A 72,089-nucleotide genomic window follows, 5' to 3' on the forward strand; every position below is an offset into this window, starting at 1 on the left:
TCTCATCTCATGAAGTTTAGCACTACCTCTTTTAATTCTAACACTACTTCTGTAGGTGTACAATAACCCTTGGTCATGTCATGCCAGGTTACATGCTACACTCTGTATTGTTGCACTTATTGTTTGAGTGTCATTGCAGGGACGTCATTTGGGGGTCGCCAGGGGTCGAGGCTGCAACCCCTGAGGTATCCCTTGTTGCCCCGCGGTCTCCTTTGCTACCCTAAAATAAAAAGAATGTTTAAAACTTTTCCTACAGTGATATCATCAGAGGTCAAGGGTCATGAGATGTCACGTCCCGTACCTCTATCATTTTGGTGGAATGACGTCCCTGTGTCATTACTTCCTTTTCACTACCACATATGCTAATGCCTCCGGCCCTTTCCTTTCCCCGCCATACTTACAACACCATGCTCATTCATTTCTCGTGTCATTATTAGTGTTAAACTGTATACGACACAGCCATTCTTGCAGGCATCTTAGAAAGTCTTCACAAGCTCTAAAAGGTGCAGTACTGCTGTGCGCAACTCTCAGTATTCATTGAGAGAATACACATGATTTCGCGTCAGACGAGCTGCGCACTGGCTACCCATGGAGGAAAGGCTTATTTTTAAAATCACGAATGTAGGTCTTACACAGCGCTAGTTTATTTAACTGATGCTGCTACTAGGGTCAGTTCAGCCCAGTGGCGGCTGGTGACTTTGGAAGTTGGTGGGGCGTACATATCTTGGTGGGAATTTGGGAGTGGGCCGGTGGCTTCTCCCTCTGCAAGGCATTTTGGAAAAAATGGCTTCCAAGATGTGCAATTTACTGTCCAGGCCCACAGAAATATGACATCACAAATCCTGGCCTAATTATGAGTCGGAAAAAGCCTGGAATCCACTGAAATGTCGACAATAGTTTTTTCCAGCTCAAGGACATCTGGACTGGACTAATGTGAAAGCATTAACAAATAATGCATACAAATACATTTTTCTAAAATGAAGCACCTATCGACACCATCAAAGGCAGTTCACAAAAATGGGAACACTGTGCCTCTGCCATACAACGCACATACACAATAGACTTACTTAAAAGTCCACATATCAGAAATACAAGGCAATATCTGTGCCAAGGTGTCTGCAAACACAGGGTATGAAAGCCAAGTGTCCAAACAGCACACCATTGAGTGACATGTATGAGACTGGTGGCATTCTCAGCTATGCACAGACACAGATTCTGCCCTTTGAAGGATCTCTGCCAGCCCAGAAAGGGGTTGAGAGCGAGGAGGCAGCTAGATGACACTATATCCCCCATTCTCTAGCTCTTTCAGAGCCACACATGCTATGGGGAGCAGCATTCATACTCTGATTGCCATATTCCATTTGCCTAACTTTCCTGTAATCCTGCATGTATGCGTCACTGGGACTGCTGGCGCATTGACCCAGCCAATATCTTCTGTGATGCTCAGCCAGGGTCAGGTTGCCTACCTGCACCAGGCTGCTTGCCACCCCACAATATAAAGCAATAGAAATGGAGCTAAGACCTGTTTCATTGTCATCACTGGTTCCCCTATTGGGTGCGCAGGATGGTCATACACAGCCTTGAATTCCCCCTCCCCATGCAAGGAATAAAATCCCAATTTAACAAGTCAATTAGGCACGCTCACCCTGCAAACTCAGTTTTAAAATTCACCACTACAGCTAGCATTCTGTTTCCATACAGCACTTACCAATATATATAAACACATACACACTCGTCGATGCAGTGCCTAACTAGATGAGAAGCTTTTTCGGCATGCAATACGAGAGGCAAGCACTTCTTAAATCCTGAGATACCCCCCAGTGCTCATGCCCATGGACTCCTTGTCACCAGCTGCTGTCCCCATTAACCAAAGAAGCTAATGCCACAGGGCTAAGCTCCCCCGTCTTGTCCCTGAACCCTGGAATGCTTTCTCTAGTGAACTTAGAGCAGAGCCATCCCTCCTCATTTCCCGCAAAACTCTCAACCCTACTTTGGTTACCTACCTCTATCAGTTCCCCCAGCGGTGTCTGCACTCATCCCCCTTTTGCTAAATTAACCACTATGCTGTGTTCTACTTAATATACTCTATCCAGTGTGAGATTAACGTGCAGCTCATTCATAGTAATTACAATATATATCTATTTGTCTTATAACTACAGGCGATGCTTCATCACGCAGCCCCTGGTGTATGCCTTTTTATTGTAATCTGCAAGCCCCTTCCTTGTAATAGCACCACAATGCTTAAAGGCTTCTGTGTGCTCCATGCTACTACGAATCGCTCATTCCTTGCCAGACGACAGTAGACCCCAGAGACGTTTTTATTGGAGGGCACATGGGGTGGCTGCCCAGGGCCCCCCACAATGCTGCCTGGTCTGAAGTAAGATTCCAGTTTACATCAGGCTTAAATAGCACATGCCAGGAAGATTTGATTGCATGCTGCTGAGGCTCCAAACCCATTGCCTGTCGGTTTTGACAAGTACATTCTGCCTTGATCAATTAAAACATGCAATGCCTTTTGTTTTCATTGTGGAATACATAGTTTGGGTAACACGACCTTTGTAGCGTTACTTCCCCTCGGTGCGAATGTTGCTGATCGTGTGCAACAGCATAAGTTGACATCCATATTCATCCACGGTGGTTCAGAAGTTGTCTCAGTGTGTTAAGCACTTATTGCAGAGATATGTGTTCATGTGAAAGATCAGAAGGGCACATCCCAGTAAGACTGGCTGAACCATCTTTAAATCTGAAGTTCACAAACATACCTGCACATTTACATGGGTTTGCAGCACAAGCGGCGCAATTAACAGCACTGTTCCTGCACCAGATAGGGGTTGAAATTAGTTTGCTCAGCTGGGCATTCTTAAAACCTAAGCAATCCCTTAAAGGATGTGCATAGAACATCTGTCCAAGCGGCAAACAAGTATGCAAATTCGAGACTGTGCAGCCAAAGTGTTCATGCTTGTATCCTGGCTATGCCAGCAGACGGCACAGTGATCCTGGTCAGATCATATAGGATCCCTTGCATTACTGTGCTGTCTTCTGTGAGGTTTTACCTACTTGCATACTGGAACTCCCCTTGATAATGGAGAAACTGATGCTAAAATCATTCCCACGTTGTGTAACCCCCTTCTGTAATATTTTGGTTTTAAAATTGTCAGGTTTGGAAATGCGGGTTGCATACTTTTGCAAGTCATTTTATAACATTAGATTGTTTTAGTTCATGTTATGAGCTGGAAGAGAAAGTGCTGAATGCAGGAATTGCAACATTGGCACAAATCCCAGCCTCACCCCTTAAACACTGTGTGATCCTGGGCATCTCATTTAATCTTTTATTGCCTCACATTTCTTAATTGCCAGTCTCTAAACCTTTCAAAATCGTCAGCCCTTCAGGGTGATTTCCTTCTCAGGGTATGTTTTTCATCGAGGCACCACTCATAGTTTCACTGGCTATGGGGTTGTTTCCATTATGATAGTGAGCATTGACATATTGCATACTACAGGCACTTGTCCCCTCAACCTCTAATGGCAACGCAATTCGAAAACCATGTCACACTCCCACTCTCAGTCTGCCTGGATAACGACACCTTCCTGGCAGCTTCTAATCTACCTATTCTGGGCTGCATGTATCTTTTCACATACAGGGTCTCATTACACGGTAGGCGGTAAGGGTTTACCGGTACCAGTATTTTACCGGTACTGGTAAATCCTTACCGCCTTACTACGAGGTCCCTTTGCGGGTTGGGGAATTTAACACCTGCTTTTTGCAGGTGTTAAAAACCAACCCGCAAAGGGACCAGTGGAGCTAATTACGGTACCGCAATTTGCGGTACCGTAATTAGCACCCTCCCCATTCCCATAGAGCCCTATGGGGCAAAAATCGGAATGGGGAAGGGCAATGGTGGAAGGGGGAATTACCGCCCCGCCAACCTTGGAATAGGGTGGTAATTCCCCTTTCCACCAAGGCGGTGCCGGTATTTTACCGGCATGAACCATGGCGCTAATAGCGCCATGGTTCTCCGCCTACCGTGTTATGAGGCCCATAGTCCTACATTAATGCTGCAGGCTGCACACTTTCCCGGATGCTAAAAGGTATCTTGTTTCTATACTGGAAGAGAAGTAACCTTTTCATAAATTGCTAATGTTGGCCTTCAATTGTTACTTGTTTCTCATTCTGAATAGCACAGGAATGGAGAGGGTAGGGGATTTAAAAAGGGCGTAAACATGCTTATCTTGAATGCTGCACAGCAGTATGAGTATGTCTTACAGAGAGTAAGGCCTCTAGGCAATACTGAATATTTCCATACAGATGCCTCTCACAAGACATGAGAGAAGCGCACAGGTTATCAGTAAAATAATGCATTTCTTTCTTGTTAACCTCATTGGCAGCGCGCAAAAGATGTCTTTTCGTCCGCGCTCATTCATCCTTATCGGAATTAATCACTCTTGTTAATCCTCTAGACCCTCCAGGTCACCCCAATAATATACGCCTATTCTTGAAACTCCACAAACGGGGCCTAGCTTTAGTCATCCGGCTCCTAAAAGCTGGAATGTCCGTCCCCCCAGTGCTAAAATGAAAGAATCTTGCAGTGCTTTCCACAACAGGCCGGACACATTAATATGCAATCAAGCCCCTTTCCTACAATTCCTGGGGCTGTTCTGCCGTGAGACACATTCATTCTGCATGTAATGCACTCTATTTTCAAAAATAAATGCAATTTGTAAGACACTTTCACTCAAGCATTCTCCAGATTACTGAAATAACCTCACAATTACAACGGCTGCTAGCGTGTCCACCACGAGTCAAAATGAAAAATGTAATGACCCAGCCAGATCTGAGCCCTGCATTTACCATACAGTGCATTCCTTTCGCTCAGCGCGCTTAACGCATGAGAACAATACTTCTATAAATCATTATATTCAGCTATTTTATTGCGAAAATCTATCGTTCTTGGCACGATTTATCAGTTATCTTGTCTTCTACGAGGACATCACAAATTTAACTCCATAGCTGCTGGTTTGAAACAAAATGTGTTTGCTTAAAGTGTACCAGCTTTTTGCACTTTTCACAGGCTGTTTAACTCTTTTTGGGCTGCAATCACCACGAAATTTGTGTGCTTTACACTATAATATCTGATCACCTATTTTAATGCAATTTTTTGCAATTTCAAAACCTAGGCTTGATGCCAATTTTTAATCTAGCTTAAAATATCATTTTATACTAATTCCAATATTTTTACAGTGCACATGCAGTTATGCCATAAGATAAATCACATAAACAGCTGTAACATACGACAATTAGACACACAACATAACATGACGTGTCAAAATCAGACACGATCTGGTCGGCTTCATGCGAGCCCCTCACGAATATTTTACTCTTGTTATTGATTTTTAAATGCAGTTATTGTTTTTGGTTTGTTCCCAAATCTTGACTGCCATTATTCTTTTTCTCTGTGTCCCTGTCTCTATCGGCTAGGGCAGTTTTCACTCACCTTTTTTGTTCTCCCAAGCCTCGCGATCACTGCCTTCTTCAGGTTTTCATCTGGTCCGCTGCCTGTAGGAATGGAAATAGAGATGTTCATAAACACGGGCTCCTTCAGGTCCCGTCTGCAGTCTCAATTACACTACCATTGTCTACTGGGAGCTTTACAATCTACTCAGCCCGAAATGGTGAAGGACTCGTGATTTTGCCGAAGACCTAGAGTTACTTTGTGTCAACGGCCATTAGGTGTCTTATTTTAATGAATAGTTGATGGTCAACAACCATCCTCTGCTACCAAATGTAAACGAGGACCGAGTGACCTCTGACGGGCCCATAGAATCAGAGCTCGCCCTCGAATACCTTAAGACAAGATAGCTGCACCTTGAGGAGTTTAGGGTGCAGGATTCACATACTCCAACACAATTCAATAAGGACAACTCAAGGGTTTGGCAAAGAGACTGTTAAATTCATAGAGGTTTATTTCATGCCACTGTTACCACAGAGCAGCCTTAGTGCCGTGGTTGAGCTCCCAGCCTAAACTCCCCTCAGCATCACACAGAGCTCATATTTATAGCCAAATGTGAGGGAGCAATCTGCACCCACCGTTCCTGCACAGTCTTAAGCAACTTCATCATTAGCATTAGCTCACTGGGCAATTAATTTTTAATCAAACTAAACCTTCAAAATGAAATACGCTCTAGCATGCATTCCTGACTCTTTTTCGGTGCTCTGCTCAATTATAATTGGTGCAGCTGGATTCTTCAGATAAGGTTCCAGGCAGGGCCTAATTAAGAGTCTAGGTTATGCCCATTCGTCAAGTTTCAACTTTAAAATTACCTCATCCTACATACTCTGCTAATTTTAGCCACATTTTGAGTTACATTCATTTTCATTAAAGGCATTAGGCAGCACTATTATCTGTCCGTATACAGAAAATCTTATTGTCCATTCTGTGCCTTGCCACCTTACTACATCATGATAAGGACATTTTCGACATTATGACCATGATGCTTTTGACTACTTGTATATACTAACATTATGAATACCATTTTCACATAATTACAACACCACATGAGTCCATACAAATTTCTCCGCTTAGGTTTAAGTGGGGGGGTGCCCTCCTCTTCATTCAGCTGTTGATTCAATATATTTTTAATTCGGGTCCTCCAGTACACTAGCTCTGGAGGGAGAGACCCAGGGGACAGAAGGGGGTGTAGCAGCCCCCCGACAACACCATCCAATGACCGAAACACATTGGTAAGGGCCCGATCTATCATACACGCAGGAGCCCCACTAGAGAAGGGAACAGGCTCTCTGGTCTGCCCATCGAGAAGGAGCATTGAGGCACGGGGACAGGGTAAAGGATGGCCTGCCCCCACGCACTCTGAGAAAAGCTCAGCACAAGCAGAGTGTTGTCACCCCCGGGGAGCCTTAAGACCCACACGGATACACCCAGCTAGGAACAGCAACCCAGGGTGGAGAAGAGACTGATTGAGAGGGCCAAACCAGTAAGGTGCCTCAAGGACACAAGTGCGCAGCAGCAGAAGCACCCTCCCCAGCCCCGGACCTTCCAGAGACACGTCCCCACAGCCACAGGGGAACACAGCTCGGACAACAGGCGGGGTGAGGGAGCCAAATAAAACTTACAAAGTCAGAGACAAGAGGGCAGAGCCAAATGCCAACAGCCCTAGCCCCCTGGACTCTAAAGGCACACAGTGGGCTAGTAGGGTCACAGCAGGACCAGGCCTAGGGTGAACAGATAACCAGGTTAACGTTCGGTCAGAAGGGGCTGCAAAGAGGGCGTTCACAAGTGTAGGAGAAGGGACCTGGACAAGGAGAAGGAAACACCCCCAAGGGGGGGGGGGCAAATACAGCCGAAGGACCCGAAGAAGGAGTTATAAGAGAGTTAACCCACGGAAGGGAGGTGGAGACCAAAACACACACCCGAGATAGATACCATAGGCGACACAGCCACAGCCACCTTACACGAGGACAGGGGAGAGAAGAAGGTGGGAAGGCCATCACAACCCCCCAAAGGAGCACCCACCTGGGACACAGGAGGGTAAAGCCCAGCGAAGCGGAACAGAGGAGGGCAGAGGCACACTCGGCACCAAGGAACCCCTATTATGGCATCCAAAACCAAAAACAGACAGAATAAGGGGGGACAGGTACATGGGGTCAACCCTGGCACACTCCCAATGATGTGGCAGCCCAGAGAGGCGAATGAGGAACAGCCAAACACCCAAGAAAGGATGACAGGCCACAGCTCCCTGGACGAGGAGACAGTGTCCACCCCAGTGTCACGCCAGGACCTCCACGGGGAAATGCTCGCACAACAGACCAACTTGGCCAATACTTTTCAGGACCAAATCCAGCTGATAAGATCCAACATCAATCTGGCTATGGCAAAGATGAAGCAGGAAGTGGGGTAGCTAGGAGAGAGAACGGACACTCTAGAAAAGGGCCTACAGGAAGTGGATAGGGAGACGATGGCAAACAGCGAGGCGATTGAAAGGCTAGACAGCGCAACCCGAAACTTAGGACTGAGAATGGAGGACATGGAGAACAGGTCCAGAAGAATCAATATAAGGCTGAAATTACTGCCGGAAATTGTCACGGAAAGAGAGCTAATGGGAACATTGCAGAACATATTTGCACAGCTGCTGGGTGAAACAGCTTCAGACATAATTGAACTAGACAGAGTTCAGACAGTGGGCCACCTCAACAAAGGGGCAAATGCCAGACCACAGGATTTCTAGCTGCCTTCGCAAGGTACGGCCAGAAGGAAGCAGTACGAAGGGTTGCTGGCCAGAGAGAACAAATAGAACACAATGGCCATAGGGTAGAGCTGTATCAGGACTTAGCTAACAGCACCCTGGTGAAGCACCGCCAAATTAACCCCATCCTGACAAGCCTCAGATAATGAGGAATTAGGTACAAGTGTACCTTTCCCTTCGGCCTCCTTTTCGAAGGGGCAGGGGCGCAGAAAAGAATAACCACCCCCCAAGAAGGGGACGACCTCCTGCAACTAGACTTAGAACAGGGAGAACGAGCAGGAGGCCGGAGTGGTCGCCAGAGACGGAGCCCCGCCCGAGACCCAGACCATGAGAATGGACGACAGTCAGAGAGAGCTGGAGGAGGAGACGCACGCTGCGAGGTCCCTGGGGAAAAGGAGGCAGCGTAGAAGCGGACAGAGAAAGGGGCGAGGCAGCCAAAGGAGGGAAACCCTGAAACAGCTGCCAAAATAAAGGGGTGGTGGGTAATAAGGTGAACATGGGGCAAGGGGCAGAGGAGAGCGAACATTATGAAGTTGGCAAGGGCGGTCGAGACCCGGGGAGTTCGAGGTAGATATTCGGGAAGGCATCAGGCCTATGCATTAACATGGGTAAGCCAAAACTGATGCATCTAACCCTAGACAAGGAGGCATGCAACCGATTAAACTGATTAAACCGATTAAAAACGAGACTCCATTTGTATGGGCCGCAGGGGGAATTAGGTATCAAGGAGTACAAATCACCTCACCTCATACTGCACTATGCCTTGGCACCGCATGTTACCCCAACTCCATATAAATCACACAAACCTTCCTACCACCACTCACTTTCATTCCCACGTGCGGTTGATATAATTTCCTCAGCCTCAGCCTAAAGCGCCTGGGCAGACATGGGAGCTGGACCTGTATCCCAACACACTCCAAGCCCTTAAGAGCAGACTAGTGGGATAGCCTCTCCGTTCTATGCTTGGTTGATGGGGCTAAAGATTTGATCAAGCTTGTCACCTGCTGTGTGTTGGTGTCTGCTGGTGGTATGTGAACCCCAAGTTCAAGAAAGGTGCTTACTGCTTAGAACTATTTAATAAATGGAAAGGAAGGAAACGAACCCCAGTAAAATAAACGAACTACATGTGATAGCATGCATGCTTAGTTAAAATAATCATTGTTTACAGCAAAAAAGGCTCCACTGCAGAATTGGATTTTAAGTGATAATGATGTATTGATGATGTATTGTTTATATAATGCTTTTGCCAAAGCGCTTTACATAGAAAATATTTACCTACAATATCACCCAACTGAAGTTGATTCTCCTCGACCTCGGAAGGATGAAAGGCTTTGTTGGTCTTGCCGGGATTTGACCCCTCAAGTCACACATAGATTGATTCAGCATGTTTGAGATGTCTGCTATTCCTATTCCTCCTCCTCTGGAATGTTTGGCAGGCCACACAGTTTTCTAAGTTCACTAAACATTTGCAGTGTTATATGACTGCAACCAGAGCATTATCTCCCCAGTTCATGGTCCCCGCCACTTATGATGAAAAAATGCAGGAAGTATATTGTTTAAACGTGCACTATATGTATTCATTATAACCATCTTCAGGGCTCTGCCTACAATGTCTGTTTGGCCAGCATGGAAAGTGAAAAGGGTCTGTGTGCAGCACCCTCTCAAATGTCTCCCCTGGTTGGCATCTTTGGCTGGGAAAATATTGCCTTTGTTGTGAAGCGCCACATTTCATAAAAGAAAATAGTTTTAAAGGACACCACTAGCACCTAGGTCATGACTCCTGCCCTTTAGTAAGTTAATGCTAGTCATGAAACAACAATTAGCAAATAACCATGTCATTTTTTGAAATGCTTATCTAATGTACACAAACATTTTGAAACAGCCACATGATCATTTGCAAATTGTGGGCACATTACCTTCTGAGGGGCACGAGCGCACAATGAGAGGGGGACTCTCAGGATTCTAACCCAGAGTCGTATGACCAGCCAAGGCCAGCCCAGGTTATTTAAATTACCTGAGAATGCCTCCTGTTTTAAATGTGTTAAACTTCCTTCATAGCTGGAAATGACTCCTTCAGAGCTATTTACCAGCAAAAAAATGTGTTTGTTAAGGCGTCCCAAAAAACCCAGAGGAACTGGAGCCAAGCCAAACCAGATTCAGTGATGGAGTAGACAAAGTGCAAGGCACAATCCATCTTTATTGTTATACAAATAAAGCAGGGACACCATGCAAGCATTACAATCTTGCGACTCTCCGATTGTTGAAACAAAACATTTGTTTAATTACTAGAAAAATGCATCATCCATGATGTCATAGTTACAAAACCTACATGGATCGGGGATTGGTTAGTGTGTTTGTCTACATGTAGATCATGTAGGGGGTTCAACAAGTTATTGGGTTAGCCATATCTGATAGCTCCACCTGGAACCACCCTTATTTTGATAAAGGTAAACCAATATAAACACTGAGAAAAGTAATTGTTTGGCCTACTGTTTGATGGGCTGCATGATATGAGCCAGAGAGAGAGTAAGGGAGAGAGGCCCATGGACTGTCCTTTGTTCAATTAAAGAAGTTACCATCCCTCTTTTTCAGGCCATGAGGCCAGATAATTTCTTTGTACTTGACCTTGTAGGGCAGCTTGTGTCTGTGTGTGTACTTTTAGGGAGTACTACAGGTGTCCTAACCTATGCTGGCTTCTAATAAATAGTCGGTGCTCTCAAATTATAGGTCATGTTATGATTTATTAGGCGGTCATTCTCAACTCCGGGAATTCCTTTCCCCTCAAGCAAGGTGACTCGCACTCAATGCGCTTATACAGATTAAACATTAGTGAGGCCTCCAAGCTATCTCGCACCACCCAGCAAATACCCTCTGTACCACCAATGAGCTAGGAACCAGGCTAGTGTATAGTAAGAATATGTATTTATTTAATGTTTGACAAAGAATAATAAAACAACCAAAACATCAGCCACCAACGCCGTGGCACAACACAATTTCACAATCTCAAATTTCTTGCACCAATTGACATCACATTACATCAGATTTCTTGCAATTTCACCCCTTACCAATATGACTCACACCGTGATTGCTTAGTCTGTTATCAAGTTCTTTTCTGCTAGCAACCCCCACCCCCAGGCATCAATTAGCTATGACGCCTCTGGTTTGAAGGCAAGGTACAGGGAGTGGGAATACTATGGAAAAATCGTTCTGGATTTTTAGTAAAAGGCAGGATTTGGGAAATGGACACAAAGAAAATAAATCTTATTGGGCTTTTTATTTGAGAGGCAAAGTCAGGAAAGGGAAAATCGTTTTGGGCTTTTTGATTGCGTGAAATGCAGGGCTTTGGGATTCTGATTTGGGATGCAAGTAGATAAATGGGAAATTTTGTTTTGCACACTCTACATTCACTTGAATGGCAGGGTTTGGGGTTACTTATTTTGGGGTTATGGACACCCCCTGTCTGTACAGAAGACAGGGGTTTCAGAAAGGTAGAGACGCACAAGTACTTTATTGTCTATACTGGCTCTAACACATGTTTTGAATTCTAACAACACTCATCCTGTGATTTTCTATATGGGAATTAATGGATTTAACTTCAATTCAATGCGCTACGCTAAAGATCTGCACAGCTTCACCCCCTCCCCACAATTTAATGGAAAGGATTAATGCAGGCATTTCCCAAAACAATTCAGGTTAAATGGATAGGATGATTTTCTATAGTGGAATTAATTTGAGTTAGAATTAATTAAATGTGCCAAGGGTATTCCCAGTTCCACCCCCTATCTGCTATTCAAGATGGAGATCAAGGGTGGAAGATTCCCCCACACTTTTGTTGTCATTTGGATTAATGTACTTACATTGGAGGCCTTGCTGATGGGGCATCCAGGGACACAGCAGGGCTCCTCTGAGGACAGCAGAGATCTGGTCAAAGGCTTTGGTCAAGGGTTGTATGCAGCACCCAGACTTCCTTTGGCTCCTCAAATGGCAGGCCCAGCTAGATTTTTGATTTCCCATTCTCTGTCTGCCACACAATGTTTAAAGCCTTGGTAGCTCTCCCTGCTTCTCTGCTAGTTGTTCCTTGCAAATGTCCAGAAGTAGACTACCTCCAGCAATAGAGTGGGTAAGTCAAGGGAAAAATCAAAAGTCCAAAGAAAGTTTCCTAGAGTCAAAAATCAAAGAAAAGTCACTCTCAGATTGAAAACTGATCTCTTATAGGGCTGGTGACACTTCAATATTATCATAATTCTGACGCTGCGGATTGGCAAGCTCTCTCCCTCCCCTCCCCCCACATGCCCACTTCCTGCTGATAGGACAAGTAGTTGGGGGGTTTGGATGATGGAGGCTGAGGGAGGAGAAAGATTCATCACCCCAAAATGACAAGTGGGTTTAACTTTTTCATTGTCCTTAAAAACCTAACGACATGGAGCCACCCCAATTTTTCAGATAACTACAGGCACATATACATATGTGTGTGTGTATAAATATATATATATATATTTGAGTTCTATATTTTATGGCGAGTCGGAAAATACAAATCATATCTAGGCATGCCCTTTCATGGAGGAGCTACCATTTTTATTTATTTACTCCTGAGCTGAAATAGTCAAAACTCTGACCCTTCAAGATTCAAACCTTATTTCTATAACCTATCGCCACACCAACTTTCCATTCCCTCATAATTATGAGAAGGCTGGAATCATAATCGCCTTTATAACTCAACTTGTATATGTGGGAAACCTAAATGTGTCTCCCTAACCAGTCCCAGGGGATCTGTCATCCAGGTGGCCAGGATGCAGCCATCACTATTGGATCAAGTTCCTGGGGGTGGACCAGTGAGGGAGGATCCCCTTGATGAGGGGTCCTCAGGGAGTCGAAGTGGGACACTGATAGATGAGATATGTTATCCCCTCCTTAGAACACCTTTTCCCACTCCTACCACGTAGAATACTCAGAAACTGTACCCCCCTTTTTCCGACCCGAACACTTTCGCACAACACAAAAGACAACGGACTAACACCAGAGCCATTTACCTGACATGTCCCAACACAAGAGTCAGACAACTGATCAGAACCGCACAAACCTGACAGCCCTTTCCCTTCCCCACAGGGATAAAAGGTTGAGCATGAGAGCACACTATGAGCAAGGCAGATCGCACGACGAGACAGCTAACCCACGACTGCAGTTCAAGAGGAGGAGAAAGGTGTCGAGAATCGAAGGAGCGACAAGGAGAGAAGTGACCTTGCCCTTTCGGACCCAGACCCACGAAGCCTGCAGGAAAAGAATCATAAAACCACGAACAATAGCCACTTTGGGTTGCAGCAGGCGTGAACGGTACACAAAGCCCTCCTCTGCTGATAACCAGACCAGGGAGAGAAGCTTGCTACTGTGGTACCATCCTTGACTCCAGAGACAAGAAAAGTCAAGCGATTCATCACTGCCGGTGAGTCGAGGGGAGAACTGATAAGAAACTGAACTGTGTTGAACGAAAGTTACAATTGACAAATTGAAGCAAAAACAAAGAACTATTAACTCCACAGGGGAAAGCCAGCGGCAGAGGGGTCTGGCACCAAGAGGGTGCTCACTCGAGAGATTCTGGTTAATTCCCCTAGAGTTGAAACTACCAATATCAGAAGGCCTTAGGAGAGCGACCAGGAAATGCTCAAAGTGGTCATAATGGGGCCTAGCAAAACCCCTCTGTACAGTCGAAAGTCTTGATCGGCAAGTAAATGGGAAATTCTAGGAACTGTGGGCTTGCAAACGTGAACCCGACAGAGGGATGCCTGCTGAACGGGGGAAGCATAATGGCCCCATGAGCATCGTGTTGACAAGACTGAACACGGCATAGGGATGTCCACAATGGATTGTTTAAAAAGACCTTAAGACTTGTGAAAGCGAAATGTAAAAGCATCTTTGAAAACAGGCCACAGTGAACCCGTCAGAGGGAGGCTGATATTTCAGAATAAACACCATAGTGAACCCGACGGAGGGAGGCAAACAGTTGAAAAGGGTCTGAGCCAGGAAGAGGGGGATCCAGCGGTGCAAAGTCATCACCCAATGACACGTGAATATAATAGATGAAATCACCTTGAAAACAAGCAATAGTGAACCCAATGGAGGGAGGCTGACTTTCGAGAAGGGTCAGAGCCTGAAAGAGGGGGAACAGGGGTACAGAATCATTACCCTAAATATAATCAGAAAATAACTTTTGTTTGTTATTTTGACCCATACAGATCCATGGAATCATGAAACTCAAACCACAGATGATTTTGATATTGCTGGGAACTTTTGTGGATCTGAGCCTCGAAGAGGGGAGATCCAGGGGTGAAAAGGCATCACCTGAAGTGCAATCAGAAAGGAACTTTTTGTTTGTTATTTTTAACGCTTCTCCTCGGAGGCAAGAGACTTTTTGAAGAAAAGAGACTTAACCACAGAGGATCCTGATACCTGTGAACTAAACTGTAGTCTCAGGCTGGGAAAGATCGAGAGTGTGCTGTGCTCAGAACTCTCACCTTGTCCTGTGCTCAAAATGTGGGGAAGGGAGACCCGCGGCTACCACATCCTGACTTATCATTTGTGAACACTTCTTTCTTTCTTGTGAATCCTATCCCGCATTCTTTTTGTGTTTAGTTGTAAGGATTGGCAATAGGTTTTTCTTAGTATAGGCCCTTTTATTTGACAAGATGCCACTAGGACTGCCTTATTATTATTTGATGGTCATAGCTTGCTCCAATCTTAGATTTAGGCATTTTTCTACCCTACCTATACAGTTTAATAGCCACCCTTGAACTGTGATCACTTGTGTCTGTCTTTACTGTTGCCACCTAGAGTTCCTTATATATACATCACCCAGGATTCATATTTACATGTCACTGACAGGCTTTTTATCCCCTTAAATATGAGTCACGGATGAGCTCACTGGGACATACAGTTCGATTTGTATTAAAGAAAAGGTGGCACAAATGTTAATCATATGGCAAGGCATCACATGTGTCCCTCATCTTTACACTAGCCCCATCCTTTTTTAAAGTTTAATTTCTGATTTTGTGACCTGACACGAACATCTGCTTATCAGCAAGTTCTGTTTCATACACAATGTCTGATCATCCATTAGTGGCTCTGAAGCCATTTCTTGTGGTCGAGACAGCCCTGAAAATGTCCTTTCTGTTGGCCACTAACACACAGCTAATGGAGAGACCTGACCTTAAAGGTCATCTCTTCTAGTTGTGCTATCCACAGCTCCCACAATTTTGATCTAATTCTCTGTTATTTATTTGTATTTCTAACAAGGCCTGCCTTTCCTGGGCATCCCAGCCCACAGGTCTTGAGTTCAAATTTGTGAAGGCCCAGAACTTTCAGTTGAGTAGGGAAAACACCAGCTGCATCCATACTTCAGAAAATACAGCTATAAATTGACAATATGTGCTTATATGTAACATTTAGCATTATATCTGGGCATGTTATTTATAATACAATCTTTCTTTGCATACGGTTTGGACAAATATAAGTTAACTTTGGAAATTAGTCACACATAGACTACAGTTAAATAGAATATTCTTGTTCACTTTTCCAACAAGTAAGCCTTTCGATTTAAATGTCAGTTTATTTGTGAAAAGTATCTCCAAAATATGTCACTTGGCTTCAGTTTTTAAATGTAAGGCACAATTCCTCCTTTCTATTTTTGCAAGGCACAGCATTTCAGTGTATTTCTTCCCATGTGTACTGCTGCAGTTTTGAATCTGCCAAAGGGTGCCTTTTCACAGTTTACAAAAAAAGTCAGCATCTGCAGCACCCCATGTCTTTTCCCATTCCTTGGACATTGTTAGCAATATTACCATTCTGAGCCACACTGTCCTTCAGCTGAGTGCCTTTCCATTTTGATAAAGTTGAGTGAGGCCCATTCTCCCTCATTCACTAGCACTCTTGTTGGAAATCACTGTTTTGTACTGACTTATATATTTCAATAAAGCCAGATTCACTCTCACAATAGTGGCCTAGCATGGCCTCTCCATCTCCGTCACTCTGGAGCTGTATTTTCACCCCAAAGTCACGTGCTAGAAGACTGTGTATGAAATGGAATTACCTTCTATTTATTGAGATTTTAGCTTGTGTGTGTATTGTTTTCTGTTTCCACCAGGGACACCCTTGAGTTATTCTTCAAGGACTCTTTCGCTTGCTGTTTAACTGCACCCGGCTAACAAAGACTGGTTGTATTCTTATAAAACTTGAATTAATCTGGGAGTATCCTGCTTGCATCTTGGGAACTGCTATCTCATGCCTTTGTTCCGCCATTCTCATCCTCCTTATTTTACTTTAACCATGCACTAATTGTCAGCTACTATCTGAGCTCTGTACAGACATGTATTTCTGTGGCTTTAGCATTTTGAGTAGTCTCAAAATCTTGAGTCCTTTGCTTATCTAAACGTATGCTGCAGCTTCCATTTGTAAGAAGATTGCTGCTCAATTGCTCTCTGGTTTCAGTGTTAGCGAGCTATATTCGCTTGTCGTTCATGTTGCATACAACTTATTCATTGGTTACGCTAGCGTTCTTCATGTCTTTAGGATGCTATGTTAATATTCTGCATGTATAAATATTACCTAGTGTACGTGGTCTTCGTGTGAAGGGCACGTTTGCTTCAGCTCTAATACATGCACTTGTTACTGTTGCAACATTAGCTTTACTGCTTTCGCCATCTTCAGTTTAGCTTGTCTATATGTCTTGTTGTACCTGCCTGGGATAAGGGCCCTATAGTTGTCTAGGTATGTAATGTTTCTCACCTGTGTGGTATTGGGTCAGGAGCGGGGCAGAAGCTATGGATGATGTATTCATCTACCTCCCAACATATTTCCGCTTCTGCTAGTGCTATGCATTGCTTCTTTGTGTCCCCTAATCCCTAAAAATCAGCAAATATCAACCTGCTACAAGACATGTAAATACCTCCACGTACATGGGCGACTACAGAGACAGCCTGGTCTTCTGTTCTATGCCTATGTTGCATTTTCTCATATAAGTCTCTCTCGCTTGCTTTCTCTTTACAGACCATCGAAAACACCTTGCACAAACACATACCAGTCCAGTTTAATAATACAAACTGCTGTAAAATACACCATCACACTTACACAGGTAAAATAATTTACCATCATAAGTACCTAAATCCAAATGCTTTTTACATGTTCGTGTGGGTTTGGACAGTAAATTGCACATTTTGGAAACCATTTTTCAAATTTTCTGCGGGGGTGGAAATGCCCCTGGTCCCTCCTTGATGTGGGCCGGGCTTGCTCGCTATGTTCGCTCGCTTACAAATTCACCCTGCTAAATATACGCCCCATCACCTGTCAGTCACCAGCCACCACTACGCATGGGCACTATCGGGTAGCGGCCTCACCTCCCTGGCCACATGGGAAGGGGCACCTCTAGGGGAGAAGTGACAACATCCAAGGATTTGTCACACACCACATTGCATCTTTCAAACACTGTGCTCCTTGGGTTGGGCCTGCTTTGCATTTTGAATCTTGCTAGTATGTTCCACCACATTGTATATTTCTCCCACTGTGCCCCCTCGGTTGGGTCTGATTTGCATTTTGGATCTTGCTGGTATTGTTTTCCACCATATTGCATTTTCTTCCACAGCGCCACATGATGTGAGTTTGGTTGCATTTTGATTCTTGCTAAGGTTGAGTTCCAGGGAATTACATTTTCTTTCCACAGTGCCTCCTCGGTTGGGTTTGCCTGCATTACTAAATATCTATAGGGTTGTGTTCTGCTATGTTGCATTTTCTTCCCACAGTGCTCCCTGGGTTGGATTCCCATTTTTCAATCTCACAAGTCTGGCCAATACCTGTAGTTTGCCACACTTGTATTCTGCCTGAGTAAGGCTACTATAAAACTGGTACCTTTTGGACTCCAACACACAGAACCTCCCATTACTATTTCTGGAAACCTTCAACCCCTGCCTATTATAAAACTGGAGTTCCCAAGCACCGTGAAGTCCAGAGACTAAGATACAACACCACAAGGAGGCTTTCGCCACTGTGAACCCAATACCACTACCAACCCCAACAAGCTGGGATCCAAAAGCACCACGATACCCTGAGACTGAAATGCAACCACCACAGAGAGGCCCTCACCACTGTGAAGCTGATACAGAACCCCATAAAGGAAAGGCCAAACCATCAGGATGCTAAAGCTACTCTAATCGCTCACCAATACAAGAGACCATCACTAAGTGAACTCACAACCAGGAACCATAACACAGTTAGAACTTACCACTCAGAAATGTAGCACTGGCAAATAATCCAACCAGGGAATAGTTCCACCCAGGAACAGCCTTACTCCTGAGATAACTCTGCCCAGAAACATCTAAGGACAAAGGATGGCTCAGAGCCTTGAACAGCTTGCACACTTGGGATAGCTCATGGCCCTGGGATAGCTCACCCCATGGGATGGCTCACACACCCTGCAATCGATCCTGCAATAGTCCCCACCCCTGGGATAGCCCCCCCCTGGGATAGACCCCACCTCAGGGATAGAACCCATCTCCTACGATAGCCCCAACTCCTGGGATAGCCCCTGATCCCTGGGATTGGCTCTGACTCTGGGGTTGTTTGCCCCTGGATAGCCCCCACCTGTATAGCCCCCACCCATGTGATAGAACCAACTCTTGGAAGAGACCCCTAACCACACAATCCCCTGCACCAGGAAAGATAAAAGCACAAGGAATAACCATAACAAAATAAACCAATTGGAACAATCTCAAAGCATCACACCTGGGAGCCAACCTGTACCAAGAGATAACACACCTACCCGCTCACTGCAAATGAGCCCCTTTGCCAGAACAAGACCAAAATCACTCCACTTATCACACTACCTGTCAACTTACCACCCACTTGGACAACCAACCAACCCCAAGAACCGAAAGCACATAAGGAGGATAACCGGAAACCCAACTGACAGACGGGAAACTCGCAGAAACAAAATCGAAAGAAATGACCGAAACACACCATTCTTAACAAAAAATGTGCATGACACAATGTATCATCATTGTGAGCAGACAGACAACTCTGAAGAAAACATCAATCGAAGACTCAATCTTGCTAAAGTACTCAATAAAGAAACAGAAATAGCAGAACTGAATATACAAGTTGATAGAAAAAAGTTTATAGAAAAATTAATCAGTATCGAGCAACCTCCCAACTCCACAGCCAAAGACCGAACAAACCGCAGAAAACAAAAAGATACACTGCAAACTAATTAACACCCAATCAGTGTCCAAACACAAAACACAAAACAGAAATATCAAAACTGCTAAGCAATGCTGGGGCAGATATGCTATTCCTCAAGTAATTCTAGCTAACTCAAAACTCCAAAGTAACAGCACACAACTCCCTACCCAACAACTTTAAACTTAAACAAACCAACCCAGAAGGAAAAAGCCAAGGAGGTTTCACTGTGGCACACCATACATAACAACAGCACCACGATTAAACATCCAAACTGTAAATCACTCCTCCTGCACTTAGCCTTAGATCACCAGACCAATCTATCATTCCTGCTTATCTGTAGGCCACCGACATACAACCCTACACTCAAGGACACATTTATGGATGCCATTACCAATATCCCTGTTAAACATGGTTACCTGATTATACTGGGAGACTTCAATATCTGGTTCGAAGAAGAAAACATTGACTCACCCAAAAATCTTATCAAATCAACTAGCAACAATGCATCTACAACAACTGGTGAAAGGAGCGACATATGCATCAGGCCACACCCTAGATGCGATCCTCTGCAACAAAAACCTGCTCACAACTGCACCAGCAATACAAATCCTCTGGAGCAACCACCTCATTATAGCCTTTGTGATGCAACCACCAACACAGATACTTGCTAACCTCCCAGAAAATCCTCCAATTCTGAAAAGAAACTGGAAATCTATTAACAGTGTGGACCTTAACGCAAGACTGAAAGCCACAAAACCGCCAATCACTATTGTAGACTCAACCTGTACAGAAGAAAGAACGGACACAATCCAAAAATGGATCACAAAAACATTGGATGACATTGCACCAGAAAAACCATTCACCCCCTCTCTAAAGAAAATGATGGCAAGATGGACCACACCCCACCTCAGAGCACTAAAAAAAAACTAACAGGTAACTGGAACAAGAATGGAGGAAAAACTATGACCAACTAAACAGTATTACTATTGATATGCGACCAGGGGTGTTCCTAGGAGGGGCTAAGGGGGCTATAGCCCCTGATCTTTTGGTTGTAGCCCCAGATAGAATCTCAGGATCTACAGCCAAAAGACTAGCTAGCCCCCAGTCCCAACAGTTCTGGCATCAGTGTAGCCCTGGGTCTTTTCCAAACCTAGCAACTCCCCTGTATGCGACGATCTAAAAACCAATGCAGACTCTGCCAAATCAACACTAATACTACTTCGACTATCAGCAGCCTTCCACAAAACACTCATCAAAATACTCAAAGGTATTGAACTCAGCAACACAGCACTCCACTGATTAAAATCCTTCATGACAGAAAGAACAGAAACAACTTGGATAACACCATTCAAGTCAGCACCTCGTAACACAACATGTGGAGCCCCACAAGGCTCATCACTCTCACCACTGCTTTTCAACATCTCCATGACCCCCCTGATTAACCTCATCAGATAACACAGCCTGACCTTCTGCATCTATACAGATGACATTCAGATCATCTAGAAAATCAATGGCACCGAAGAACAAAACCCAACCCTTATCAACTGCCTTACACTCAACATGGACAAAATAGAAATCATGATCGCGACTAACGACCCACCGAACTATCATCACATTCCGTGGCCTGCCGAACTGGAAACCCACCAGACCAATCCAAAGTGGTAAAAATTCTCTGAATGGACAACAAAGTAACATGAACAACAGAAGATAACATAAAATTCAGGAAACTGTTAAAAACATGGGTCTTTAACTCACCAAGCTAAAGAGCAAGCATGAGCAAAGGAAAAACTGGAACTTCTGGCCCCTGCAACATCTATAGCTGCCATGCATTAGTAGGTTAGCAAGCAGCCAGGTGGTGCTAATCGAGAACAGGAAACATTGTAGTGATTTTGCAACAGGTATCACCTTGCAGGGTAAACTGCCCTTTTAAGAAAACAACAGTTTGTTGAACTAGTGTATTTGCCTTCTGTAGATATTCATTTTGTTTTGCAGACCAGAATGAAGCACTACAATATCTACTGACTGGCACAGGAGAAAAAGAAGGTAAGACTGCAGGTTTAGTTCGATCATGAATGGACAAGAATGGTTTCCAGGAGATTTGAAAATGTGTTAGGACTGTTGAAGGCAATAGAAAGAATAACAAATGTTCAGCAATATTTGCATGTGCTAGAGGTTGTTTTTAATAAGAAAGAAAAATGCTATTAGATCACTCACCGCACTGTGACTCTGTATACTCCCTATCATGTGATATGCTCTGTCGCCAGGGAAGTCAGAGAAAGACCTTTCCTTGTCACCACTGTGAGTGTAATACTGTACTTTGTTCTTTTGACAGGGAAGTTTGTTTGTTGTTGTAGATGCTACCGAAGAAAGGATCAAGTAGTGGTGAATGCTGGACCCTCCACAACCTGGGAAACATTGTCTGAAGGAAGTCGGGCTTCTAACTGGCCCTGGGCATTACCTGGCCCAGTAGTGCCCCCCGCACGCCTTGCTTGGGTTATATTGCTTAATTAAAGGCCTCTCTGCAATGGCCCACTTCCCATGAAATCTTGGTTGCTTCTGTAACAGGGTGAGGATTGTGGGAGTAGATTGTTTTAAATAAATAACTATTTCAATAAAAGACGATGGATTGGATTTTTTCTTGGAGGTGCACTTTTTATCATGAACCAAAATGGTATTGCCCCCTGCCCCATGATGCCATATTGCTCATTTCCACTACATTTTCTTTCTAACAGACTTTTGATTTAGGTTTCCCCTACCCTGTCTTGGCTTTACCATTGCTTGTCCAAATCATAAACTATGGACACAAACTGTGGGCTTTTAGACATGCATATTAAGGATCAGACCAATGGTCACTGAATGGACGCGATAATGTTGCGAAGTTCAGAGGCACTTGCTTTGCGGACTTAGCCATTATGAACTGGTATGAACTTTAAGGCTGCTTATAAGAGAACAGAAGTCATCATGGGGGTGGATGTCTAAAGCGTCTTGGTCAGAATTGGCTGATCAGAAAGCGTCATAACCCATCAGTATGGAAATGGAAATAAAGGAAGAACTATTCAAGATGAATGAATCTATTGTTTTCGCAGGAGACAGGAAAAAATAACCCAAAATGAATGCACAAGCTTAGTTTTACATACAATTCGTTGTTCATATCAAAATAATTCACAAACTTGCAGATATATGATTTATATCATCACTGTCAAACCCAGGTATATGATTGGTGGGTTCTAATCAATAGGTTCGTAAATTTGGGACCATCATGTGAAGTGCACCCTCCCATTCCAGACGTGATCAAAGTAACTTTGCGAGACCAACTCTGCTTTGCTTGGACAATAGGTTTCCTCATTAACCCAGATTCCATGGCGGAAACAAGCTGCACCCCTGACCGTGTACTAAATTTCTTGGCATACCCCTTCTCCTTCTGTCCCAAATTACAAAAAGTTCCAGACACGGCTCCACCCTTATCTTCTCCCAAACTCAGGTCCCCAAGGATGACATGACCAGGCACTGCATTCAAGTCTGAATTTTTAGGATTTGTTTGCTTAAATTGTGTGTCTAGTTGTAATTCATATGGGGTTTTCGACCCGGGGTGAGGGCAGTAGTGTTCTAAATCTTCACCTGGCTCATTGGCATCACAGAGCCTCATGCCTTATTCTCATGAATATTAAAGGGCAAATCCCTTCCTGCTCTTCCACCAACCTACATTCCATTCCCACCAAGTTCAGGCCCCGCAGCTGGATACAATTAGTGCTTATCTGTGCACCGTGGGTGCCTCTGACATTGGCTTCTCTCCTCAGTAACCTGGTTTTTGGAGCTGAACTACCAAAGCCACAGCTCCACACCAAGCCCTCTGTTCTCTTCTGTTCATTGTGTGCTAGTCCTTAACATCAAAATGGCATGACTTCTGCCATGTTAACACACTGAACTCACTTCCACCACACTGCCTTGCTGTCTCCATATTCTGCGCTTTTCGAACCTTCCCGCACATCACGCTACCCTATGTTACAATAGTTACATCAACCAAACCACAGGGCCTATAACACTGCCATATCGCTGATCTCTGAAACAACATTTATACATTTGTTGATCTTTCTGTTTGTTTGTTTATTTATTTGTAAGGTGCTCCTCACCCGAAGGTATCTAGGCGCAACAAGATAATGCAGTTTTTTATGTACAGTACAAGATAATTATAGGTAACATTACTATTTACAGTACATGACAGGTTGCAGGTAAAGTGTTGTAATGTGTTACCACATGCAACGTATAATACCTAACTAAGACAATGCATGCGCTGTATATGGAGCAAACATCACTCTGCTCCTCCAATGTTGCATTCTGATAGGTTTTTCTTAACCTGAACCTTTTTGACTGGCTGGGCCACTGTACATTCCAATATTCCCATCTTTAGTTAATACTCTAAGTTAATCTTTAGTTAAGACCCCGCCTCCCTCTGGCATATTCTTCTGGGGTGTAAGTCATAAAACAGCACCTTCCATCTCCTGCTAAATCGACCCAACACTCAATATAATTCTCTGATTGTGGTGTGGTCATTGTCCCCAGAGGTTCGAAAGGCTGCTCTATTTACACAATTTTTGGCCTGACAACCCCAACCCACCTATCAGGCTGGATGTATATGTATTTTTTGAGAGGAGGAGATTTAACCATCCTTTAAATTATCATCATGGTGCTCTTTGGCAAAGTCTTCGTGCAGCACCTCAGAATCATCCGACAGGAGCACAAAATCGCACAAAAAATGCTACGATGGACACCAGCATTTTTGCAGCTATTTCTAACCACGATGGGGCCCATGAAAACATGACATTAAACCAGTCACATGCATTCACTTCAGCCTCTTTCTCCATGCCAATCCTCAAATTGTGAAGGGCCCCTATTACATGGGATAACAATCCATTGTCAGTATCATTTGGGGGGTTGTATGTGCAGCAAGACAGTCCAATTTTCTTACAAATGCCCCCTTCCATGTCTCCGAGAATGTCCACAACATATTGGTTCTGGGGGGGTCATAAGCCTAATGGCTGTCAAATCACTCTTTATTGAGTTAAGGCCCTGCTCTGTCTGGTTCGCCATATGAAGCATCTCCCATTTAGTTATCTGCATACCTATCAACAATGCCTGACGTATCGACAGGGTTTTTCGTTATGTTGTCCACCCGACTCGAACCCTGAGAGTCTTCAAGTTCCCCTTCCTCCTCACCTGTTGATGAGAAGTCCAACTTCTTTCCGCGGGATCGACGAGTAAAAGTCCTCCTCTTCTTGTGTAGATAGGGTCGGCCTCGGGAGGAAGCCACCGCGACCCTTTGGGAACGAATCAGCGGTGACTCCCCCCCGCGACAGACAAACAAGGCAAGGGGAAAAGCCTTACGGCACAAAAACCCCTTCGGAGTGTAGATATCCGATGCAGCGGAACGAGAGGATAATCCAAGACCAGCTGGATATGGGATACCGGCAAATCCGGCAGGTAAGGGCTCCGCCAGGAGAGTTGAGAGGACGGAACTGAATGGAATCAAAGGGGGGGGAAGCCAGAGAGAGGAGATCTCAATTGAGGCAAGGCAGGAGAAGCGAAGGGAGGCGAGCAATCCAAGCCCCCGAGTGAAATAACGGGGCGCAGGCAAGAGAAGGAAAAGAAGACAACTGAATGAGAGAGGTAAGCAGGGGAAAATAGGACAGGAGCAGAACACCGCCAAGCGAGAGAACTGAGGAGCGCTAGCAACGAAGAGGAATCAGAAGTTGCAACGCGCTGAGCCGCCGAGCGTAAACAGGGAAATACACTCGGCGGCGGCCATGATGGAAAGGACTAGACTGCTAACAGCGCTTGGGAGCACAACGTGGCGGCACAGTCGGACGGCCGCCATGTTTCCACCTCTTCCATAAATGCCAGGAACCTGCGGTTGTGACAGTATTCCACCCTCGAAGTCGGGTTCCCCCCGGCTTGCTGGGATGTAATCTGTGAAACTGACGTAGCAAACGGGAAGCATGCACATGGGTCCGAGGTTCCCAGGTATCCTCAGATGAAGGATAGCCTTTCCAATGAATAAGATATTCAAGGCGACCTCTGTGGTAACGAGAATCCCGGATGTGGGAGACCTCGTATTCCTCAGAGGTGGGAGCAGGCAAAGTGTGGAGTTTGGGGGTATTCTGTCTTTCTGTTCCCTGATACGAAGGGACATAATTGAGAGGTATGAAAGGTCGGATGAATGTGACTAAGATTCTTAGGCAGTCTGAGGCGATAAGCTACTGGATTGATCCTGGATAGGACTTCGAAGGGACCAATGAATCGGGGGGATAGCTTAGAAGGATGTACCCAGCGGGGCAAAAACTTGGTGGATAGCATGACCTTGGAACCTCTGTTCCAATCTGGTACAGGTCTCCGGTGTTTATCAGCTTGTAGTTTGTTACGGGTGTTGGCCTTTAGAAGACTTTGGTTGGCGGTGTTATGGGCTTCCTTAATTTAGACAGAGCGGTTTCTAAGGATGGGAGTCTCAGTCCAGAAGGTGGGTACTATAGATTTAGGATGGTACCCATATATACAAAAGAAAGGGCTGATCCCAAGTGCGCTGTGTACAGAATTGTTATATGCGAACTCAGCTGTTGGTAAGAGGGAAACCCAGTTATCCTGTTGTTGGTTAATGAAACACCTCAAATACTGCTCGAGGGTCCCGTTTAGCCTTTCTGTCTGCCCGTTAGTCTGTGGGTGGAACCCAGAAGACAGAGCCCTTTCGATACCCAGCAGTTTGCACAAGGCAGTCCAGAATTTTGAGGTGTATTGGCTCCCACGGTCAGACACGATCTTTTTGGGGAGACCATGCAACCTGAAGATATCTTTCATGAAGACTTACGCCATAAGGGAGGCCGAAGGTATCCTGGGTAAGGGGGAAAAATGAGCCAACTTCGAGTCCACAGTTACCATGATACAGGTACAGCCTTGGGAAACCGGTAGATCTACGATGAAATCTGTAGAAATGTGCTTCCAGGGGCCTGAGGGAATCCAGTCTTGTTGAAGCAGGCCAAGAGGACTTCGAGTGGAATGTTAATTTTGCATACAGGTCAGACAGGTCTGGATGTATGCCTGAGTATCGGCTCGCATACCGGGCCAGTAAAAGGATCTCTGCAGTAATTCTAAAGTACCTCGTAAGCCTCTATGCCCAGCCACCTTCGAGTCGTGACACCACTGAAGAGCTTGTATTCTGAGGTCCTGTGAAGGAAGGATGAGCCTCCCTCGAGTGAAGTACAGACCGTCCCTCCGATCCACCGGAGTCCTCCCCACTTACAAGAGCGTTTCTTCTGGGGAAAGAGATCCTTCCCTAACTTCTTCCAAGAAAGACGATACAGCGGAAATGATCTTGATATGAGGAAACATGAGCTCTTTCTCGTATCCCGGAGAGGTCTCATCTCTGCGAGATAAGGCGTCAGCAACCTGGTTTTGGGTACCAGGTATGTATGTGATGAGAAAATGAAACTGTGCAAAGAAATGCGCCCATCGGGCTTGTCTGGTGTTATAACACTCTTGTTGACGTAGGATCTGTAGGTTCTTGTGATCAGTACGTAACAGGAACGGGTGTAAGCTTCCTTGGAGAAGATGCCTCCATTCTAGACAATTGTGTATGAACAAGCATGCCACTAAATACAGCTACCCGCCTACACACATGCTAGGTGTGACTAGTTGCACCAAGTGTTAACAAATCGTGTTGGTTTATAAATCCAAACAGGAAAGAGAGATAGAGATAAACATATTTTAATCAATACATGAGAAAACTCGACATGTTAAGAAAACAACAATGCATTTCGTTTACACAAAACATAAAAACATGGTTTGAAAAACAGCGTGTATCCTAACCAGAAAGACAAGAACTGCAAACATCATTTTTAAACAGTGTTGTGAGGTTAGTACAAATGTGGTATTGACAATTCGCATATCCTCAATGGTTGTTATTATTATTTGTCCTTGACTCTGTCGACACAGAGAAATGTGTTTCTGGGTTCCAGCGGATGTTGTTGGAAAGAAAAACTCTCTAGCTGACGTTAGATTGCTATGAGACGTGTGCTGGACCCATCTTCAGGACAATACTTTGTAGGGCCACTGGATAAATCTCAGTGGTAATGCTGAAAACTGATTTTTTAATCATAGGACTATCACAAAAACAATCGTATAGTCCAAGAAGAATTAAAAAATTCAATAGCCCAAGTTGCTCACTTAGGGTTTGTGTATTTTTTCGCACAGAATGCGATAATTAAAATACAAATAAATGTTGTTTAAACAAACAGCTAAAATTCATTTTTCCTTTTCAGCGTTCTCACTGTGAGTTCCCACAGTTACCACTATCGAATTCGGTCTACATGGTCACCAAATCCGATGCCACACACAGCTATAAAGCAATTACAAGGTTAGTGCTAACAGTTGCACGTGTACACCCATAGAGATTTTCAATTAGTTTTTAAGGTACCACTAACACGTTTCTCTGTGTTTTTGGTTTTTAGCATTACCACTGAGATTTATAAAGTGGCCCTACAAAGTATTGTCCTGAAGACGGGTCCAGCACACGTCTCATAGCAATCTAACGTCAGCTAGAGAGTTTTTCTTTCCAACAACATCCGCTGGAACCCAGAAACACATTTCTCTGTGTCGACAGAGTCAAGGACAAATAATAATAACAACCATTGAGGATATGCGAATTGTCAATACCACACTTGTACTAACCTCACAACACTGTTTAAAAATGATGTTTGCAGTTGTTGTCTTTCTGGTTAGGATACACGCTGTTTTTCAAACCATGTTTTTTTGTTTTGTGTAAACGAAATGCATTGTTGTTTTTTTAACATGTCGAGTTTTCTCATGTACTGATTAAAATATGTTTATCTCTATCTCTCTTTCCTGTTTGGATTTATAAACCAACACGATTTGTTAACACTTGGTGCAAGTAGTCACACCTAGCATGTGTGTAGGCGGGTAGCTGTATTTAGTGGCACGCTTGTTCATACACGTTTGCATTTTGTCCTCAGCCACGCAGCCCCCTAAAAAAGAGGACTTTTCTAGCTCGAAACGCTTGATTTACTCCATTCTATACAAGCCAGTTTCATAGCTAAGAGCTCCTTTTCTATGACGGAGTAGTTCAGCTGACTAGGGTTCAGAGTCTTGGAGAAATAGGCGATGGGATGTTCTTGGCCCTGATTTGATTGTAGGAGAACGGCGCCGACCGCACCCGCGGAGGCGTCGGTCTCAAGAATAAAGGGTAGCAGTTGGTTCGGCTGTCTCAGAATAGGGGCAGAACAGAACCTTCTTTTCAGGCAGATGAAACTCTCCTCGGCTTCCCTGGACCAGCGAAAAGGCATGGAGGCTTTCTTTAGTAAGGAGGTGATAGGCAGAGTGAGTCTGGAAAATTCGGGAATAAACTTCCGGTAAAAGTTGGCCAGTCCCAAAAATCCTTGAATCTCCTTGACCGACGAAGGGGAGGGCCAGCCTAGAATAGCTTCGACCTTCTTGGGATCCATGGTGATCCCCTCGCTGGACAAAATAAACCCCAGATAGGAGACGGAGGATTTGGCGAAAGCACACTTTTCCGGCTTGACCAATAAATGGTGTCGCTGCAGCCTGTGTAATACTTCCTTCACATGACGAGTATGCTCTTCGGGCTGACGGGAGTAAACCAGAATATCGTCCAAGGAGAAAACGGTGTTTTGGCCCAAGAGATCAGAAAATATACGGTCCATAAACCTTTGAAAGATTGAGGGAGCATTGACCAGTCCGAACGGCATAACCTGATATTCGAACAGCCCATAGGGAGTGCGGAAAGCCGGCTTCCATTCGTCACCGGTCCTGATGCGGAGCAAATGGTAATCACTACGTAGGTCGAGTTTGGAAAAAACTACTGAGCCTTGGATGGTCTCCTGGATCTCCGAGATGATGGGCATAGGGTACCGGTCCTTGATGGTAAGTTGGTTAAGGCCTCGGTAATCGATACAAGGTCTTAGGTCCTTGGAGTCCCTCTTGGGAATGAAGAATAGAGATGCTCCTGCTGGTGATCTGGAAGGTCGGATAAGTCTGTTGGCTAAGTTGTCATCTAAGTAGCGTCTAAGGACTTCCTTTTCCGACAAGGAAAGGGGATACATCCTACAAAACGGAACCAGAGCCTGAGGGACTAAGTCTATCCTACAGTCCTCAGGTTGATGAGGAGGAAGTTCCATGGGTTGTTGCTCTTGGAACACTGTGGCATACTCCTGAAGACAGCTTGGGATACAATGGATCGTGCTCCTCTCAGGGGCACACCCCGTCTTGACGCTTTCGAACAAGGGTCCTGGAAGACACTTCTCCTGGCAGTAAGCAGAATGAAACCTTAGAAGATTTGCCGACCAATCTATGGTAGGGTTGTGTCGTCGGAGCCAACCAATCCCCAAAATGACTGGGAAATGAGCAGCACGAATGATATCAAAGCTCAGTACTTCAGTATGTTGTTGAATGGATACCTGTACCTCCTCTGTGGTGTGGGTAATGAGGCCGGAGCACAGAGGGGTACCATCTACTCCCTCTACCTTCTGGTCTTCCTTCTTGGCTATCCTGCGAAGGCCTACCTTGTCGGCCCATAGGGTGTCCAGGAAGTTCCCGGCTGCTCCACAATCCAGCAGGGCCAGGGTCTCCATTTCCTTTCCTCTGAACATGAGACGTTGGTCTTCCGAGGGTTGGGCAGAAGTAACTGAAAGAGTGATGTAGGAACTGGGAAAAGCCCCTCGGTAGTCCGTCCTGCCAACTACCGAGGGCGTTCGTTTCCCGGACGTCTGGGGGGTACATCTGGGCAGTCTCTCAAGAGGTGTGTGGAGGAGCCACAGTATAGACAAAGGCTGCCCTCCCTTCTCCTCTTCTTCTCTTCCGCTGTCAAGGGCGCTCTGGTTGCTCATATTTGCATAGATTCTTCCCGGGTGGATGGACGAGCGGCAGGTGAGGAGGTCGATGGGTGAGTCTTGGGGTAAGAGCTGGAGTTACGGGTCTTTCTCTTTTCATTCCTCCGTTCAGTCAACCGAAAATCTATCCGTACAACAGCCTTTATGAGATCTGAGAAAGAATCGGGGCGAGGGATCCTAGCGAGCTCGTCCTTTAGCTCTTCGCGCAAACCCCTCCTGAAGATGGTGTATTGAGCCTCTTCTTGCCAGCCAGCTTCTGCAGCCAGTCTTTTGAAGGATGATATGTAAGTGAGTAGGTCAGAACCACCCTGACGAACATCCAACAGGTCTTCACTAGCCAGGTGAGCGCTTTCAGTGCGAAGAAATGTCTGCTTGAGAAGATCCTTGAATGCTACAAAGTTCTGTAACACTGGGTCGGACTGGGACACCAATGGGGTAGCCCACGCTAAGGCATTACCAGTCAGGTGTGTGATCATAAACCCCACTTTAGCATGATCGGAGGAAAAGGTGTTCTGTCTGAAAGCGAAATGGATATTACAAGCTTCCAAGAATTCTTTGACTTTTTTCTCTGATCCGTCGAATTTGCCTGAAACCAGAGGCAAAGGAGGTAAATCTGTGACTTGCTGTTCTCTGGTGGTAACTCTCTGTTGGAGAGCGGTATTTGCAGTCTTAAGGGCTTGAACTTCCAGGTTTAAGTTTTGTACCGCCGCAACCAATTCTTGAAGTTGCTGGGGAGTTGCCATGTCAGTATTTTGGCGTTGCAAGCTATCAACAATGCCTGACGTATCGACAGGGTTTTCCGTTATGTTGTCCACCCCACTCGAACCCTGAGAGCCTTCAAGTTCCCCTTCCCCCTCACCTGTTGATGATGAGACGTCCAACTTCTTTCCGCGGGATCGACGAGTAAAAGTCCTCCTCTTCTTATGTAGATAGGGTCGGCCTCGGGAGGAAGCCACTGCGACCCTTTGGGAGCGAATCAGCGGTGACTCCCCCCGCGACAGACAAGCGAGGCAAGGGGAAAAGCCTTACGGCACAAAAACCCCTTCGGAGTGTAGATATCCGATGCAGCGGAACGAGAGGATAATCCAAGACCAGCTGGATATGGGATACTGGCAAATCCTCAGGTAAGGGCTCCGCCAGGAGAGTTGAGAGGACGGAACTGAATGGAATCAAAGGGGGGGGGGCCAGAGAGAGGAGATCTCCATTGAGGCAAGGCAGGAGAAGCGAAGGGAGGCGAGCAATCCAAGCCCCCGAGTGAAATAACGGGGCGCAGGCAAGAGAAGAAAAAGAAGACAACTGAATGAGAGAGGTAAGCAGGGGAAAATAGGACAGGAGCGGAACACCGCCAAGCAAGAGAACTGAGGAGCGCTAACAACGAAGAGGAATCAGAAGTTGCAACGCGCCAAGCCGCCAAGCGTAAACAGGGAAATACACTCGGCGGCGGCCATGATGGAAAGGACTAGACCGCTAACAGCGCTTGGGAGCACAACGTGGCGGCACAGTCGGACGGCCGCCATGTTTCCACCTCTCCCATAAACTCCAGGAACCTGCGGTTGTGACAATACCTGGCACCAGAAGTGAGGCAAAAAAGGTTTCTGTCTTGGTAAGCAACCAGTATTAGTCTGGAATGGGCTTTAGTTTCTCAGAGGAGTCTTTGGGTAGGTAGTTAGATCAGCGACGTCTTAGAGAGCTGCAAACTTGCCTAATCGTTGGAGGCTTAGATGTTCCTGGGGCTGGCAAATGTATAAGTGATAGGTGAGAATCAGGAACTACTAAAACCATGGAGTGTTCGTGGTTAGTCAGTGAGAATACACACCTCCATGATGGTGGGCGGTTTAAACATGCATATTGTCCACACACCCAGTACAAATCCATTAACACTGCTGTGCCCTCAATTAGATCAGGGATAAATAAGGTCTTATTGCAATAGATGTTCATTTCTATGGGTACAGTGTCATTTCCTCAAAAGCAAAATGAGTACTCTTCTGGCCTTTGTACTTTGGCTTGTGTCTCACTTAACTCAATCCATGTTAATTTTCGGCATGTAGTAAACCCATATTTTGCCACAATTCTGATTCACTTGTGGCACCACTTCTTCAGGAATACCCCATAAGCCCCTCAGTAGGCCACTCACTGCACAGCTCACTACTCCTGCCACCCATCTATTGTTAGAAAACAATGCTACTTCAATCTTCATAAATGGCCGTGCCTTGCACTGAGCCTGTTCTTTCTTCTTGGCACATTTTTCATCATCCCTGTTCATAATTACTGCTTGGACAGTGTGTCATTGGAAAAGACGCCATACACTGCATTGTGCTAAATGAAGCAGGTACTGGGCTATAAGAGGCAGGGTTTTCTGGGGTATAAACAACTTGGGTGTGCCTGTCGCATGAGGTATCAAAGAGCATATATAGCAGCTCTCATTTGACCTCTCCCTCCCCACATCGCTCATGTGATTATACCACATGTTGTCTGCTTCGGGGTGGCGCACATTGTCAATGGTGTCAAATATAACACCCTTATACTGATTGTGCTCTGTCTCCTCCTCAGTTTCCCTTATGATTTGTTGTAATCCCCAAATAACAACATATACAACATAACATATATATTACATCTGCAGAGGGAGAGAAAAAGTGGACATCCATGCAAGCAACCGCAAATCCTTCATCAATGAAAGGGTATCAAAATAAGCTATATTATTAAAAAAGGGACCGTGATAGTTTATGCACTTTTATCTCCATACGCAACTGCTTCAAAAAGGGAACGTGGCTGACCATAAACCTTAATGGGTCAATAGAAAATGTAGAGCACATTACAACTTATAGTGAGTCAATGCTTGGATCTGCTCAAACTTTCATGGGACAATCAGGAGTGCAATGCACTAAGCAGCTTAATCTGGGTCAACTCTTAGGTTAGTTTCATGAGAAGGTGGAGTATTGTTGGGTACCTTTTGAACATTGGATAGGTGAACCCAATACTGCAACTCCTTCATTTTAACAGCAAAGGGTGTTGCAAACAACACAGTGTATCAGCCCTGGAGCCTTTGCTGGTTCCAGCGATGGACAAAAGTCCTAATATATATCTTTTCTCCAGGAAATAATTGTATCGGTTGCAAGTTCTGTTCAACAGTCGCTGATGTTACTGTGGCATCTTCCCTTCTAGGAGAAATCTGTCGAGAGAGCACTTTAATGCATTTGGTTAATTCACACAAGTACCCATGAAACTCCTTCCCCAAAACTCCTGCTTTCCTGTGAGCATCTGATGGTGTGTGTAGGATTAAGAGGTGTATGCATCCTTCTCCCCGTGGCTACTTCTTGGAAGGACAAGTGGAGGTCTTTGGTGGGCTGCGTTCTCAGGCTAAACAGAGCCAGAAGGAGACATTGCACCCAGTTCCTCCTTAACATTATACACATTTCAGGCAATTTGCTTTTTAAAAGTCTGTTAATCTTTCCTATGAATCCGTTGGCTTGAGGGTGATATATGGAACACAACTTATGCCGAATTCCTAATAGAGATGCTATCTCCTTAAATAAATCATTAAAAAGTGAGTTCCATTATCAGATATTCTCAGATATTAGCACCTCACACACACCCCAATGAGGAAATACCTCACATACTAGAAATTTGGCTGCAGATTTTGCATCTGGGTGTTCACCGTGGCCAGCCTCAACCCAATGGGAGAACTGATACACTACTACAATAAGGTAATGGTAGTGACTACACCTGTTAGACATATACACATAGTCAATGTCAAGCTCCTGAAATGGCTGAGTGGGACGGGGCAATGAGTGTCTGGTCAGTGTTGGAAAGGTGACACGTTGTGCAATTTGTCACAAATGTATTGAGGAATACTTGCAAACTGGGGACAAACCAGTCCTCCGATACATCTACAGCGATGTGCTGTTTTGAAACATGTGCCAGATAGTGCAACTGCTTAAAAGCAACTGTTAGCAACTCCTTTGGCATTATCACCTTACTTGTAATATTTTATCTCCAAATCAGGTCCATTGGGGACTGCGAGCAGCCCCTCTTCACCCACAGATCCTTTTCTTCTTGGGGTGCATGTCCCTGCAACTAAATTATTTGTACAATCTGTACTGCAGTGTATGGAATCATTAACTGTAACAGCTGATTTACCACCTCAGGGTACGCAGTGACATCTGGGTCCTTGAGATGCACTGCTTCTTTGGCAGCCTAGTCTGCTGCATCATTTCTGAGTGAAATAGGGTCTGTATTTTGAGTGTGTGCAGAGAATGTAACCACTGCTACTAGAGAGGGGTGTGACAATGCATAAATCAATCTTTCTAATAAGGCTGCATGCTTTACAGGCGTGCCATCGGACCTGCAAAACCCTTTACTTTTCCATCGTGACAACCCTGAATGTACATCGGTGGTGACATACTCTGAATTGGCATACATTGTCATCAAGCACCCTTTGGCTCCCTCTAGTGCTTCAATTAAGGCCATGAGCTCCACTGCTTAAGTAAAGTAATGTGTTGGTAATCTTTTCTGAACCACAACCTTGTATTCCCCGTCTACGAGGTGCACCACTGCTGTGCCTGAATGCCTTTGGCCAGTCTCCTGATCCATCGTCAATGAACCTTCAAAGAAAAAAACCTCCCTTCCTCCAGTGTGTCTCCCCGTGCCCATACCAAATATTCTTCGGGACCTTCATAAGTGACACAATCATGCGCTTCCTCTCCTTCCTCAACAGATATAGTAATAAATGTGGCAGGGTTTACTGTGCAACATATTACAATGTGAATGGATGGGCTGGACAAAATTACTTCATATGCCAAGGCCCTTTGTGTAAAAACTGTAGATTTTGACCATTCCAGTATTGCGAACACTGCGTATAATGTAACTGAACACCCCATACTGATGGTCAAACTTTTCTCAATAGCAAAGGCCGCAGCAGCCAAAGCCTGTTCACAGGGAAATTGGCCCTGCATTACTGAATCAAAAATACCACCGTAATATGGTAAGGGCTTGTGTACCAGGGATGTTTGCTGCACCAATATGACAGTCATTACTTGTCCATTAGAATGTGAAAATATATAAAGGTATTTTGTGTAATCCGGGGTTGCTAGTACTGGAGCATTACTTATAGCATTTTTCAATTCTGAAAAACATGTCACCATTTTGCCTGTCCGTGTCAGTGACCCCTTCCCCTTCTGTGCTTCATTAAGTCCCTGCAGGAGAGGTTTTGTGTAACTAGAATAGTCACAAACCCAAGCTCTACAGTAGTTACGCAAACCCAGGAATTGTTGCATCTCTTTGACTGTAGTAGGTTGTGGTTTATGCTGCACTGCAGCAGCTCTTTCTGCAGTTACTCTTGTCCTTCCTGATGATATTATCTTCCCCAAGTATACAACCTCTTTCTGTAAATATTGACTTTTTCTCCTTGTCTACTTTATATCCTTTGTCAGCAAGCAATGTCAAAAGTGTAATCGAATCTGCTCTGCACTTCTATTCTGTGGTATTACATACTAGAAGATCATCTATATACTGAATGATTGTGCTTGGTACATGCATATTACCGAAATCCATGAGCAATACTCTTTTAGAAATACTCGGGGACTCACAGTACCCATGTGGCAGTCTGGTGTGTTGAAATCTCTGCCTGGTGTAGGTAAACGTGGTAAATTGAGAGCCAGGGTGTAATGGGATAGAAAAGAACTAACTTTTCAAATTGATGAGAGTAAAATGTGTGGCCTCCTTTGATATGTTACAAAGAATTGTGGTGGGATTTGGCACAGGTGGGAACTCTGCTTCCACTATGCTATTCAATGGGCGTGAATCTTGTATGAACCTCCGACTTTACACCTTTGATTTTTTGACAGGGTATATCACTGTATTACACAGTGACTCTGAGGGCACTATAATGCTGTGCTGCCATAGCCCGAAAACTGTCTCATGTATCACTTCATCTGCTTCTCTCGACAATAGGTACTGTCGCACACTAGATAACACTGCTCACTGCTTAAATTGAAACATGCAGCTCATATGCTCTTCAAGAGCCCTATGTCATGATGGTTGCCTGTCCATAATGTGCTTGGGACCTGTAGCAGTTCATCTTGAAAATGTGCACACATGCTTTTAGGAATAAGTACGGGACATGGGACATGTCTATGCTGAATCATTATTTGACAGGGAACGCACACCTCCAGATTATTTCACCGTCATTGTCAGCATCTTCAAACAACTGTCCGAAACCCCACTTAATGGTTGAGGAGGGTCAATACACAAGAATGTTCACCACTCACCTCCCTCTTCATCAGTTCTAATGAGTACTATTTTGTAATCTGCAGTTAACACCCCTTCTAAATTTTATGTAACAATTGTACCTGGCACATGGTCTTGGGGCGCTGCTGGTCTAAACAAAAATTTGGAAGGCACTCACCATGACTTATTTTAAACGTCTAGCACCCAACACAACAATACTGTTACTCCATACATAAACAAATCTGTGTGCACAGTCACTCCCCTATTAGCGCCATCACTGAACAATGCTCTTGTTATCACCAAAACCCTAGCATAACACATTCCTGGAGTGGGACACACTACCCCTCCTTCTGAAAATGAAGTGTTCATGTTCAGTTTAATTAACGAACCCCTTCCCAACAAGTTTACTTGTGCTACCTTTGTAAACAATGGTGGTGCTAATATCTACCATGATGTGTACGTTTTCTGTGAATGGAACCAAATTAATTGCCCCAGAGAATCCCTCAGTGTCCATTACTTTACCTGAAAAGGGGAAACACCCTTCTGTTATGCGCAATTTTGTTTCACCACTGTCAAGCATAAAAACAAACCACACCTACCAGGGGGTTCGTCTTCCGGGTCGGCAGTGACTGACAGGACTGGTCATGTCAGGATTCCCTCTGATCTGTCCTAATCGGGATATGTGTTCGCCCTGGGAATAGAAAGGGGTTACCACCCAACAAACTTGCCTCTGTATAGGATCTCACTGTGCCGTGCCGCAAAGTGTTTTTGTCCCACACTTGTGAGGCTGGCTGTTGTGATTTCTGCTGTGCATACACTGGGGTATTATTGGGTACTGAAGGTTGCATCTGCTTATGTATGGGTGCTTGAGTTTGATACTGGGGCTGTTGTACCTGTTGGGACACCTGCACAGGCATCACACTATATGGAGTGCTTGGGGGCTTCTTCTCATACTGCTGCTATGTGACTGGGGCTGCTGGTCCACTAAGATATACTCTTGGATTATAAGTAAAAGCTTGCCTGCTCCTACATTCCCTGCAAAATGACCCTCTTTCCCCCATGACCAGCCTGGTCCTGGCCCACCAAATCTCAGCCCCATTGCACCAAATCCTCCTCCTCTACCTCTGTGGCCTCCTTGAAACACTCTTGTACCCTGCGGATAACCTCCTGGATAACCTCCCTGATTACCGCCCTGGCACCCTCCCTGACACCCGTGGTTGTCTGGATATCCTTGGTACTCCCCCTTCAGTCCATTACAGCACCATTCTGGCTTCTGCAAGAGCCGTCCGTTGTTCCACCTGCTGCACGGGTACCCCCATAATCACTGCACCTTATATACTCAATTTCACCAATATCTTTTGCACCAACTTCGCCTCTGCCTTCTGTGAATTAACCACTACTTCCTTTTCCTTCTACTGCTGCCTTGTGAAATGATTCACTATAATCGCCCAAATCTCTGCCCATCCCTTGGCCTCGATCCCTATTACCTTATCTTAATCCTTCTGCACTTCTTTTGGGAGTGCCTTCTTTACCCTATGATAAATATTGCTCCAAAGCTCAATAATGCCTTTTCAATTCGTCAGCTTCTTCCCCTTATATGTTGCTGCCAAATACATATGACTCAAAGTGTCTCTATTATTTGTTCCTTCTTCGGGTCAGGGCTTATATATTGTCCCTCTTGTATCAACAAACCACTCATTGTGATGCTTAATTATTTTCTCCCGTTACAGCAAGGTGCTGAACACATATGTTTGAGTGGTGTCAGGGAACTCGTGTGTAACCAAATCTTACCTCATAATGCTATCTCACTTTCTAAACATGGATCCAGCGGTTCCAATCTTCCTCACCCTCCCACTATTGTCCACCATTCCCATTACCACTACCTCTCCTTGTCGCCCCACACACCACAAACTAAATACCCAACACAACTATCCACAAAATTCTACATCCATTACTTCACACTACAACAATTCAATAACACGAAGCTCATCTTGTTTCAAGACGTTCCCTCTTTTACAGTGGAAAAACCGCAAATTAACAATAGTATGCATAACAATGAGTACAGAATAATCTCACCAACCTCATTGGCTACCACCTATAGAACATGCTAATCCCCCTGTAGTCTCTCGACAGATTAGCCACATCTATGCTACCCCCATTCCCCTAGACACGTGGTCCCCCACATCATCACTGTTGAACCCAGGTTTTGATTGGTGGGTTCTTATCAATAGGTTTGTAAATTTAGGACCATCACGTGATGTGCACCCTCCCATTCCAGACACGATCAATGTAACGTGGCGAGACCAACTCTGCTTGAGTAGACAATAGGCTTCCTCATGAACCCAGTCACCATTGTGCACACAAGCTGCACTCCCTACCATGTGCTACATTTCTTGGCATCACTTCCACTCCTTCTGTCCTGAATCGCAAGATGTTCCACAGGCAGCTCCCCTTATCTTCTCCCAACCCCAAGTGCCCAGGGATGACGTGACCATGGCACCTCTCTCGAGTCCGAATTTCGAGGATTTTTTTGCTTAAGGTGTGTGTCTAGATGTACTTCATATGGAGTGTATGGCCCGGGGTGTGGACAGTAGTGTTCTAAATCTTCGCCTGGCTCATTGACAGGACAGTGCCTCGTGCCCTATTCTTATGAATTTGTCTTTCAAATGGCGCATCCCTTCCTGCTCTTTTACCAACTAACATTCCATTCCACCAACGTTCATGCCCCGCAGCTGGATACAATTAGTGCGTGTCTGTGCACTGTGGGGGCATCTTTCCTCGGCTTCTCTCCTAGGGAACGCAGCTCCACATCAAGGCATGTGTTCTCTTCTGTTTATCGTGCGCTAGGCCTTAACATCAAAATGGCATCACTTCTGCCAAGTTAACACACACACCTCGCTTCTACCACACTGCCTTGCTGACTCCATCTTCTGCTCTTTTCGGTCCTTCCCCCACATCACGCTACCCCACATTACAACAACAGTTAGAACAACTAAAACACTGATCCTATAATACTCTTCAACCACGAAATGCATACATTTGTTTCTCTTTCTGCATTGCTACATTTGAGTATCTAGTATGTATCAGCCCTAACTAAGAAAATGTATGGTGTCTATGGAGCATACTTCACACTGCTGCTCCAATGTTTCATTCTAATATGATTTCCTTAACCTGAACCTTTTTTCCTGGCTGGGACACTGTACGTGCATCCCAACACCCAATAGTATCAAACATGTGTTGGCTTGTTCTTTGAATAATGTTGATATTATTAGGATGCACACTGGTGCACTAATTTAAATTTATTATACAAAATTCAATACAAACCACTGTAACATATCAATTAAACTAAAATAATTTAATTCACACAGTGGTATCAAGGGGCTCTATAATCCATTCCTCTATTATTCATTGTATCTATGTCTTAAGCCATGGCTTTTACCAGTGTCTGTATTTTTCAGGTGTGATACATTACAAACTAACTAACCGCAAATATAACACTTATTCTAACAACAGCAGTGGCACTGGGATTCAGGATACATCAGAAATTAAGCAGACTATCAATTTAATTTCACTGAGAATTGTGCCCAACTGATTTAAGGGTTTAAAGGCCACTGCACCCCATCCACGACAACTGTCACATATGGATCATTTATATCAAGTGCAATACTTTAATTGAGTTTCTTCACAAATCATTGCACATGGAAGCCCAATGTGAAATATTACCTGTATACTGCATTGATGCTTTTTAGAATATGTTTTTGTAAATGGAAACTGGTGTTCTTTAAGGAATGCTGTACACAGACAATACTGCTGACCCCCCCCCCGATCCACTAAAGCATTAACATAAATTGACCCCTTAGGTTCATGTTACCTATTGTATGTCACCTATGTTCTTATATATATTTCTGCTGGTTTTGTCCCTGGTATATGTCCTATTTTTTTCACCCTCATAAACTGGCTCATCACTTGGTCTTGTCTTTGTGCTATTGCACAGGGACCCTTCATGGGAACACTTCTGGCATCTATTAATGTGTTAATTTTAGTAATTTCTGATCGAAATTCACATCCCTGTCCTTCAAATGCATACAAATAAAACATTATAAAGATGTTCCCCGTGCAAGTAAATGGAAGATCTGTAAAAAAGCAATTGAGGGGCAAATGAGATTCTCTTTTTGCTTTACTTTCAGTGGAAGTGAAACGTACACCCATCAGTTCCTTCCCTACGTTTGAAGACCTCTCTTATTTCTGAGCAGTCTGTTCCTTCTTTGGAGCAGTTTTGCATAGAATGGGCCTCATTACGAGGCTGGCGGCCGCGGAATGAACGGTGCCAGTAAGGTACCGACATAGTTCATTCGGCCGCCACATTACGAGTTTGCTCAGGGGTGGCAGTATGCTCGTCTGGCCAGACCAGATGTGCATACCACCACCTGTGAGCAGGCCAGGATGCTACCAACGGACCCATAAGTAACAGGTCTGTTGTTAGCATCTTCCCCATTCCCATTGAGCCCTATGGGGGCTCGAATGGGAATGGGGATGTACCGGGTCTGAGTGCAGAGAAAAGGGAATTACCAGGCCCGCAAAAGTCGGAATGGCCCGGTAATTCCCTTTTTTCGGGACCCGGACACGAGTTTGGAGGCAGCCATGCGCTAAGAACGGCATGCTTACCTCCAAACTCGTAATGAGGCCCAATGACTCTCTCCCACACAAAGAAACAGAGATACTCTCATAGTCTTAGTACTCTTTCTTTAACTTTGAAGGGGCCAAGCACCCCACATTTGTAGAGGTTCAGAGTTGGAAGCAGAAGTTGTTTTGGAATTAACCTTGAACTTTAACCTTGAAGTTTCAAAACCACTCTAGTCGCTGTCACTCATTCTTCCTTTGCTCTGATCACTGTTCTGTTGAATTAACTCTGTATATCATTCCAAGGCAGTGGGGGATGGGATGACATGGGAAAGAGTATAGTTAAATTCCACTTATAAACTTCTTCTTTACATCGAGAACCTGACCATCTTGTAGTTGATTGTGCTAGAGTTCTTACCCACACTACCGCCATCTGAAATTAATTAATTTCAGGGACAATTTGTGTGCTTTCTTTCCTTAATGCCAATACATCCCGTTTGCAATTCTTGGAGAACCTTTAATTACCCAGCCATTGTATGATCCATTTTGCCAGTCAGGGGTGCAGAGCGGTCTTTGCAAACTGAATACATATATTCATGGGGCACTGATACATAGGGCCTCATTACGGGATACTGGCAAACGGTAATACCGCTACTGGCACTTGTCTGCCGGTAATACTGGCAGATTACATGTGCCTGTATTCACAGTAAGTCTCCATTTCCATGGAATCCCAGGGATTTTGATACAATTACTGGCAACGGTATTACCGTGCAAGTAATAAAGGCATTTTATTGCCAGTAGGGGTCATATTTACCTCCATCACCCCTACCGGCAAAGTTGTACTTGGCCACTCTGGTTAAAGTGCCAGTAAATGTTATTACTGGCACTTTTAGCATGTACTGGCTACATTTTAATGAGGGCCATAAACTGTTATAGTCTCCAGCCCAATGAATTGGTGAAGGCGCACCCAGGTCATGACGAGAAGAAGGCCTTGTCATTCCTGTACTCTCTCACATACATAAGGGAAAGTCAGTATCTCAATGCATCTCTAGTGACCTGAGCTAGGAGTTTGGACTGGTACTAAGTCACCCACCTTTTCTGCTGCTGTCCTGGATTGAGCATGTGGCCTATTGGGATACTGAAGACCACATCCAACAAGGAAGGTGCTGGACCTGCAATTCAATAGGAGATATTTCTTCACTAAATAGGATTCATCAGGAAGTATATTGTTTGCTTACTTTGAAAAAATCAGGAACCTCGATCAAGGAGCATGACAGCTCTGTCTCCCAAATAAACAGAGTTAGGAAGGCCAGGGGTGGAGAGTTCATGGAATGCAAGGAGTCGTAGCACACACCAGCAAATCCAGGATACAGTGAACCTCAGACGCACTCGAACTGAGAACCATCCGCAACGCAGCAGAGTGAAGGGAAAATGTGAGGTGGGATTGTCATGAGTTCATAACCAAAAAATAAACCCAAAAAATTGGGTATTATTCCAAGTGCAACAGCCAATTAATTAGAATAAGTGAAAGACAGTGAGTATGATGAGGGGCCACAAAGGAAACCAAAGCCCTTTCAAAAGCAGAGAAGGATTGATAAAACCAAAATTCCTTGTTTTAATAACAATACTAAGGACACATATACACTGTCTCTAGAGTGCCTCTTAGTAATGATATTTATACTGCTGCAACTTGTATGACCTTGCCTTTTTGCTGCATATTTATCATGTGTACCACCGGTTGCCAAAAATCGAATTCAAATGCCCATAGCGTGTGCATCTTGCTATTTCCCATGCTTCTTACCATTGGTTGCAAAAAGCAGGCGTTAAATTCCCCAACCCGCAAAGGGACCTCGTAGTAAGGCGGTAAGGTTTTACCGGTACCGGTAAAATACCGGTAAACCCTTACCGCCTACCTTGTAATGAGGCCCACAGTCAAGAAGGAATTTATGGCCGGGATCTTATCTCCACTCTGTGCCCCTTCTCCATATTTCTTTATAGGATTTTGGTATTTTTTGTGCCCACGCAGTTACTGTGACTTTGTGGGTGCACACAATACCAAGCACAGCAGGGGTTGCAGTGGTGTCCCCTGCTTTCCTTGTGCGCAGTAATGGGAGTCGGGGGTGTCCCTTGCTTACCATTGCGGTAAGCAGATGACAAGAAAGTAAAAAAAGAATTAAAAAGAAAAAAAGCACCCTGCGCCATCAGCTGTGATCCACATAAGTGGGGGAAACCGACACTGCAAGCATAGCGGGGAGTCAGCGGCACACACAAAAGTGTGCCGCCGTAAAGGTAAGTGGGGTGGGGGGGGGTCGGACAAGGAAATGCGGGCCAGGGACGTGGATAAAGTGATCTATTTGATCGCTGCGCCGCACCGTAATTGGCATCAAAATTTTCATCGGCGCAGTACGGGTGGCGCAGTGATCACATATATTCCTGAAAAAGTACACTGGCTTGTTCTCTGGGTCAGGGGATATGCGATTTCACTCCAATAATGTAATTGGGAAGCCATGGAATGGCTCATTATGTCACCAGCAGTGGCCCTTTGGATTAGTGAAATGAAGCCACTAGCAGAAACCACTGCTTTACCAGCTTTTCTGCTATTGGCCAAGGCAGGTCCACAGTCCAAACAGTGCAATGCACACCGACCTTCTTCGTGTTTTCTCTCCCTGGCTACAAAGTTAAAAAGCTCCCTCTTTTTCACTAGAAAATGATTACATTACAAATAATCATCATTCGGTTGCCTGTTAAGATTACAAAGCCCGGCCAAGATGTCCACTTACAAAAGAACACAAACGAATGAGTTTATTTTATAAACATCCATCACAGATGAGTTTCTGACAGCTTTTAACTTCTAACAGTTTTCTGGACTCTCCCCTGGGATGCTTTTGAACTAAGGCTATTTATCTCGGGTAACAGTTCTATTGTATACATAGTGCTTCCGGTGTTCACTGGTCAGATGGCTTTTCTCACAATGTCCGACTGCTGTAGATTTTTTAAAGCCTTATTCCTTGTGGACTTTTTTTTTTTGACTGAAGATGAATTGTAATTAGAACTGGCACGCAGTTTAAGGGGCATTTTCAACAAAGAAAAAAAAGCCGATTAACACATGAAGATTCAGAGAGGGACTCCACAATGAAAGCTCTGTGCTCCCAGCCTTGCTCTGATATTTCAGATCTCTGGGCGCCATTTGCATTTCCCCCCTGATGATAAATGGCTGCTTTGTGGCACAGGCACTGTCTTGCCACAGCTATGACTCGCTCGACCTGCTCGCTCAGCTGCATGCAATCTTTGTGTTCCTCTGCTCCTCTACTGATTACTGGGAGGGGAACAATAACTAACCCCAATTTTCCAGGGGTTAGCATGGCCGGATTATTGACTGACATCAGATGGTTCCCATTGTATTGTTTAATAAATGATGTCAGCTGCCCAAAATACCCCCACGGTCATCACATTCCACTGTGGTGACTGTTGTCATCAGTGACCAGCTTTCAAGCGAATGCACACTTGGCAATAACGGGACATTGTTAAGAAACAGGACAACTTTCGCCTCTGTAATTATTTTGTTAAAATACTGTAGGTCATTGGGAAATAAATGTTGCTGTCATTCAGTGGCAATTCAGTTGTTGGTATGACGTACTTTAAATTGGTAACTTAGCTACCAGTGGCAACAAGAACACAGACATTTTGAAGCTCACTCCAGATTGAGGCGCAAAAGGCATTCTCACTATAGCCCTCCTCATTTCCTCAGAAGCATAGGAGGCCGGGGATGAGACAAGGTGCTCATATTGTAATCAAACGATTCCATGAAGAGCATTTTACCTGTTTGGTGCTCATCCTGATTAGACCAGAGAATGTGTCCGAAAGACCACCACAGGACCTGCCTCCATGCTCATGGTCCCTCTGCCAAATTTCCATGATGCTCTGGCTTTGAAATCGGGGCAGACTCTTGGTTCCGATGCTTGCTATCGCTCCTACGGATAATATGTATAGATCTCAACAGTGGATGCATGCATGCATGGCAGAGATCAGTAATGTTGGCTGCCATGAAAATGCATGGCTCCTCCAATTACTATTGACTCTGAGTCGGGGCAAAGCTGCTAGCCCGGTCCATACTGATCAACAGGGTGTTGCTTGGTCTGGATAAGATTCAGGGCTATGCTAATGTCCGGCCTGTTGGGATCCGGACCAGCTAGCCATTTGGTTGTAGCCCCTGAGCGTCTATCCAGGAATGCAACCAAAAGACCCGGGCATATAGCCCCCTCAGGCTCTCCCGCCCTCCTAGCAACGCCTCTATGGATCAAACCTATACATTGGATCAGACTTCTGGGCACTGTGAATTGATTTTTGATTTGCCGTGTGGAGCGACCACCTCACAGTTAAACTCTGAATTGCAGTTTGTTTGCATTGTGCCCGCTGCATGTGGCAAATCTTTTCACAATGGGTGGAAGAGGGAAATCCTGGAGGAACACTTTTTAATGCAGGTTTACTCATGTCCAGCTTAATATGTTGATTGAAAGAAAAAGCTTGCATGTCGTCCAAATGTCCCACTGTCTGTGGGGAGAGCCACCTTAAAACACATTGGGGGTCTTTACACGTTCCCCGGTACAGAAAAATGCTGGTAATTCCAGCACCAGCATTTCTTCCAGACTGGGGAAACACAAGTTTGCCGGTGGGGGCAGTGATTTACTGGCAGGCCTGACTTGCCAGTAAATCGTGCCCCTACCGGCAAATAAATGCTGGGATCACCGGCACAGGTACTACCGGTAACGGTGATTGCGCCAATCTCCATGGAATGGGAACTTACCGCCTTTTCCGCCACTTGTAATATCCTGGTAATGGCAGACTATCAGGTGGTGGAAACGGTGGGGGCAGTTTGCCGGTATGACACTGGAATTACCGTAACAAACTCGTAATGAGCCCCATTATCTCCCAAATTAGAAAAACATGATTTTTTCAACTCAGCACGTTCTGATACCTAGAGCTTAGCAGTTGGAGTGAATAAAGCTTAGACGCCATGCCATTGAGTGAATGGGCATTCTATTGTGACCTGGGATGAATCCCGGAGGATAACCTTCTGGGAGTTTCCCCGCCAGTGAGACAAAAACATCCCCTGAAAATGCAGTATTTTTCTAGCAACGCTTCTAGCACCTCATAAATCCCTAGAATTCATTAGTAAAGAAGTTACCCACGGATCCCCACTGAATTGGTGGAACGTGTTGTAAATACTTCTATTAAGTATTATTCAGAGGAGTTTAAATACAAATAACACTCTTCCTTGTTTTAGATGTGGTACTTGTTATCTATGGAGAATGTGAACGATTTTTATGAAATCGGAATTGGTTAAACATCTGGTACTTCCTCACCTATAGATATGTGTACAAAGGGTTTGAATCCTCTTTGTCGATAGACTTCTTTTTCTTATTGTCCTTCAAGAAGTTCTCTTTGAGGATAACATCCTTGTTTTAGTTCATAGAACTTGTATGTAGTATTGGCGGTTTCAGCCTAGTCCTACATCGATGGACTGTACTTGAGATCAACATTTGTACATATCTCTGTTTTATAAGCTGACCTAGGCATCTCACCAACACATCTCAGCACTATTTGGGCTCTAATGTGTCTCAAATAGATGCCGGACACCGTTTTCTGAGATGGTGTTCATCATTTCGCCAGTAGATGGCCCCACGTCTTTCATGAGGGTTTGAAGTACCTGCATCTGCATGCCATAACTCCCAAAGATGCAGTGTGTTGAGAAGGAGAGTGTGACGTAGATGCCTTTTCAAGCACATAGGTGTTCAGCCAGCCATGGTTCCCTGTAAGATCGATGAGGCATGGTTGAGCACCTGCCTAGTATACCCCGAATAGAATGGGAACCAGAGCTTGCTAAAGGCTTTTACGTCTTTCATTGATGCCATGACTCAGTTTCATTCATTTGTATAGTGAAGCGGTGGGGGGGGAACGCAGCTTGCATTTCCGCCTCTTCTCTTCCTCTCCACCATACATGGATTTTCATGCCGGCCCAAATGGTAATCCCTATAGGGTCCGCTAGCTTTATACACCTGCTTAAAGCAGGTGTCACCATAGGGATCCATTGTATGCAGTCCCTGCTATGTGCGCATGGCAGGGAGCGTGTACAATTGAAATGAAAGCCTACCTGACATGCAAGCATGTTGTCGAGGGTTTTGTTTCAGTTGTGAGCACCACTTGCCATGTGATCATGGCAAGCAGTGCTCACAATTAAAAGTAACCACTTTGCACTGCTGGGTACAAATGTGAAGGGCAAAATGTGGAGTACACACTTGTACGCCACATTTTGCCATTTACATGTCATGTGCACCCCGCAGTGCAAATTATACAAATTCGATGACAGGGACGTGGCTATACCTGAGTGCAAACATACCGGATCCCCACCGTCAAATTACGCTCAGGAGAAACATGAGCTCCCCTGCCTGTGATATATTTGCAATATGAATCACTGAGGAACAGTTCAAGCTTGAAGAGACCACATCCATGAAGTGTACCACGGCATTCCTTGACTTGTGGAATGCATCCCAGTAATCTCGAAGGGTGCTGCCAGTGATCTTGGCACTGTTGGCACTGTTGCTGTCTGCACACCTTTACCAATCACCTCAGTACCCACAATCCTCTTTTTGACATTCTGCCCACCGGACTAGCCTGTTGCCCCAGTTATGTCACCCCTAATGACAAGCCTAAAGGCACTTTTCCCATTAACAGCTTCCCTACTGGCAGCTTTCACCTAACCACCAGAGGTATGCACTAGACATTGGCACCCCAAACATCACCATCGCTCCTTGAAACACCTTTACATGATTGCTCCCCATAGTAGCATGCACCTCTTGCCCTTTACCCATAATTCCAGTGAAGAAGAGGGCATTTGGCAGTTCCTGCTAGACCTTGGAAGCCATCGGACTGGAGGATGAGCAGGTGATCATTAACAAATGCAAATATTCCCAGGATGAGATGGTCCGCATACTGTTCAAACACCTGATCACTTTTGAACAGCTGGGCTCAGGTCTTTTCAGATTTCCATGTCCATTTGCTCAGCTTAACTCTTAAGCCTCTGGGCTGGTCGAGGGGTGGTATTTACTAAAAGAGTGGAAGAGGTAGGAGTTGTGCTGTATTTTTGTGTCAATTTATTTTTCACTGTTAGTTTTAGTTACTTTGTGTCTTTCCGCCAAGTGTGCATGCGGTGATGTTAGCATGTTGCTATTTTGGTGATGGTTTTTATTTTATTTTAATTTAACACACTTCTGTTAGGGAGCATGTTGCTTGATTTTTTGTGTTGGGTATGGAGCAACCACCCAGTTTTGTCATTTTTTACATTGGGCGGGTGAAGGGTGTCCTGCCCACAGTGCACACTCAGTTAATGACCCCGATAAATAAAAAAATTTGTTGCCGAGATCCACAATTCTTGACTGGTACCCTGTGCCAATTTAAAGGCCCCATAATAATCTGTGGCTTGCATTCTGTAACCATTAATTGCTAGTTTTGTACTATCCCAGTATCATCATTGGTCAAATGTGGATTTTTACATTTTTATATCTGTTCTATGGGATCTGTGAAACCTTCTTTCCCTGATGAAAATGTTGAAATGTATGTGTAAACGTTGAAACCGGTCGGTGTATATAGAAGTAGCCGGAAGACAAGGACAGCATCTTGATTTATTGTGTCTCCAATTGGCTACATCTCTGTTCAAATTGGATTAAATATTATGTGAACTTGCACTTTATTTGTGTCTATTTGTGTTGGGCTAACTGGTTTAGCTTCTATTGTATATGTTGTGGATGTAATATGTAGGTAATTTTATTCAGTTAGATATGTGATTCGTTTTTCAAGTGTCTTTATGTGTGTTTGATCATTATTGTATGTACTGATGCTGCAATGCTGATGGTTATGAATTGACCAAATTACATTTTGTATTGATTTGCAATTGTTTCATTTGATGTGTTGATTTATTGTTCTAGATTTGCATTTTCAGATTTGTATATTTTGTTTCCTCCAATCTAGAAGACAGGGAATCCTGCTTTTCTGTTTGCCCCTTTTGAACCACATCAACAATGGCATAAGAAGGAGAGCTTTGATGGGACATACAGCAAGACAACCCTGTTTACTAATTCGAGGTTGAAACTGTTGTCCTTTGTGCTCCTAGGTCTACACACCCAACACATTAAGGAAACGATTATCAAACTCTTGGGGATACTTTGACACCATGCTTGGATCATTTTCCATGCCCACTTGCCTGCTTCCCCTTTGCCCCATTTTTCCAAGCAAATGTTTCTTGCATCTCCCTTGGGACAACACACAACTACTCTCCCTAACACATCACACATCCCACCCACGATTGGACAGCCCCTGTTGGTGACTGCAGACTCATTTCTTCATGTGTTAATGTCTTCATATGTTTATTTATGCATTCCTGTTGAACCAATATCTGAAAATAAAGAAGACAAAAAGAAACTGTTCATTTCCTTTCATTGTACTCAATCTGGGTGAGGAATAGAAAATGATCACATCAATTGACATTAGGAAACTTTACTTAATATCTCGGGGAAAGTGCATTTCTACTGTATGCGGGCATGAACCTACTGAAGGAAGGCGGGGAAGGAAGTTTGTTTGAACTTCCATCTTCCCTCCCCAATGAATATAGTGGGTAGGACAGTTGGGGTTACATGTGATTCTGACACATTACATTACAGAGAATGCTTTAATAACTAAACTTTTATTATAGAAAATATCGATTTATTTATTTATTTTATTTGTATGGAGCCCCTAACCCCCCCATTTCCCTATATGTTTAAACCCACCCAACCCCACTCCCCACCAGTTTTAACTCCTTACCCCAACCCCACATACATTTTAAACAAAAACCCGATATTGTTTGCTTATTATTGTTTCTTTATTAAAGGTATTCTCTGTGTTTTATTCGTTATAAACACTGCATACCGACAGTTGGTTGTTGTAGTAAAAAGATTTGGTTAACATTTGCAGACACTTAGGGCATCGCCTGTCTGATTATGTGTGGCAATGGAAAATGAAAAAGCGTCACGTACATTGACATTACTGAATATAAAACTGTTCCATGCTACTGTATGCTGGCATACACATACAGAGAGAAGGTGGGTGAAACTGCGATTCAGACTCCCGATTCAATAACCTGAGTAGGGGTGAAGGAAGCTGTAGTGAGAAAACTTTGGCGAACTGTGGCAGAGAATTAAGGGCATTGCATTTCTGAATGTGTGTTGCTCGGGAGAAGATGGGAAAAAAGGAAAAAAGTTCCCATCAAGTGACATGGGCAAGCATTGTACTTATGCAATATGCAACGAAGACAGAAGATTAAAAGCGAGAACGTCTGCATTATTGTTATGTATAGGACAACTGTTATATCTACTCTAATAAAATGCAACTAAAAGAATCTTACTCTATATAGGTTTGCCGGATAGGTTTGGGCATGATGCCAGTATTTAAAAAAAAAAAGTGTGTTCTAACGAATTTCTATTGGTGAACATCCATGACCTAGATGACACAGTGTAACAATCAAGATCAGTCTTGCCTTGCACGCCAGGTCAAAAGAAATCACCCATTAAAACGGTGTCCACGCTTTTGCAAAAGGGAAAATGCCATAGAGCACCCAACTTCAAGTACCATGTGCTTTGCAGGATACCCAAGCTTAACCTCACTGATGATGCCCAATGAGGCAGAAACATGTCTGGGGTTGCATTTGGACTCTTGCATAAAGGACGTGACCAAGCAGCTCAGGCTGGACTGCCCCTTATGTGGCGGGACCAAGGCAGATACGCATATGCTCTTTCTCCTTTCTGGAATGGCTTGGCATGTTGGGAAATGATGGTCTGGAAGGGTACAGAGAGTGATGTGAGAGGTTAAGATTAATTCTGAACCTTCCAGCCATCAACTCTGTTGTTTTTCTTCGTAGGAGGTTAACACGTGAGGCAATACTGGGTCCGCATCCCAAGTCTGAATTACCAAACAGTTGCATGTGAGTAGGAATAACACTCTGAGACCACACACAGACTGACACCTCACACACAATGCCTGGCAGGAGGCTGGTGGAGAGAGTTATGAACACACTAGACCAGAAGGATTGTATTTTCTGAAGAATAAGGGTAATTTCGAACAGAAATAACGTATACATTGTGCAATAACAAGGAGCAAAGCCGGTCCTAAGAGAAGGTGCCTTTAGAAAAAAAAACATAGTTTGCTTAAATGGGGAGGACCAGTGGTTAAATCCATATACCAAGGACAGGAGCAGTATGACAACACAAACATGTTCAGGCATTTAGGTTGATATTTACAAAGTCACAGGGCCTCATTACGACTTTGGCCGTAGCCATGCCACTATTGGCGGCATGGCTGCCGCCGAAAATTGGGTCCGGGTTCCCAGAATGGGGAATTACCAGGCCATTCCGAGTTCGGAGGGCCCAGTAATTCCTCCCTCCAGGAACCCGGGCCCAGACCTTCCCCATTCCCATCTGAGCCCTCATAGGGCTCAATGGGAATGGGAGAGGGTGCAAACATTGGGCTGATTACGAGCGGCCCGTTGTTTGCTCCCTCTTCCCCTCGCGGGAACCAGGTGTGACCAGGTGTTACTTACCGGGTCCCGCGAGGGGAGCTTGTAAGGAGGCAGAACGGGTTTAACGGGTCCGCCTCCTTTAGCGGAGCCCGTTAACCTGTTCCGCCTCAGTCGTAATGAGGCCCACAGTCTACATAGTAGTCCTGATGGCCAAACACAAGCAAGGCAGGTTGGGCAGTCAGTTTGGAAAGGATTGTGGATGGGTAAATGGTGGTTCTGTGATTTGTCAGGCCCTGGTCTTCAATTCAATTAATGCTCAGTATTTTGTTTGTCACAAAATGACATCTAACAATATAATAAAAGGCCAAATGTATGTTTGTCCCTGTATGTGTGTCCGATGCAGTAGCTTCACCTGTTGTCACCGCTTGAGGGAGCTGTTGGATTAGGATGTATAGTGGTCCTACTGTGTAATTGAAAACCTGCACCTTTGCCCCTGTACACAAGCCTGTACACTAGTTCGTTAAGAAGGAGCTGAGAGCCTGGGCACTTGGTTTCAAGGATTCACTACCTCCAATTACACATTATTAATCATGGGGAGGCAGAACTCTTTGGCTATCATGCCAAGAGGCTAATTGCTGCCCCAATCATATGTTGCCTTAAACCTCATGTTGTGTATGTTTTTGTAATCCTGTTATTTTCAATGGGTAAACAAAATTAACAAAACACACAAAAACAAAGGTTAATTTAAAAACATATTGGCAGTCTAGAGTTTCAAACCCAGCTTCCACAGCTGTTCTCTTTTTCAAAGGTGAGCTTCCAAACCACTTCACAACCAACAATGTAACTTGAAAGGCCATAGAAGTATATATGGCCTTCAACACAGCTGAGCACATCCGCATACATCACTATGCGTTCGACTAGGTCAAAAGCTTGTTCTTTGGTAGTGCAGTTTATTTCTCACACCGCCGTGTGGAGATAGTGGACTGGTGACAGTAGTTTCTCTTTTGGCCTGTCAGCAATTGAAAAAGGAAATGAATCAATCATAGGTCACTCCCTTTCTCAAGGCAATGGATCTATCACTTGTATGATATTTTTAAATATTGTTAACAAATACTATAGTGCACGTTGGTGGACTTAACTAAATGCAAAGGTCTCATGATCCACCTTTTCAGGGATTCACAAAAAGGTCTGGGAGCCCCTGTACCAAGCAAGAACACGGCCAACTCACCTGTTTGATGGGATTCTCGGGGGGTGGAGGGGTCTACAACCATGTTTTAGCACACTGTACCTTTCACAGAGGAGTAATAACCATTTTCATATCTGTCTGCTCACACCTACTTAGGCAGTCCTGCCCCAACATGCTAGGCAATTCTCCTCTGAACAAGAGTACCTGTAGCAACCTGTGAGGTTGACATCATGGAAGTCGACAGAGAAAACAGATTCAAAGTTGAACAAGGCTTTATTAAAGTAAAAATCAGGATGGATAGAAGCCTAACTTGTCCAATACTATGGAGGAATTTCCCTACCTAAAGAAACTAAGGAAAGGCTATGTCAGTGTGGCGAATCAACCTCCGGGACACCAGTGGTCCAGGGATGAATAACGGTTTCTAAGCCATCAATCAACCCCACACCTCTAGTACACCAGAAGGGATCCAAACAGATTGGAATACAACTGAATTGTAAGACCTCCTTGTCCAATTTTGTTAACGTGAGTGGAACTGCAGGCTTATCTCCGCAAGGTCATGGATCGTTGGTAGTAGCAACACAGCGAAAATACAATTCGTACCCCATGATAAAGGGAACTTTCCAGTCAAGGTTGTATACAAATATCTACTTTATTATTACTACAACAGTTCATTCTAGCACACTACAAAATACAACCCACCGTGTAAAGGAACACAGAGGACAGGCAGTTCCACAAAGGAAAGGGAAGCACTCTGGATACTGTCAGGTGGGTGGTTGGTAAAGTAATCAGTCTTACTTTTAAAGGTTATTTGGTTTTAGCACTAAGGGGGCAAAGGGTTGTAACTGTCTCTAAGTGCCTTCGGAGAAAGACCAGGTGAACAGAACCACAATGTACCTGGTTCTGAAAAAGTTGGTGCTCAATAGTGTCAAGGTGGTTCCAGGGTGCTTTGCAGCCTTTGAGACAGAGTTAGTGGCGGCGCAGTGGCTCAGGGCCAATAATCATTATCTCTGTGCTGGTTGGCGGATCTAGAATGCTGGTCGAGGCGTCTTGGATGGCTCTGGTGACTGCGGCGTGACAACAGTCAGCGGTGCAGCCGGATGCGGTTCGAGGACTCGACTGTCTCTATTAAAATTTAATTAAAGACTGGATGATGGATGATGCTTGTGTGGCACTCCTCCTAGCTTCTTCGCAGGGCTCGTGTCCTTTCAAGGCGGAGGGCCCAATGCTCAGGAGGGTGATTGCAGGCAACAGCCTTGTTTTTGTTTCGAAACTCTCCCCGGCACTTCCCACCTAGGAAGTTTGCTGGCAGAATCTAGCAGGGCACGCTGTGTGCTGGCTGGGTACCGGTTCAGAAGCTGCTGGATGGTATCTCCCTCTGTTCCTTGGGAGATATTTAGGGGAGGGATCTTGCTTCCCTCTTGGAACTCCTGGCCTTCCTTCACTGGCAGAAGATGTAAGGTAGAATGTACCTTCAGACTGGGTCCAAATGAGTCCTTCTTCTTACTCCTTTCAAAGTCATCAGTTGATCTGCTAAGTGAGGGGTTCAGCCCTCTTTTAAAGCCAAATGGGCCCAGTGATTGGTGTAGGCTAAGCCCAACTTAATGAACCAATCCTGGGTCCCCACCAACAATCTTCTGTTATGCATGAGGCCAGCACCAAAGTGCTCTGCAACAGGAAATGTGAAGGGGTGACAACATATACCTAAGTCCCACCCATCTCCTTGTCTGTTGTTGATCAAAGTGTCTCTCTGGTTAACTGAGCCCTCTCTGAATCTTGATTAAATCATAGGGTTCCCTTGAAGTTTGTGCCAGGAGCCGACTTCCTGTCTCCCCCAAACCACATACTTCTCCCCTATGAAAGGGGTCAGCTCTGCATGGGTTTGCGTATGGTAAATAGTGGACCCAGACATGCATTTCACTGCCTATCATACAGAGGGGTGGGAACTAGCTTCAGCTTGACACATTGCATACCAAAGGGGTGTTAGCTCTGCCTTTCCTGTTTTCTATTCTGGCAATCAAGCCCCTTCAGGCTTGCTTCAATCATCCCTCAGTTTTGCACTGCCACCAGCCTGAGGACAAAGGAAAGTAGGTCCATGGGACCTTTGATATTTAAATTAGGCTGCCCATGCTGGAGGAAGGTGTGTCTTCCCCCTCCTTGAAATGCTTTGATGTACCCAGGCTGTCGAATTCCACTTGAATATGACAGGGGAAGATGGCGCCTGTAGACTGTCTTTTCCCGGAGTACATGTGACTATGCGTTTTGTGCGGGAAGCAGATGGACTGTGTGTACACATATTGATCAATCAGGACTTCAAGCACTCTGAAATGAATGTTAACACAATGTTTATTTCAAGTCCAGAATTGTGCATTTCCAAGTGGCTTAGGATGCCATATGTGAAGGGCTGAATTGTGCCCAATTGTAAACAAGTTTTTTAAATAACGTTCTTTCTAGTCTTTGACTCTTCTCTTGAATTCCTCTTCCTCTGGACAATTCTGGTCTTCTCTTTGGGGGCAAGTATTTTCCACACAGCCTTATCTGCTATTGATTTCAATAGTGCGGCAGAGGGCTGGAAATATACTATTAAGGAAGGTCAGAAAGGCAGATTTATCATAAGGAATGGGCACAAAGATGCTAGGGCAGTTCCTACTTTCTGTCCTACTTTTAATAATGAATGTTCAGCAATATGATTAATACATTCACTCTTTCATATCAACATTATTACTTAGTATTCTGAAAAGAATCCACTTCATTCTTACTTTTGATTTTGGCCAGGACCTTATTCTGAGGTCACCTCAACTATGGCTTCAGATAGTTCTTCAGCCTCACTAATAGATGATCATTGATGACAGTGCTTCAGCTGGTTAATATGTACCCAGCAATCTTCTGCCAGAGCCCATTTCAGCATACACATCTTATAGACTACTGGAGATATGTTGCCTATAATTTCAAATGATCCTCTCCAAGAAGGAAAACTATCCTGTCCTTAATTTGGTCCTCTGTAAAGTACAAATGAGGACTTTAACCCATAAGTGAAATTCCCTTTTTGCAGTTCTGATGTCCAAGTAATGCTTCATACGCATTGCAGACTTTTCACACTTTTGTTGTGCCTATGTAAAAGCATGGTGCATATGCTTTTGAAGCTTTTCAACTTATTGATGAATAGTAGATGCATTAATCAAGGTCTGTTCCTGTAATCATTATGAGAGGTATTGGGCCACATCATCTTGTTACTGGCCATGAGCTCAACTCAGGGATATCAAGGTGACAAAGAAGGCGTAGATCTAAGAGTTATCAGAACTAGAGGCATTCAAAAGTCCAGGCAGAATCCAGAGTCTGCCATAAGCTTCTTCATAACTCTCACAATTCTTTTATTGTATGTTTGCTCTCCTCTATGAGATGAAGGCTAGTAGACAATTTCAGATTTACATTTCATGCCTAAGAGTACCCACATGTTTGTCATCCCCTTGCTGGTTCAATGGCTACCCCAGCTTGGCTCAAAGACCAAAATCATGTGATTGATCATCAATTAGCAGCAATATGTGCCTAAACATTTGGGTTCGGGAGACATTCAATCTACTTTATGATATGATATGCCATTTATAACGCGCCTATACACAAGTGTTTCTAGGTGCACCAGACAAGTGAGGGAAGGCAGAGGGAGGACAAGACAAGTAATCCTACTAGGCCTTCTGTCATTCAGATCATACATGTGCGAATGCAAAGTGCAAGGGGAAGGGAGAGAGGGGAAGGTCCAGGGAGAGGGAAGTGGAATTAGGGCTACATTTCTCTGAGTAAATGAAGATAGGGCAGCACAGCTCTGGGTAAGTGCAAAGAGGAAGGGGACTGTAGGGTTACAGTTACAGCCCCTAAGTGCACGGTATGCCCGGAGGTAGTGCAGGGGAGACTGATCATGGAGGAGCCTGGTACAGAGTGAGCCACTGAGGGAAGCGCATCCAAACTCTGAGGTAAGGTATCATTATACATTTCCAATCTTGGCATTACTATTAGATAATAGGACCAATAGTGAGGAGGGGCCCTTGGCTCCGTGAGTCTACTGCAACTGGTCTGAACATTGTGAGAGATATGGGGTAAGTGCTACGAGGGAAGTAGGTGCACATGTCCTTGTCTCTGTATTGCTACACCACTAAGGATTTTATCTGCAAGGGTGTTTTATGTTTTCAGTTAAGGGCTGCGTAGAATGGCTAGCGGAGCACAGGAGAGGGGAACAGTTGATGTTGTAACTAATTGGTGCCCTGTTTGCTTCACGATCTCTTAAGTACTACTCCGTCGACACCCTTCATATATACTTCCACCAGGATTTTACTCATCGGCTCGGTTCCAGACAGCATGGTGAAGACACAATGTTCTAACGAAAGTCTTTTATTGGTTTGGGTGCTGTGCTGCTCCTGTGGAGCCACGGCATCCTGACCACGTAAGAGTACCATTTTGGTTGTTCCTTCCTCTAGCTTGACCTGTCCCCTCTATGAGATGAAAACCACAAGCATCAGCTTGCTCAGCCTCTTCCTCGTCCTCCTCCCCCTGCATTGGCTACCACTCCTCTGCCACCAGCCCTTCTTCCCCCTGCCACAAATCCATACACTCACCATTCTGCTCCAGCCCTGCATCCAACCCAAGTTCAGCTCCTAGTGCCCCACCTCCTGCCCCTCATCTACCTCTTCATGTTGCCCCCTCCAACTGCACCTCCATCTCCTTCTCGTGTTCCATGCCCCGGCCTTCCATTTCCTCCTTTTCTGCACCTGCATCAGCCTCATTGTCTTGCTGCACCTCACCCTCAACCTCCTGCAGCAACATCTCCTAAAATGCTAAAATCTCCACCTCCTCTCACACCAAAGCTACAATCTCTTTTATGAGAATACAGAGGGCTTCATCACGAGTTGGGTGGTAGCCCTTAAATACAGTGGTAACTCTGTACCACTGCATTTACCGCTCCACCCAATCTTGAGTCCGTCGTGTTTACCCCAAACTCAGAGCTGGGGGGGAAATATGCCAGGAAAATGCCCATTTTTGGTGCAATTACCACCAGTGGTATTACTGCATGGTAATATGCGCTGAAAACTCCCCATTGGGTCCAATGGACCCATCACTTGACAGACCTCCCCAAAGACTGTATGTTACTGTTTTGTGCCTCCACCCTTTTCACCCCCTCTTCTCACTGTTCCTGTCCATCATTTGGCAACTTTCTGCCTTTATCATCCTTTAAAGCTTCCACATATATGTCTGTGGAGGAGATGTTACGATCATTCTCAGTAGCATCCAAAAACAACATCTACGCCGACAATTACCACCTCCTCCTCAACTGAGGATGCTGCGCTCATGAAGAGAATTCTTTGTTCCTTTTCTTTCTTCGTGGTAAGAGTTGTGGGGTGCACCAAGATAGAGATCTGTATGAGGGCTTTAACAAAGGATTTATCAATGGCTTTCTATGAATTTTACATATTTTTTTGGTGGAAGCCGGACGGTGTAAAAAACCTAAAAGTGGTTACCATAAAAGGTTTACACAAGGGCTTCCGGCAAAGGGTTTCCTTTTTTCGGTGGCCTGGTGAAGGTTAAAGGAAATAGATTTCTTTTTTTAAAGCACAAGGGGCGTCACAAGCAGTTTTCACAACCTTTTTCGCTCAAAGGGTTTGACAAAGGATTTCTTTTTTTTCTTTTTGGCATGTAGGACATATCAGGAGAAGGTTTTCACAAAGCAAACAATCACAAAGGGATTTTACAAAGGGTATTAAACATGCAGGGTCAAACATTAAGGAACTAACTAAAACAAAATGGCACATGAAGGGAATTAAATGTGCAAAAAGATTTTAAAAATGCACTGCTCTGAGGGGCAACAGCACAATCCCTCCTCCTGCTAGTGTGGATCAGCTTGGTCCCTTGAGCTAGTACCCAGACACCACCCGCAGAAACCCATTTAGTGTGCTGGGCCTATCATATGGATACTGAACTTTAGCCAATATTTGAGGACTCATGCTAGCTTGCTACACCTCACTGAGAAATTTGGCAGCTCTTATCAGCCGGCCAATGTTGGACCCACCCATCAAACTCATGCAGGGGTTTGAACTTGATTTTCGGTTGCTTCTGAATACCACTAGATCTCGCGACTCTGCAAAATCCTGCATACAATATTTGGTTTCACTCGTATGTTCTCTCAGGCAGAAAAACATTGTCCACTGTAACAGAAAAACGTTTAGCATGGTGTGGGAGAGGTCAGCGGGACCTTTCAGGACTGGAGAAAGCACCCACTTGGAGATGTAACCGCTTTTGGTAGCATCTGGGCGATTTCCCAGATTGCGGCCAGCCTCCACCGACCTCTAGAACACTCAACTCTGAAGCAACTCCTTAATGGGAGCCTTGCTCTATCAGCAGGCATGCAACAGCCATTGGGCTAATGGGGCGCCAGGCCCCATATCGATATTCTGAGCCTTTGCTGACTGGTCTGTGGTCGTCTACTGAATCGTCTTGATCAGGACAAGACACAGATAGATGTGCTGTTGCCAAGGGCTTGGCAATTACTTCTGTAACACATTTCAATATCAGCAGCAGCACATTTTTTATGCATGTAGTTTTAGGAAATTGAATCTGTGTTTGGGATGTTTCCAACTCAAAGACCCCACATAGCTTCAATAATCTCCTGAATCTGTGGCTGCGTCGCAGATAATCACAGGACGTCGCAGGGACTTTATTTGTCAACAAAGGACACAAACTTTAGGAGTGAAACCATATCATAAATGAATGATAAATAGAAGTCAGGTGCTAATTTAGTATACAGAATGTCAGCACTTGTATGGAAGGAGAGTGCTTGGGAGTGTGAGAGGAGGCAGGAGACTACTCATCTTCACAGCAGTCCTCAAGTGCATGGCTTTAGACATGAAGTGGAGAGTTCTGGCAGCTTTTGTAAAGAAGTTAGAAACCCTTACAACATACTGGATCAAGATTTTCCAAAGAAGGCTAGTAAGACATAGAAAAAGCTCCTTTTTAAAACTGAGTTTATATACAAAGGGTATCCTCGTTTAATATGCACATAAATGTGGGTTTGCATTCTGGGACTTTTAGTCTTCCATTCAGGAAGTCCAGTTACAATGATACCGTTTATCTAAACACATTTGCATAAGGCTTTACATATTGACAGGTTGCTTTAAGTAATTTATGTACTTTGCAAGTTTACTCAAAAAGATCATATTAGTGTAGTTCTGGAAAGCCAAAACAAATATTTGTACTAACTTGAGCTCAGACTGCATGTGGCCAAGTGCCTAAATTACAGAGTGGGTTAAATCCCTGGCTTTTCTGCTTGACCAAGGTGTGCGGGTGATCCTGGGCAAATAAATTAATCTCACTGTGCCTTAACTGCAAAAACGGTACACCGTAGAAGTGATTCACATTAGTCACAGAATACCCTTATATTTGGGGAAAATGTGATAATTATATGGACACAATGGTGTGCCCTCATGCTCTGTTGCCAATAGCTTCTGAGGGCATCAGCTGCAATTGCATTATTGTACTACTGACCTTCCCTAAATCCCACAGTACTTGGCTTGAGAGGGAAGTATGTATTCTCACAAGCCCATCAGTGCACCAGGGATTCCAGAGAAACAGACCCATTATTAGTGTCTTCACATGTGGCTGCACACTAGCAGAGTTGCTTGGGCCCAGCCAGAGCTCTGCCTCGCGGGAGAAGGTGTGACGGTCTTTGCAGTGACCTGCTATGCTATATTACTGAGTCTTGTACAGCACAGCTTCTGCCATTTTCATGGTTTCTTGGTGCTTGTGAATCTTCATGAGGAAGTGTAGGAGACTCACAAAGAGGGATCAGGGCAAGGATGCTTTGTTTCAGTGTTGTGTGCATCTCTGAAAAGATAGGAGTTCTCTGGGTGTCTGCATTTTAGATATTTTGAAAGTTGTCAGTAGCAATGGTTATTGTGCGATCCAGATTAATGATGTGAATTGCGTGGGTGTCTTTTGTGCCTGCCAGAGTGGTGACTAAGGAGAGGGTGGGGAGTTGTTTTAGTTTATCTGTGATGCGCTTGGTGTGGTGTTCATGGAAATACAGTGTAGATACAAGGGTCTTCTGGTAGTAAACAGGGTCGGATGTCACATTTTCTCGGGCGCCAATGGAAAAGTGACCCACATTTGCAAATGGCAATTCATTCCTTCTGTAACAGACTGTTTGAATAGTACCCAAGGGGAGGTTTATTGATAAATTGTGATGAAAGTTGTGCAATTTAAAGATTCTTTATTCAGCATATTCAGCAATAATGTGCAAACGTACGAGCTGCATATAGAAGTAATTCATCAAACTGGCCCGCATTGGCCAAAAAAGTGGCCCACTTGACCAAAATAACGGTCCCACACTAGTATTTTGTGTTTTTGGCCAGGGCATTGCCCTATTGCCCTATAAGCCAGTCCGAGCATGGTAGTACACTTTCTATGATGCTCACCTGTTTTCTTTCGGTGCTGGAGTTATGTTTCGATATATGTTTTCAGTCTAGTTGGGGTGGGAGGTAGAATGATTTTGATGAGTTTTTTTTAATATACCTTGCTCAGGACTCCTCCCAGCAACAGCTTGGGGCAACCCTTTCCATTTTGGAACCATCACAGTTGCTTACATTTGTTTGTTTATATCTATACACAATGTTACATCTGCAGCATCCATGCCTTGCTATGCTTTATTATGTGATGTTAGTCTGCGTCATGCTATGTCACATTGTACTATGCCAAGGAACACATTCAGGGCCAGGTTTTCCAGTCCGGTGCCGCCTGGCGACACTATTCTGACACCTCAAAGACAACCCAAACCAAAGCAACACTCCTACTCTAGTGGGATTATGGTACAATTCATGGACATGTACAATGAACCAGAAGCTGACAAAGTTAACCACACCCACATCACAACCACAGGGTTACCATGCTGGCAAGTACAACTAGAAATGTGCATTCTATCCTTCAGTCCTATCATGTATACTGGAAGCGTGAGTGACCTGATTAGCTTTAAATTGCACCATTGCTGCTAACTTGACACAATTTCCCACACACTTTCCTTGGCACAGAACGCTATCCCACAAGTAAATGGACTCCACCCCCACACATTCTCTAAAGATATCCCCTTTCCTACCATTTTAAGTTATCCGCCTTCCTGACGTATTTTGCCTAGTTGTGCTCATGCTTGTTATACACCAGAAAAAGGTGTGTAAGTGCGACACAGCAAGATCCCCCTCATGTTGTAAGCATCTGTGGGTTTCTGATGCCATAGGTCACAGGCAGTCAGAGCAACAGCATTGGTTTGATTGCACAACAGACACTACCGAAGTAGTGAGTACAATAGTATTTTTGAACGCAGTCCAAGCGTATTTCTTCCTGGCATATTTTGGATGCTGGGGAGCATTCACAGGATGAATTGATGGCTCATAGGAAGTGGGGAGGATGCTACTCATCAACAAAACATAACATGTAATTTCTAGGGAATTAATCCAGTGGCAGGGCTGTGAACTAACCCATGGAGGCAGTAGGTCACCATGTTGTTTATGACTGATTCTAAGATGGCAGCCAGACACCTTAATCAGCTCAAGGAGCACAACCAATCAATCCCCAAGATGTGCAACAGATAGAGGAGATACATAGGATAGAGAAAGCACACGAGAAAGAGGTGGGGCCAAAACCTGCTGTCCAATAAGATAAGCCAGAAATAAGGTGCAGAGAGCTCAACAGTCATAGAGCCTATTAAGACACTTAATCCAGTAGAAACATTATAAAAGGTGGCAGAAAGAATGAAACGGGCATTGTGGCGAGCTGTACAGCATTCCAAAGGTTTGGTGTGTTTTCTGAAAAGCATGATGGAGAGAGAGAGACATGATAAGCGAGATAGGAAAAAGAGAGGGAGAAACAGTGAGAGGAGAGAGAGAGACGGAGAGGGATGAGAGTGACAGAAAGACAGAGCTAGAGAGAGACAGACAAACAAGAGGGAGAGAGAGAAGAGGTGAACGGAGGAGTTGTTGAGTACTGTAGCTCATGTTGTCACCTTGCAAGGAAGGTGCCTTGAATAAAACCTTCTTGGGGCTGTAGTCGAGACCATGGTGGAAACAAAGACCACCAGTACTAAGGAGGAATGTGTCCTCGTGGCAGGTGCCACATACTCAGACCACAGTGGAAGGCAAGGTCCACACACACCAGAGAAGGTGAATACCGTAAACCTTTTGGAGGCTTACATCTGCAAAGGAGAAACAAGGGCCTGACGTTCCATGTTGCTCCAGCCAAGGAGACAACTCTTGACTGGTGTTAGAATAACCCCAGTCTGGTAAGCACCCAAGCAGGATGGTGGGAAATTCCTTCCGGTAATTTGTCTTGGGCAACCCCAAGGATAGGGGCAATCATACATTTTGGTTGGTCGGCATATGGTGTGCCTACAATTGCACCACCGGGCGGGCCAATGATGATCTGAGGAGCAATAGTCCAGGCCAAGTAAGAAGTATTCCAAGATGCTTCAAATACCCTGAGAATGTGAGTGAACTGAAGAAGGCCACGAGTTGAGGCAACCCTGTGCTCCTGTGATTTAGAATAAGGGAACACACCTGTACTGGGACACTGTGTCCCCTCTAGTATAGAATCGTGCACCGGTTTTATTGATATTTGTTGCTGCCACTGTTAGCATTAGCTTGTCCCTCTTGAGGTTTAGACATTATGCCCATAGATTTTCTTTGAGTTCCTCCTGCACATACACTGGAATATCCAGCCCAGTGGTGAGGATAACCCCAAGAGAGTATTAAGGATTTGATCAGCGAAGAACCCTGGCATCTAGAAATCTAGGAAACTGCTCACACGCCAGTGTTGTGTTTACACTGCTGTACACTGTTTAAATAGAAGAGCTGAGCCAGCTATTATTTTCTGATGTACACCCCTTTTCCTTACAAAGGCATTTCTCCGGGCCTACCCAGACAGAGAATAAAGCGCTTAAACCCAACATCTTTAGTGTGTTCCTGTCTAGTTCCAACTCCAGCACGACACCACCCTTATTATTAGCGTGCACAAAACAAAAGCTCTTGGAATGAAAGTAACACTATTGGAAGGAGAAGTGATAATTGTTTTAAATACATAAAGTTATTGCTTGTTGTTCAAATAAACAACCAGAAATATCACATGCACGTTACTCCAATGTATGGCATTTGTTGGACCAGTTCTTTCAGGTACGAAATCAGTGCCGTTTTTCACTTAAACCGTTTTGACATTATCCTATATCTGACTGAGGCTTTTAGAGCCATTAAGGGAAGACGAACATGCATTATGAAATATGGGGTGGCAAATTTGCGAGCCCCTAAACATTTTCACTCGGATTTACTTTTCTCACTCACATTTGACTCCAGATACAGAAGAGTATTGTTATCATACATTCATTTATGTATTAGAGTTGCACAGATTGAATTGGAGTGATTTAAAAGTAGTGTAATGCACAAATAACACCAACATGTTCTCTCTGTGTGGGGATGGTCTCATTTTGATTTCTCTTTCACCTTTTTTCATAGCAAACAATGCATAGACCTTATACTGTTTCTCTTTTAAGACTGTGGGCCTCATTCTGAGGTGGGCCGTAAGGGATACCAGGCACCGGTAAGGAGACCGATGCCGGTAATCCCTTACCGCCCAATTCCGAGGTCCCTTAGCGGGAACCGCAAGGGATGTGTGGTCAGACCACACGTACTTTACAGGTCCCGTTAGGGGACCAGGGCGCTAATTACGGGACTGCTGTTAGCAGGCCCGTAATAAGCGCCTTCCCCATTCCCATTGAGCCCTATGGGGGCTCAAATGGGAATAGGGAATGGCATTTGGAATGGGGACTTACTGGGTCCGCCAAGGACGGAATGTCCCGGTAACTCCCCACTCCACCAGACCGGACCCGGACACGATTTTGGAGGCAGCCATGGCACTAATAGTGCCATGGCTGCCTCCAAAGGTGTAATGAGGCCCTGTGTTTTTGTAGGGTTAGGCCTGTCGCGCCACCAATTATTCAACATTTTGGGGTTTTTAGAATGACTGCCAAAGATGCAAATAATCTCAAATGTTATTGTTGGCATCCAAAGAAATCTGACTGAGTCTACTGTTCAGCTAAGCTTTGACACCGTTTTTACTCTCCTACATTACATAATTTGCTTGAATCATTTTTACTTTTTACTATTTTTTGTAGGTTTCATTCCTTTCTGCATATTGTAATATTTTGCTGCAAATTAATCCTTGAAACATTGCATTTTCTATTGACCTGAATATGCCCCTCGTGCACCTCCAATGATCTCTGCCTCAATGTCAGCAAGACTGAGATCCTTCCTATTGGGACTCCTGCTTCCTTTTTCTTCCCCTCACTCTGGCCGTCCTCTATAGGCTCTCCCCCTTCTCCTTCATTAGAAGCAGAAACCTAGGAATCACCTTCGACTCCTCTCTTTCCTTCCTCCCTCACAGTCAGGACATTGCCAAGAAGTCCTACTTTCAACTCTATATCATCAAAGGAACTCCACCTTTTCTCACTTTCCTCCAGAAGCTCCTTGTCTCTAGAGCTATGGTTCTCTCTTGCTAGACTATTGCAATAGCCTTTTCCTGAATCTACCCTCTTCTTCTCTATGACCCCTCCAGCTAATCCAGAATAGGGCAGCAAGACTTATCCTTGGCTTCAAGCCCAGGGACCACATCTCTCCAGCCCTAAAAACTCTCCACCGGCTCTCGGTTGCTGCAAGGATCAAATTCAAATCCCTCTGCATCATCCAAAAGGCTGTCTGGGGCCGGGACCACACTATCTACAACTTGCTCTAATTAAATACCCTCCCACCAGATCTTTACGCTCCTCCGACACCAACTCTCTGTGTGTCAAGCGCTTCTCTAACCAGAGAGCTGGTGGTGGATCTCTTTCCTCAGCAGGCTCCTTCGTATAGAACAGTCTCCCCCTTCCTCTTCATCTTCAGCCAGATGTCCTCAAATTCCGGAAGGTCCTCAAGACTTTCCTTTCCACGTCTTCCTTCCCTTCCTCCCTCCTCTTCTAATCCCACAGTTGCTGAGACTGGTGACCAGGGCCCTTATGTGTCCTTCTGGGACCTGGCCTTCCACACCTAATCACTTTCAGCCCCAACCCACTCCTAGAACTTGGCCTGACACTATTGGCCTATACCACCACAGGCCTGCACTTATTTATTGGAAGCAGACCACGCACCTAGCTCTTCCTCCACTTGGCACTTACAGATGCTCACTCCCTAGCACTTCCTTCCTGGCACACCTAGCACTTCTCCCTTCTCCCATCCTCTCTCTTCTCTCTGCACTTGCATGTTCTCAATGCTTAGAAGACCTAGTAGGTCAGCCTCTATCCTTCATTGTTAATTGATTTTCATTCCCATGTTCCCTCCCTGTTGCCCTGTGGGCGCTTTGAAACACAATTTACTTGTTATATAAGCACCTTACAAATGCACAATAAATGCATACAAATAAATAAATAAATGCTTAATAACATTTATTTGGGTTGATAGACCATGAACTAAGAATTTGCGTCAGATATGAGTCCTTCTGTAGCGCCACGCCTAACTTACATCGTTCAGAAGTTGATAAATTGAGCACAATTAATATTAATATCTGCCATTTTAACACTTAGAATTGGGAGGAATCCAGCAAGAAAAACTTTATAAACTCAAATAATTAGATTATTGATATTAATTTGTGGGCTTTTCTGCTCCTATACTCACAAGCTCACCTCATTCTAACCGTACCCTCTACACCCGGCGCTGTCTCCCAAATTTGCTCATTCACCTTGTTTGCACCCCAACACTGGAACTTCCTAGCACCTGAAGTTAAGGAAATCCTAACAGTGACTGCCATTAAGATCACCATGAAGGCATCTTTACTCCAAGAAGGGAACACCCATCCTACTGTGCATTTGCGCCCGGCCTTAGAGCTACCATCCACCTTCACCACTGGATTGCATATCTGTATATCCCTCTAAATATGGTCATTACTGAGGATAGATTTAATTTCTGCCCACATTAACTCTTCACAGCTCCTTCTGCCCTCAATGGGACTTTTCTAACCATCAAAATGACCTTTTTTACAGTGCGTCTTCGGGAAGCACTTTTCATGTTCAATAAATACATCCAAATACACATTTACTGCTGTATATTTTTATATTCTGAACAAATTGCCAAAATATATTAAAATGTACGTTTTGCTGTGGCTGGTTTTTGGTAGTACCTTCTGCAATCCTGTCAGTTCCTTCATTTGCCTGCTGATTTTCTGCCTCCAACCTGTGGTCAAAAGGCGTACATATTATGTAGGTATCCTAATATTGAGTTCAAATCCAAGAGAGAATGTTTTCAACAAGTAGTGCAAATCAGAAGGAGAGTGAATCTTCCATCATTGTTTGACCTGTGAGGTTTGAGAACCTAACACAAGTCAAGCAGGAGTCTCGCTGAATACTGTGTTATGTCTTGACTTCCAATGCCATTATAAAACTACATAAAAGAGATTGTGCTCTCAATCTAAAAAAAAAACTCTTGGTAATGGGAAACTTTGCTTTAGCTCAAGCAATACTACTGTGCCAAATGTCATGCTACAAATTGATGATGTGCAGCATGTTAGTTAATGTTGTGGCATTTTACAGGGGTCTGCAACCTTTGGCTCCCCAGATCTTTTGGACTACAGCTTCCATCAGCCTGAGCCAGCACAGTCAATGGTGAGGGGTTATGGGATTGGTAGTCCCAAACATCTGGACAGGTCCAGGTTGCAGACCCCTTGCATAGATCCTCCACTCCTGTCATTATTGTGTGGTTGTCTTGCACTTGTGTGCTCGTTTCACAGGATTCGACTCATAAGTCATTAAGGTAAGTGGCATATTATGAAATCAAAATATATAACCCAGAGCAATATACGAGATTATTATTTTATCCAGCAATTCGAATATTAAACAGATTACATTACAACAATCCCTCCTTCTATCAGCTCCCTGGTGCGTAATATCTTAAACGTTCCCCAGAAAGCAATATTCGCACCTGGCTTTTAGTTTTATTTTTTTTTTATAATTCATGAAGAGTTAATAGTGAGTACAACGTGTTTATTGTAGAATCGCTCTAATCCGAGATGAGCCCCAGGCGTTGGTATCTTTCACAAATGGAGGGCTCTAACCCGCATGAAAGGGCACACTTTCTGATGTGGCAAAGCGGTTTTAATTAAACTCGCACAACCGAAACAGAGTTTAATTAAGAAAGCTTTTATTTTAAGAGCATTACTTTAATAATGAGTTGTCAGAATATGATTTTGAGCTGACAATTCTCTTGGCATCAGTTCGGGTTTGGTTGTATTCCAGCAGAAATACTGCCAAACATAGTTAATATCACTGTCACTGTGTTCAGCGGATCTACCGCTGGATTATTAGCACAACTATGTCAGTGTGAATCCCTATTTTCCTTAAGACTATGGAGGGATTTGGTAAATGTTGCACAGTGGTAATTCCTTCCATGGTAAATATGACACCTTTTATCAATGACGTGGATGAACTACCTTCAATTAAAAGCAGGAGTTATCTCCGCCAGTTTACCTCCACATTTGAGAGTTGGTGGTGCAGTAAAATAGTAAATTGACAGTAACAGGATTGCTGCCTTTTCACTGCCACTTTTTCTCCCACTGCTAAACTCATAAGGAGGGCCTTCATTTCTCACAGTCTTTTCAGTTAGTTACTCACCAGCCTAAATGTACTATACCCTCCTTCGAGCACCGACAATAATTCAATCAATTTCCACATGGTCCGTGCCTCGAACTTTCTTTTGGTTTCCTGGCAGCTTGGTCTTTGCCTTCTCTCCCACAGCATCTTGACTTCTTTCCTGCCTCATGGAGATTGCCCTGCCCGTGGAGCTTCTCTCCCAGAGTCTTGCAAATGTACCGAAAATGTACTCCTCTTAAAATCTCAAATGACGCCTTATTGTTTTGGTAAGCATTGCCCTCTTGTCATGTCTCCATGGTGTGCACTACTTTGATACTGCACAATCTCTCCAGTAGCCTCCTAGAATCATGTTGGTGGCTCATTTCTCACAGCGTACTGCTAAGACACCACTATCTTGGACCTGGTGGCATCCTTTGTAGCCTCCTAGTAACAGCTCACCATACTGGCCCTGATAGCATCTCAGCATGTCTCGGTATACTATGTTTTCGCATTCAGTCTACTTGATGCACGCTTCACTATCCACACAGTTCTTACATCGTCCACTTTTCCGTAGTACTCTAGAATAAGCCATGTTTGATTAGGGTTTTCCTAGGAATGGTATGTTAATGGTTGGCAGATGGTAAGCCACACAATGGGCCTCCAAACCAGTGTCCGGGTCCGTGTAGTTGGAATGGTGACTTACCAGGTCATTCCGACCTTGGAGGACCCGCTAAGTCCCCATTCTGAAAACCATTCCCCATTCCCAATCGAGCCCCCATAGGACTCAATGGAAATGGGGAAGGCACTAATAACGGGCCCGTAAATAGCAGGCCCGTTTTTAGCTCCATGGTCCCCTAGCGGGTTCCGCTAAGGGCGGCTGGTTTTGCCGCCCTTAGCGGGACCCGCTAAGGGACCTTGGAATGCGGCGATAGGGGCTTAACGGCACTGACATCCTTACCGGTGCCGTTAACCCCCTACTGCCGTACTCATAATAAGGCTCAGTGAGTAATTCTAAAAATAAAGCGCTTTCTGATCACTGTAAAATGTACTTTTACTTTTAAATGGCTTATATCTTAAATACATCTGATTTGGAATTTTATTAGGTCACGTGAATGGGCATAAATACAGATTCATAGACCTCAATATTTGTGGTTTGGAAGAGAATTGCATGACAGAGTATCAACAATAACAGATAACATACAGTTGAATTAGTAGATTTGTATTCATGTACTTAATTTTGGGATTTAGTCAGTATTTGAACCCTCATAAAAAATAATCATCTGTTTTCTATTAATCAAAGTCCTTCCACAGGAAACCTTAGTGCCAGGTTCTTTTTTCATAAATCTCTCTTTCAGAGTACATATTAGTAGCTAAGTGTCTTATCTTGTTTCAATCTATATGAGTTAAATGTTCCCAATAATTCAAAACCTTGCAGGTTTGTGGTTTTACCACCACTCAGGTTCAATGGCTGCTCCTTTCTCAGGATTGAGTCTTCCAGACCTCTCAGGCTTTAAAGACCATCATTTCTTAGTTTTGAGGTTTCTGCACCTCTCAATGTGTCAGTGCCTATATGGGCTCAAGGTTTTACCACCTATCAGGTTCCTGGTCTCATCCCTGCTAGAGTTAAAGGTTTCAACATTTCTCCGCTGACAGTTCTCAGCGACTTTCAGCTGCAAGGTGTAATAATTGAAATGAGGGTTCCCCAAGGTGTGGCCATGCCCCCTTCCATCCCTGAATATACACAAAGATACACTCTGTTGTTGATTGTGTTGATGTTGTTTTGGTATAAAATAGGATGGTAGAGTTATTTTTGTGTGTTGACAGAGTAGCAGTTAGGATTGTTTGGAGGTAAATATGGAGTAGATTGAGATGGTGTTTTTGGCGTGAGTAAGCAGGGACATTGTATTGATATTGTGGGGAATTCTGAGGGAGGGGAGCAAAAAGAGGGGAAAGAGTGGGAGTGTGTTGAAATGGCACTCGTAGAAATTATTGGTAAATTGAGTTTTTTATTGTTGTAATGACGGACAACCCCATTGTTCATTTGTGTAAATTGCTCCCCCAATATAAATAAACTATTTTGAAATATCACATACAATGGGTCAAAGACACAATGGCAAAATGGTCGATCCGTGGCCCTAAGAAGGGAGGTACCCGAAGCATATGTTGCAACATATGCACATATATTTACACACCAGACATAAGAGAAAGAAATTACAGAGCAGACTAAGCATACAAGATTTATGGAAAATGTTTGAGGAGGAGGAGCAGCTCAAAAAGGAAAGTATAAATAGAAGAGACAATGAAGGGCATGTGAAGCCCACAGCACCTCCCCTCCTCAACCATGTCCTTCCGTACTCAACTGTGCCAGGATTATATGCACTGCAAGCTGCTGCAGGTTACAGTAATCCCAAAAATATGTCCCCCGAGGCAGAAGGAAATAACAAAGAAAAGGGAAAGGAAAGTGGCTTAAAGGGCACCTTAGCAGAGCAAGTAGAATACAATAAAATACATAGCTTAGAAGCACATTTAAAAGAAGCTAAAGAAAAGTTAAAAAGGGTGAAAAACATGAAGGGAGGGGATCAGGGAGAAACAGTTAAACCGGAAATGGGTAGGAGGACAGATAGTATTTAAATCAGACAGACTGGGAACTGACAATGATAACGTGAAGGCTTTGGTAAGAGGGGATGAGCAGGCAAGAAGGAGAAAAGAGTATAGGAGGGAGGTGAATGCTGTCATCAGTAGAAGGGTGACAGAATACAGAGATGGGGAAAGGAGCATGAGAGGAGCTGCTGACAATGCCAGCAGAAACTTAATAGATGAGATTGAACGAGGAGTGTGTGTGAGTGGGGGAAGAATTAACAACCGGTTAAAAGAGGGAGAAGGAGAGGACGAAGAGTGGGAAGATGAGGATGCAGAAGAAGAGGCAGTACAAGCCCCCCAAAGAGAGACACTTGGAAGAAAAGAGTATCCCTGTATAGACTTGTGGTATAATGAGCTAATACGGAAAGAGAGCCCATCGTGCCCGGGGCTCCTTCCAATAAATTCAGGAAGAAAAACACCATAAGCAAACAGATTAAGAAATTTGATAGGACACCAAACAAGCCACGTGGCGATGACATCGAAAGGGACATGGGGCACGGCCGTGCATGTAGGCAAATCAAAGGGGACTCAGGTAACATTGCTCTAAAAGGGGAGGGGGCTGGCACAGTGTGTGCTGTGGCCATAAACAGATAAAAACAAATTGATGGCTACTTTACCATCATTGACAGCACAAGCAGGGAAGTGGATTCATGAGTTGGAGAAAAAGACGGCAGGAATGACGTTAGCGGTGGGGGATGTAAAGAGCTTACTTGCTTCGACATTAGGAGAACATTCAGACTATGAGCCTCATCACGAGTTGGGCAGTAAGGCCGGCGGTATTAGCGTTATTAGCTTTGCCGCCAACCCCCTCGTGCT

The sequence above is a fragment of the Ambystoma mexicanum genome, chromosome 3p (genome assembly GCF_040938575.1).
Source record: "Ambystoma mexicanum isolate Mex_15411 chromosome 3p, UKY_AmexF1_1, whole genome shotgun sequence".
Classification (NCBI taxonomy): Eukaryota; Metazoa; Chordata; class Amphibia; order Caudata; family Ambystomatidae; genus Ambystoma; species Ambystoma mexicanum.